This window comes from Rhipicephalus microplus, unplaced genomic scaffold (genome assembly GCF_043290135.1).
Source record: "Rhipicephalus microplus isolate Deutch F79 unplaced genomic scaffold, USDA_Rmic scaffold_23, whole genome shotgun sequence".
NCBI classification, from domain to species: Eukaryota; Metazoa; Arthropoda; class Arachnida; order Ixodida; family Ixodidae; genus Rhipicephalus; species Rhipicephalus microplus.
The window spans coordinates 9,094,974-9,167,062 of NW_027464596.1; the positions used below are offsets into that span (position 1 = coordinate 9,094,974).

A 72,089-nucleotide genomic window follows, 5' to 3' on the forward strand; every position below is an offset into this window, starting at 1 on the left:
GCGCCATCATGTCCAGTTTGCTGTCCTGTCTCGCTGCTCTCACCAACTAACTTTAGGGTGGGATATCCTATCATCTGCTTCCGCGACTATTTGTTGTGTGCAACGCGTCGTTCACCTTACTGACACCGACTACATGCTTGACGACGACAATCAGAAGCCACTTCGTCTGGTCGCTGTGAAAGACATCGAACTGCCGTCACAACAAGAGCAAATTGTTCACATTACGTCCAAAGACATTTATCAAGTTGATGTATCGGTCTCCCCGTCACCACTTTGCGTTCGTAAAGGCATAGTTCTTCCGTCGGGTATCGGTCGTTTTTGCAATGGCTCTGCACTTGTCACCGCTGTAAACTCTACACCGGAGAAGATCTTACGGCCACGGGTACTACTGTGGCCCGTGTTGCCGACTTCGAGCCTGTATTTGTCATGTGATTTCAGGCCATCGCAACGAAAGACCCTTCCCTCGGTGAGAATGTTTATTCCTCCGCCTTTACCACCGCTATCAGCAGCGACTTGACAAATTCACAGACGCAGCAGCTGCTCACATTACAACAGAAACATGCCAATTCTTTAGATATTTGCTCGTCTAAGCTGGGCCGCACTACTACTACAGCACACCGCATTCAAACAGTTGGAACATCTATCGTACACCGCCGACCCTACCGCGTGTCTCTAGTTGAAAGAAAAATTATAGAAGAAAACGTTGCTGACATGCTTAACCGGGAAGTCATCCGTCCCTCATCTAGCCCTTGGTCATCTCCTATTGTTTTGGTCCGTAAAAAAGATGGCTCTGAGCGTTTTTGCGTGGACTACCGGGCACTCAATAAGATCACACGCAAGGACATGTATCTTATGCCATGCATTGACGATGCCCTTGATTCCCTACAAGGCGCGGAATTCTTTTCAAGCATCGACTTGCGTTCTGGGTACTGGCAGATTCCCATGCATGAAGACTATAAGGAGAAACATCGTTCGCAACCACCGACGGGCTATACGAATTCAACGTTATGCCTTTCGGGCTCTGCAACGCACCCGCGACTTTTGAGCACTCGATAGACACAGTGCTGCGCGGCCTGAAATAGAAAAGTGGTCTTTGCTACCTGGAAGACATTATTATCTTTTGGTCAACGTTTCCTGAGCACCTAGAACAATTGGGTCAAGTTCTGACGTGCCTTGTGGGCGCCGGGTTCCAAATAAACACTAAGAAATGCTCTTTCGCTAGCCAATCTATCAAGGTCTTAGGACAAGTCGTTAGCAAAGATGGCAGTCGGCCTGACCCTGACAAGATTTCTGCAGTCCTTCACATTCCGCGTCCCGAAAGACCAAAGGAGCTCCGCAGTTTCCTTGTCCTCGTCTCCTATATTTGCTGATTTATCCAGAACTTCACCTCTATTGCTGCTCCATTACACCAGCTACTTGCTTACAACGTCACCTTTCTGTCGTCTCAAGAATGTTAAATGGCATTCGACCTTTTGAAGCGGGCCCTCACGTCTGAACATCTGCTCTGCCACTTTGAGGAAGCCGCACCGACTATCCTCCATGCCGACGCTAGCGGCCTTGGTATAGGAGCCGTTCTTCTAGAACACGACAAGTCTTCCCTAGAGAAAGTTGTTGCATATGCCAGTCGCGTACTGACCCCTGCCGAAAAGAACTACACGATAACTGAAAAAGAGTGTTTGCAGTGGTTTGGTTGGTGCAGAAGTTCCGTACCTATCTCCACGGCCGTCACTTCACAATCGTTACGAACCACCATGCCTTATGCTGGCTTTCTACACAGAAGAACTTGTCCGGACGCTTGGGTAGATAAATACTGCGCTTGCAGGAGTATGACTTTAACATAACTTACAGGTGAGGTAGAAAACATCAAGACGCCGACGCCTTGTCTTGTTGCCCGCTTCCAACTACCCATATCAGCATTGGTGAGAACTCAACCGCCACATCTACCAAAGTTCATACGCTCGCATCAATAGGGCAAGCCTTTTCGGACAACGAGCCAACATTTATCTCCCGCCAGTGGTCCGATTCATACTGCAGAAGCATAATGGACCACCTTTCGGGAGTTTCTCATCCACCAAACGCGCGACTTCGTCGTTAACTCCTGCACTTTAAGCTGGATAATGGGGTTCCCAACCACCACATATACCCCCCTGACGGTCAGCGCTGGGTTCCTGTACTGCCCCACTCTCTTCGACTTCAGGTGTTCGAAGCTTTCCGCGATGACTTGACTGCTGGTCATCTTGGTTAAAAAAAACTCTTAATCGCATTCAATGTCGTTATTACAAGCCTGACCTTTCGTCTAGCGTAGCGCGGTACGTCGGTTCCTGCTACCCATGTTAGCGTCGTAAACTCCCGACGTCTGCACCTGCTGGACCTCTGTAGGCACATCTGTGCCCTTCAACGCCGTTCGAGGTTGTAGGTGTCGACCTTTGCGGGCCTCTCCCCGTCAAATCTGCTGGCAAACGATGTATAGTAACCGCCGTGGACCACCTGACACCCTACGCTGAGACGTCCTCTGTTGTTACAGGCTCAGCCATGGAAGTTGCAGACGTTATTCTTCACGCCATAATACTGCGTCATGGCGCTCCTCGTGTACTGCTTAGTGACCGTGGCGAAGTGTTCCTGTCACAAATGGTAAATGAAGTACCATGCGCTTCTGGAACAACTCACAAGACAGCTTCAAGCTACCATCCTCAGACAAATGGTCTCACAGAAAGATTTTATCAAACCATTGCTGACATGGTAGCTGTTTACGTCAAACCTGACCACAAAAACTGGGATACTCTTTTACCATTCCCGACCTTCACCTACAGCACCGCCGTTCAGCGAACAACTTGCTACTCACCGTTTTACCTCGTGTGCAGACGCACCCCGACTACCTTTATCGACGTCTCCTTCTTCAACAGCCATGGCGAATCATGTCAATATTCTAGCGAAGAATACATTTCCCACCTGGCCCAGTCTCGCCATGAGGCTCGCATCATTACTGAAGCGAGAAAGCACGAGCGGAAGATCATCTATTACGCATCCCATCGCGTTTTGTCTTTTCAACCTGGTGACGAGGTGCTGCTTTTACACCTATTCGCACTCCTGGTCTCTGTGACAAATTCTAACGGCGCTTCATCGGGCCATGCATAGTTTTAGAACAGACTTCGCCGGTTAATTATCGTGTGACAGCACTTGTCGCCCCAACAGACCCTCTTTACCGCAGCACCGAGATTGTCCACGTTTCTCGCACGAAACCTTTCACGCGACGTTCCCCGTCACTTGACTTACAACGGCCAAGGTGTCCGCTTCCAAGGAGGGGAGAATTTGTGTGGGCGTTTGTTACTTACATCGTTTTCATCCCTGCATGATCATAATCACCATCATCGATCCGCTAGTCTCTTTGTCCTCATGGCCACTCTGTGTCATCATCATCGTCATCGTCTGTGTACTGGCTCTGCCCGTTAGTTTTGCGAGGTCTCTCCTCAAATAAATGCTGTCGCAACCAAGACTACCAAGACTTTATAATATATATATATATATATATATATATATATATATATATATATATATATATATATATATATATATTAATTTTGGCAGACGAGTGAGATACTTGCCTCCCCCTCACTAACGAAAATATTGTTACGCCACTGCCAGCAGGCCTCTTGCCACTAGTGCAGGTCCCAAGAACTCCATTCGACCAAATTGATATAGATATAGTGGGCCCACTACCTACTTCTACTGCCGGGAACCGCTTATCGTCGAGACTGATTATCTGACCCGTTTTGCCAAAACAAAAGCTGTCCAGAAAGGTACAGCAGCGGAGGTGGCACGATTTTTCATCAATAATGTTGTACTGCAGCATGTTGCACCAACTGTCGTGATCGCAGAAAGAGGAGCTGTATTTACGGCAGCTATTCTCGATGAAGTCTTGATGCTGAGTGAAACAACCCATCGTAAGACCATCGCCTACCACCCGCCAATGAATGGGCTAGTACAGCGCCTAAACAAAACAATTGAAGACATGCTCTCGATGTATGTACGTAGACGTTGAACACAAAAATTGGGATGAAATCTTGCTTTATATCACGTTTGTACACGTACAACACTGCCAAGCAAGAAACAACGCGCATGACCCCGTTCAGCCTCGTTCATGGACGGGAAGTACAAATTACGGTAGGTGTAATGCTATCGCATGAATGCGACGACATTCACCCGGATGCACAAGTGTTTACGGAACGCGCGGAAGAAGCTAAGCAGCTTGCACGCTTGCGGATCCACCAGCAGCAAGAATACGACGCAGGCCGCCATACAGTGCTCACCGTAGAATAGTCGTTTACCAAGCTGGCGACAGAGTATGGGTTTGTACGCCCATACGAAAACGTGGTCTCTCCGAAAAGCAGTTAAGGAAATACTTTGGACCACACTAAGTACTGTGACAACTAAATGATGTATGACCCACGAAGTCGCCCCCGGTAGCCCCTATAGTACGAGGCGGCGCCAGCACCATCCTGAACTCGTTCACGTGGTGCGCATGAAGACTTGTGACAGCGAGCGATTGCATGCGTTAGACATTTCTTAAAAAATAAAACAAGAAACCTGAATTACTGATTTAGCCTCGGAGCGATGCTCTCTGAGGGAAAGGTAAATGGCGCGCGTATACATGTGGACGAAAACGACGATGGGGTTATTAAGCGGACATCATTTAGTGGACCTCAGGTTACCTGAGGACGAAGAATGCGCTCCTGCTGTTCAGCTGTTTTGAACACGCTGCTTTCGCTGTTTCAAGGTGTGCCTCTCGCTTGTTCGGGTTGCACCGTGGCAATATTAGATGTGTATATATAAGGTGTGCGTGCGCTCATATGCATATGTATACGAGATGTAATGGCTTAAGCTAAGGACTACGTATAATAGCGTGAACATCAAAAAATTTTTCACAATTGGTTTAATTTTGAGTATAAATATCACAAAATCAGTATAAGCAGCAACCACCACATCACTCGTTTCCTTGAAGCACGTTGCGAAGCATACCTTAACGGCATGCAACATTAACCGAATAAATTACACCGCGTTGTAAGAACGCCGAAAACGTATATAAAGGAGTTCAAGTTAGTTATGCCGAGCGTTCCATATATGACTGATTGGGCGGTAAAGAATGTTGTTACACAAACACACTAACAACAGTACAGTGAACCCCAAATGTCTAGGTGTGTCTACGCTGGGTTGTCAGCACACGTTCATAGTTTTCAGTACAACTGTGCTTATTCGCTGCATCTAATCGCGCCAAGGCAAATGTTTCTCACCAACATGCTACACTGGAGCACAATTCATGCAGTTTTGAAACCGAAGCGCAATTCTGAAACAGCAGTTCTCGTCCCCACAGGGGCGTCTGCGTAAGCAGGCGTTTGGTGTGTCGCTATAACATGAACGCGAGCTAACAGGGGGGTTTAGACTCCCTCCCATGCATAGCTGTGCCTGGCTTTGCCGTGTCCGAGGAAAACGATACCCTGGGGGTTGAGCTGATGCCCCGTGCTTGGACCTTTAAGGCCCCCTGGCAGAGGCAACACACCCCTTTGGTCCCGGCTTCACGTAGACAGCACCCCTGGGCTGAGCCACCTAGGGGAAATCGGCAGTCGTCTATTCCTGTCTCCCTCTCCTTTCAGATCTTTGCCTTTCTGTCACTTTTATTCTTTCCTGTCCTCTCCTCTTTCCCTATTGCGTCACTTTTTTCCTGGCGGCAAGGGTTAACCTTGTGTGGCGTAACCAACCCAGGTTTTCTCATATTTGGTTATAGTGGGCGTGTACAGCAGGCGTTCGTGTTTGCTTCGAGTCTCACGGCGTTTCCTGTTGAGCTCGAAGGTGAGTGGCTGGCATGTTTTCCAAACAAATTACACATCTTGATGGGATCCCCTAGCCCTCATCAAACTGATCACCCCTCGGAAAGGTGGCGCACCAATGTCATTCTTGAATTGCTCCCGACAAACAAAGAAAACTTTCCAAAATATCACGGAATTAACAGTAAAGCAAAAAAAGAAGGCCAGAAACATTTCGACTTTTCTAGTGTCAAAGTGCTTTATTGAAACCTCAGGCGCCGGATACAAAGTGACCAAGACTGCCAGTGGGGACCTTCTGCTGGAACTAAAAGACCACTTACAATAAGACTGCATAACCTAAAAGCATTCGGTGATCAGCTCATAACCATCACACCACGTCGTACTTTGAACACGGAGAAAGGAATCGTGTCAAATGGCGATCTGATGGATATCTCCGACGAAGAACTCTTGATAGGCTTGAAGGACGAGAATGTCATTGATGTGGAACGCATAAAAATACGTATAGACAACAAAGAGACTCCCACGAAACACCTCATGCTTACCTTCGGATCCGTCACAATCCCGACAGAAATAGTAACGGGTTATCTCAAACTGCCAGTAAGACCATACTTCCCAAACCCGTGGCGCTGCATCAAGTGCCAGCGGTTCAGCCATGGCTTGCAAAACTGTTAAGGGCAGCTTACTTGCGCGAAATGCGACAGCAAAGGCCATTCCGTTGACGATGATTGTAATTCAGAAGTCCACAGCGCAAAATGTGAGGGTGATCATCACGCATATTTTAGGTCACGCGTAGCCTGGAAAAAGAAAAAAGAAATAATAACCACAAAGTTCAAACTAAACATAAGCATAGGTGAAACGCGGCAGCGCGTTTCCCCGCATTATTCAGGAAACGCGTCGTTCGTGGAAGGGGTGCGAGGGGGGTCAGCACCACTACGGTTTTCGGGAATGCCTTGGACCGTGCTCAAGCGTGCCGAGGCAAACGCCACAAGCCCCCACGGGGGGATCAGCCTCGGCTGCCCCGACCTCCCTGGACTCACCAAATGGCCCGGTGAACCCTGGAAACAACCAGGGCACCACGCAAATTAAAGAGGTCTGCTCCTGGTCCGTTGGGTTCAAAGGCTCCGTGCATCGGGAGAAAGCCCACACCGAGAACAGTCCTGTCTTGCGCGCACTCGCTCGCTGGATTTCGTGCCGACAGGTTGTGCCCCCGCGATCTCCGATGACAGCGCAGCTCTGGCCGACTGGGCTCGCCCTACACCATCTCCTGACGCCGACAAGAGCTCTCGCCGAGTTGTGCTCCGTCGTCGGACTCCTGCGACCGCGTCCATCTTTCCTATTTTCTTCTAACTTCCGTCGTTCGCTGTCCTTGCGCCTCGCTCTCTCCTTCCTCTCTATCTATCTCTTTACCTTTTAATCCTATCCCATTAATCCCTCATTTAGCCCCCCCCCCTTCTTGAGCTACTGTTGATGTATCCTCCTCCTGAGAGACAGTTACGGGGCCCACTTTTCTCTTCTTTTCATTTCAAATCACCCCCCCCCCTCTACACCTTCGGTGCAACGGCGCAGACTGCGCCAAAGGAGCGGCGAGGTCCCCTCGACAACTCCAAGACAGACGAAACAGTAAAACAGGGCCTCTCAAAGGCTATGTAAAATAAGTCACTTTTATTTTTGAGCTACACTCATTTCGTACACATATCACTTTTTTACTTCCAATATGGAGAGAAAAGTTATACATAGGAAAGAATCGGACTGCTTCGAAACATCGACGATGTCCAAGAACTAATACGCATATATTCTCCAAAAGTGCTGTGTGTACAAGAAACACACTTTAAAACCAAGAATTCAAATTTTTTGCGTCAATATGTCATCTTCCGAAAAGATGAGATGATGCTGTAGCGTCGTCTGGTGGTGTAGCCACAATGGTTAATCCAGGAGTAGCATGTACTCATGTACCGCTACTAACATCGCTAGAGGCAAAGACTTTTCAAGCAGGTCTATTGAATTAACTCGTCACCATCTGCTCTCTATACACACCCCAACAACACCGCCTTGAAAAACATGAATTCCAGTCTTTAATAGTTGAGCTACCGGAACCTTATCTGGTCCTATATGACCTAATGGCGCACAGCAGTTTATGGGGTGACTGTGGTTGTGATGCACGAGGAGCTCATCGAACAGTTCGTCTTTTCATCAGGTGCCTGTCTGTTGAATAACAAAGAGCCAACGTGTTACAACCTCGCTAACAATACTTACGTCTCGTAGGACCTTAGCATTGCATCTTCATCATTTTTATCCCTACTCCTTAGTACTCCATTGGAAAATCATAAAAAAAACCCTTTCGGAATTAACCACTTTCCTGTTGTATTGAGCACACCAGTATTAAACGAATGTCCTCCACAGGTTCCTAAATGGCTCATAGAAAAAGCTGATTAGAATCAGTTTCATAAGATTACTAGTTTACGTAGGACTGATACATCATGTTTAAGCGTAAATGAAGGTGTAGAGTACTCTACAGCCTTTTAGACCGAAGCTGAAATTCAATGCCTCCCACAAACATTTGGACTGCCCAGCAAACCACGTGTCCTACGGTGGAACAACGAGTGCATAAATACTCGCAAGAAGAAAAATAAAGCATGGGAGTTGCTTCGTGACTCCCTGACAGTAGAGAATGTTACAAATTTGAAAAACATAAAGCCCCCAGGGACGAGGATACGCCTACAGACAAGAAGGCAATGTTTGTACAAATTTATATCCGGCATTACCTCATATACACAAAAGGGTAAAGCCTGTACAACGGTCAGTAAAGTGTTTGTAAGACTAGTGTATTTGCTGCCTCGTGTTAACATTCAAGGAAAAGACTTGGAAGACCAGGCGAACTCTTTAGGCCTTTATTTCGAGCACATCACCAGCTCATCGCACTACTCCGAAGCTTTCCAGCAACACAAAACGAGAATAGAATAGCGAAGACTAGACGTAAATGTACAAAGAATGAGCCATGCAACCAGCCTTATAGCTTGGCTGAGTTACAGACATCGCTAAATAGCTGTAGTAATTCCGCCCCAGGCTCAGACCGCGTAATCTATGAAATGTTAAAGAAAACGTTACTTTCTCTGTACAATACCTTCTCCGTACAAGAGGCCATTGTTCTTCCAATATAGAAAAATGGTAAGGATCTCTCCTCTGTAGTGATTTACAGGCCGATCGCATTAACAAGTTGCTTCTGTAAGCTTTTCGAAAAGATGATTAACCATAGACTAATACATTTCCTGGAAACAAACAAACTACTGGGCCCATACCACTGGATTTCGCGAAGGTAGATCGACCACTGACCACCTATTACGCATTGAGGCGCAAATCCACGGCGCTTTCGTCCACAAACAATTCTTCCTTCCGGTATTCTCGATACAGAAAAGGCGTATGACACCACATTGCACTTTGGCATACTGCGAGACCTCTCACACCTAGGTGTGTGAGCTAGTATGCTGACCATAATCAAAAGTTATTTGTCGAAACGTACTTCATGTGTCGGAGTGGCAAATGGCTTGTCTAAAGCACTTGTCAGAGACTGGAGTGCCGCAAAGAGGTGTCTAAGTTGCACACTTGTTATTATAAAAATGAATAGCCTACACTCTTACATTCCGTGCAATATGTTTTATTGCACGTATTTCGACGACAAGCAGATAAGTTTTAAGCCATGCAACCTTGCAATATATGAGCGGCATATCCAACTTGGCTTGAATAAAGTAAAAAAGTGGGCTGATAAGAATGGGTTCACCCTTAACCCACAAAAAAGCACACGCGTTCTATTCTTACGAAAGAAAGGTCTTCATCCAGATCCGGTCATTGACATGTGCGGTCAGCGGCTACCAGTGAAGTCGTAACAAAAATTTTCAGGTACAATTTTAGACATGAAATTTACATTCGCACCCCTCATCAAATATTTTAAAAATAAGTGTTTGAAAACCATGAACATTCTTAAAGTGTTGTCACGCACAACTCTGGGAGGTGACAGAAAATGTCTGATGAATCTTTACAAAAGCCTCATACGGACACGCCTAAATTATGGTGCGATAATCTATCAGTCTACAACACGAAGTACTTTACAAATGCTTGATTCTATCCACCATTTGGGCATTTGACTCTCTACGGGGCCTTTTCGCTCTAGCCCCGTAGAAAGCCTACATGTTGAATTAAATGAGTGGTCGCTTCATTTACAGAGATATCACATGTCTTTTATATATTACCTCAAAACGATCGCAGACGAGGAACACCCCTCGTACTACACTATCACTGGTTTACCCAGCTCTGCTCACTTTGAATACCATCCTTCGTTGAGAAAGCCCTACTCGCTTCATGTGAGGGACATTGCTGAAAAAACGGGTGTTCTACTGCTTGAACAACATCTAATGTGCCCTGCTGCACATCTCCCGCCATGGCAGTGACGGCTCAGAGGATGTGATGTGTCCTTTGTGGAAGTCACAAATAATGCGCCTACTGCACATATGCACGCATACTTTCTAGAACATCAACACAAAAGTAATTGTGCGGACTTCTTTACAGATGCCTCGAAGTCACACTACTGTGCGTCATACACAGCGGTCGGTGCATCCTTTTCGGATGCTGGCGTTCTGCACCTTAATACAAGCATATTCACAGAAGAAGCGTATTCCATGCTTGCGGCAGTTAAACACGTACATTAAACAAACAAAATACAAAAAGGCAGTAAGATACGTTGATTCCTTAAGTGTGGTAAAAGCTCTGAAAACTCTGAAAAAGCAGAAAAATAATGTCGTTGTCTCACTTTACTCTCTATTATGCACAGTGTGCACCCTCAAACAACACATCATAGTTTGCTGGGTGCCATAGCATCGCAAGACCCAAAGTAACGTGATGGCGGATCAGCTAGCCGGATCCGTCCACATAAACACTACCAACACATTCATAGCCGTCCCTGCACTTGACCTCAAACCTTTCCTCAAACGACAGCACAGAGCTTATTGGCAAATCACATGGGATAGCCACACGCAAAATAAACTACACGTTATCAAGCCACAGCTTCGCCGCAGCTTGGCCGCAGTATCGAAGTCACGCCACACAGATGTAATACTAACAAGGCTAAGTTTAGGACACACACACAGTTCACATTCATATCTTATGTGCGTTGGTGATCCACCCTTGTGCGAGAGATGTGGTGAACCACACTCACCGTTAGCCACATTTTAATAAAATACAACGAATTGCGCACTTTTAAGAAAAAGCACTTCCATCCCCCAACTGAAAGCAAATACCACTTCATCCATTGATGTTCATTGGTAGGAATCCACTTTTAAATCATCAGTAATTATTTGCGTTTTTAAAAGATGTTGGAAGTTTTAACGACAACTACCCTGGTAATCTGTAGCCTGAACTCTGAAAAGAGGTTGCTGCCGCAGAAGACATATTACAAAGCACCTGTCTCGCGGCCCTTGGAGACAAGGGCATTGAGAGACATTTGTGCTGTATCATCACTCTACTTAATCATTATCAGAACCAACAGCCGCTCATCTTCACTTCACATATTTCATGTCACTCTCACGATTTTAATACCTTTATGTTTTACCCGCCGTTTGCGCGAGGAATTTTTGGCCTTTATACAGACAGTCATCACACCCGTTGCCACATCTTTTGTATCATGTACTGGCACTCTTAGAACATCACATGGCCCTTGTGTAAATAAACACCACATATCATCATCATCAAACACCACATATCATCATCATTAACAGCAGTTCTCGTGTCACAGATGGTCGAAATCTCTGGAGTCCTCCACTACGGCGTCTGTGATAATGATATCGAAGTTTTGGAACGTAAAAACCCATATATTATTAGTTCTCGTGTCTCAATTTTGACGTCGTTATCTTGATAAAGTTTTCAGAAAGCAGCCATATTCGAATGATACCATTTTTATAATTATGGGGCTGTACTAATGAGTGTATGCCGTGCCATGGATTACGCATTCATACAAACTAGGAAACGAAAGCAAGATAAGCAATTTTTTTTTCACAAAGGACCTTCGTTACTTTCGCATGAAACGTTAAAACATAGAAAAAACAGAGCTATGAATTGTCCAGCATGAAACGTAATCACGAAATGTCACAAGGAATAACACTGAATCATGAGCAACTAGCATAGATTGTGTTGAAGAGGGTGGAATTCAATCATAAAAAAGAAAGTGTCGGAAGCTCTAAGCGCTTTCGCAACATTGTTTGAAGGGGCAACCTTGAACCTCCGTTGGTAAAAACAGTTGCGAAGCTGTGCATTGAGGTTATTACGCGTGCAGTTACTTAAGGAATAATTGACACGCCATTTGAAATAATTGCTAGATGTTTGGCATCATGCTGTAATATATAAAAACAAGGGAACTCATTAGTATCGGTGTATGAGTCATCTAACAGGGTTTATGACATGATGCGTATATACAGAATAGGTTTCGGTGTCAACTAATTAGTTTTATGAAGCCGTCACACAAGCTTCTGTAATAAGCCAACGTGTAAGTTCTCAATGAAGCAGATAAAAAAACTTGCTTCTGGCTGCATGGATATATATATATATATATATATATATATATATATATATATATATATATATATATATATATATATATATATATATATATATATATATATATATATCTGTCACATATTATTAATATCGACTTACATCTTTAAAAAATTTCATGAATGAGGCTCGTTATTATCCTCGTCGAAAGAAAAAAGGCGGCTTCGTAATATATCTCGAAGTAGGTGCGGAGCTAGGCAGCCTCGTTTCTTGTGTCTCTTTTGTTTTCTATTTCTGTCCTCGTCTCTTTCTCTGTTTATCTCTTTCGCCGTTTTTTTGTGGCCTTTCATCTTTATATTTCTGCTTATTTATTCCTCCCTTGTAAACAATTCACTTCCTTTTGCTGATCATTCTATTTTTCTACGTATTTCTATGTTCTTTCTCCCACCCTCTATTTCTCAGTTGCTTCCTCCATTTTTCTGTTTTTGCGCCAGCCCAGGCACCTGAAGTGCTCCAAAGTTATCATCATCGAGGCGTTCGAAAACAAGAAGAAGACAGATGGCTATGCTATTCGTTGTTTTACTTTCGTTAGGCTAAGCAACGACATCGCATGACAGCATTCGACATCGTGGCCGCCTAAAGGGCCTCACACTTAACATGGCTTCTGCTAATTCAATGACTTGATTTAACTTGCGACATTCCTTGGTGTACAAAATGCTCAATAGTTATAGTCTCACACTAGCTACTTATATATGCGTTTATTTATGGGCCAGGAGATACGAGATAATAGTTTTTTAGTAGTGTAAACGACGTGACTGAGTAAACAGGAAAAAAAAGAAGCACTGCAGTTGGCCAAAACGGGACAACATATCGCGACTGGCTCTGCTGCGGTACACTTGATGTATATGGCTCCTCGAGGGCGCTACCTGAAGATAACCATACCATCGTCATCACCAGCCTGACTGCCTCTACTGCATGACAAAGGCCCCTTCCACGGGGAAGACGGAACGTGTGTTTCACCAATCAACCTGGTCTTGTGCTATCTTGTCACGTTATACCTGCGAACTTTTATATCTCATCGGCCCACCTAACTTTCCGCCTACCCTTCTTGCATTTGTCGTCTCTTGGAGTTCAGACAGTTACCCTTAATGACCAGTAGTTATCCTGCCTACGCGCTACTTGCTTGGCCAATGTCCATTTCTTCTTCTTGATTTCAACGACGATATCCCTGACCCCGGTTTGTTCCCTGACCCCCTCTGCTCTTTTCTTGTCTTTTAATTTTACACGTATCCCTTTCTTTTCCATCGTTTGCTGCATCATCCTCAATTTAAGCTGAACCCTCTTTGTAAGCCTCCAGGTTTCTGCTCCTTAGGTAAGTACTGGCAAGACGCAGCTGTTTTATACTTTTTCCTTCAGAGCTTGTGGCAGATTACCATTCATGATTTGAGAATTCTCGCCGAATGTGATCCACCCAATCCTCATTCTTCTAGTTATTTTACTCTCAAGGTTCGGCTCCATGGTTACTACTTGTAATAAGTAGAAATATTCCTTCACAATTTCCAGCGTCTCTACACCTATTACAGAGGGCTGTATTCCGCCGAGAAGATAGCCACATACAGTAACTCTACGCTGCTGGTGCAGCTGCCACCATCAATGGCTCAGGCAACCGGGTATTGGCAACAACTAGGAAGCCCACAATCTAAAGCCCTCTACTGCTGGGATCTTGTGTAGCGGAGAAATACCTGCTTTGGCGCTCCAGTGTGCGTGCGAGGGATTCATATGCCTTTAGCAAGCAGCGTTTACAATTTAAATACAACTCAGTAAAACATTCATAATGCCACTCTCATAATACACAGCCGCTAACGCCTGAAATGATGGCTGGTGCACCTTTGATCACGAGAAGGGTGAAGTTGTGTCGGGAGGCAATGAAGACTTTATTGGTGGGTACTCAAGTGCTTAAGGACCCAAGAGCTTGGGCGTGCGCTGAGTTGCGTACCCAAGCCAACGTGCCGTATAGTGGTGCGTAACCAAGGACAAGCCGCGCGAAGGGTTCACGCGCTCGCTTGGCCCGTATGAACCGGTTTGTGTTTATAATTCAAATGTTAAGCCAAGCACATATGGTGGCGTCAGATGAATATGTTTCTTATTGAATATTTCTATTACGACAAAGTTATCAACCTGAAAAAAAATTGTACGCCAACTCTGGAAAAGTGGCGCCTCCGGTGCTTTCCCACACGTGCAGCAAAAGGCATGTTGGGTTGTACACCTGCGTTCTAGGTGCCTAGACCGAGGAAGAATTTCAGCTGCTTCGGCAGTTGACGTTAAAACAGTGAAGAGTGCGGTCATCGATGTTGCGAGTCTCGCGTGGGCGGCGAGCGCGAAGTGAGGCGCTGGCCGAACTGAGTAGCCTGCAAATAAGGGAACCCTGGTAGTCTATGGAGGCTGCCGAGATCATCAGCTTTCCCATGCCGGCTTCCTTACGAGCATCCCAAACTGGCAATGTCCATACGAAAGTACTTATTGTATGCTTTTGCTAGGGTTTTTTAGGGGCAAAGCTCTTTATAGCGTGGCTTGTACGTCCCCTGTTGTCGTAGTGCGTAACCTGTGGCAGATACCCACATACCAGTGGCACCTACCCGCCCTCGGGCACATATCCGCATGTCCGCATGTTACGAAAAACGTAGCACGGCGTCGTTACCACGCTCTCAGTGTTAACAAAGCACTGACAGAAGAAATGTGGTGCGTACTCTCGTTTAGTCCTGGGATTCTCAGCTAGATGGTGGTACTTTTACATGATGAATACATGCTAAAAAGAAGCCAGATAGCGGTACTTGAAGTGTTCACTTGATGGACAGGCGGATGCATACACGGACGCATGAACGGACGCACGAACGGGCCCAAGTACAGACGGACGGACGCACGCACGGAAGCACGGACGGATTTACGAACGCCTCGCTCCACTCATCATCGTTTATTCCGTGGATATGCTGTGCTTTTTATTATAACCAGCTTTAATTGTCACACTACCAGTGTGCGTTGAATTGCACAAGAAGGTCTGAAGCAGGAGCAGCATCTTTCTTGTATAGTTGTTTATGTGTCTCTTGGGGTCTCTTTTCACGAATTATTTTATTAGCATACCGTACAGTATGTACATTTTTTTCCTGAAGTTATTCATCAAGTGTATAGCCGGCCAACCTAAAAAGTTGAAAATGTACCGCTTCGAAGCTATCCAGGCGTTGCAGGCCGGAGTGTGAAGTGGAAGCCTGCCTGTCGGCGAGGCGCCATTCTCAGATGGGTGTGCCATTAGCCAAGTGTGTGACAATAAGCTGACATAAGTACGTTTGTAGGAATGTTTTACTCTTCACTCCTACAGCGTCATTAGTAAAGGAGAAACAAAAACACTCCTGCTGTAATTGAGGTCACCATTTGCATTGTTCCGTAGAGAATGCTTTCCTAAACGATATAGCGTTTTTTTTAGAAATTCAAAGTGCTGTCAGAAGATATAATGAGGCGAATAGCCAAAAATAAGATGGGGCGAATTCACGGGGTTATATATATTCAGTGCTGACATCGCAAATGAGCCGTATGTCCCGCTCAGTTGATAAAGCCGGCGGAAATACTTTCATCCGTTTAAAATAAATGACACTGGCGTTGAAAAACATTGACTGTAGAAAAAGGTGAGTTGCCTAAAATGAGCTTTTGAATTATCTTCTAAGGACTTGAGCCGACTTATTTATTATTAATATGGTTCATCTGTACCCGCTGAAGATTCAAAGCAGGCTTTTGGCAGTATACTACTGCTAGTCTGGCTTCTTCCCCTAATTGTTGGTTTAGTGGTGTCCCTGAGACAACAAACCTCTCATATATTGTAAAGGATACGCCGCATTGCGCTAAGTCATATTAGATGCCGTCTGCCGTCTCGTAATATTGGAGTTAAACACTCTAAACGTTCTTTCTTTGGGGCCTTTGTCCCTATAGAATTCAGTGACGGGAAAGTTCCCGATGCCTTGCAGGAGTTTTTTAGAGCTTCAAAGAGATTCAGGCTGTATAAAATACTACTACTCCTTAATTACTTTTTTCCAAATTGCTTTATTCATTCATTTATTTAATGTTGTTGCTGAAAGCACCTGCTTCATTTTTATATCAATTGTTTCTAATTGGCTAATTCATATACTTAATTTACCCTTGATCCCTTTCATTAGTTTAAAAAATGTGAGCTAACAAATTGACAGTATTGCGTTAGAACTACCCGGTTCATGGTCAATGCCCCAGCGTGGGTGTGTGCCACTGTTTCCAGGCTCTTCCTTTCTTCTTCCCAACTCGGCAGCGGACAATAAATTGAGAAGCATCTATTAAAGCATGCATCAAGACGCTAGAGAAGTCCTTAACTAGTTCCAATGAATTTCCTTGTAAATGTAAAAACTAATAATAGCGGCCACAGTTTAAGCAGAATTCAATGGTAATTTTTTTGAGTAATGCAAGATAATATACTTCCTGTTGAAGGAAATATGTCCAGAACTGCGAAAAACGTTGTAAATGAAATGTCTTTTAGAACAACTTGCCAGTGGCTACTCTCTCTTAAACATGATGAGAGACATCATAAAAGGCAGTAGTTACAGAGTTCATAGGGGACGAAGCAGACAGTTGGGTTCAGTCGGGTACTTGCAGCTCTTACAGCAGAAAACCTAGGACCACTCTAAAATTTGGGAAATGGGGTCTCTGGTAAGCGTTATCAGTAAGAAAATATAATTTTCAGCGGTGAAACATCGCACCGCTTTTTATAATATGGTACAGAAGGGGATGAGAAAGGGAAGTGAGAGTTAGGAGAAAAGAGAGGAAAAGGAGGAGGAGAAGTAAGGCATAGCGTTCAATAGACAGGCAGAAGTAGAGTGAACCAAAGAAAGAAAAAAAAGGCATAGCTTTGCCGCAAAGGCGAAGCAATGAACGCGATAGCAACAAATTGGAAGGTAACGCACAGTAGGTCAAAACGTGCCCCGCGTGTCTCACGCACAAATGAGGCACGAAACGTACTTACAGGTGCAGATGAACGCGAATATATGCCTCCGCTGTTACTTCACTGTGTCTGAAAAGCCGCAAACGGAGGCTGTACCACTGTTGCAGTGACCTTTGTGCGTCTGCCAACTACAACAGAATCGTTCCGGTGAAAGCCCAAAGCCAGCCAAGACGTACGATCCTCCCTACCGCGAAATGAGGGCGCGCGAGTGAGCGTCCACTCCCTCCTCTCCGCGGGGCGAAGTACGCATGGAATATGAGAGTGCGCACCGCAGCGTCGTGACAAAGTAGCGACGCGCACTCATTGCGCCATCTTGCTGGTAATACTGAAAACACGATAGTTCCACCCCCCGAGATGCCCATCACCAGCGGTAAGTGATAGGTATAAATGGCTTGCTGTGTAGGCGTCGAGTGACGTGCTTTTCCGTGGCTCGCACATTAGTTTCCCCACGCCTGCCCGCTGCAGTATTTCTTTCTGGATTATTTTTCTGTGTTGCGTTTTCATATATACATAGATACGTATACATACAGGGTGAGTGACGGCGACGCCCATGTCGACGTCAACGCCAGTGGCAAAATCCAGCCGAGAGTCGACATAACAGTATCGGAATTTTAGAAAAAACGAGAGAGAATTAAAGAAATAGAGAGCGGGATAAAAAAGTGGGAGCGAGAAATACACGAAGGAAGACAGAAAAGAAAGAAAGAAAAAATCAAGGAAATACAGAGAAATAAAAAGAAAAATACGGAGAAAAATAGAAGAAGAAAGAAACAAAAATAGACAGAGACAAAAAAAGACATATCACAAAAAAGATAGAAAAGAGAAAAAGTAAATAGAGAAAGAAAACAAGAAAATATTGCCAAAGCTTAACACAATAGCGACATCCAGGTCTCCTTATTCTCCATATGACCTCCACTTTGTTTTTACCTTTAATTAGCGATATCTAAGACTCCTCAATTTCCGACATAAGCTCTACTGTGTCTTTAGCATATCGAAATAGCGACATCCACGACTACTTGATAGGCGATGTAAGCTCCACTGTATTTTAGCATATCAAAATAGTGGCATCCAGGACTCCTCAATTGCTCATATAAGCTCCACTGTATTTTAGCATATCAAAATAGCAACACCATGGACTCCTTAATTGCCCCTCTAAGCTCGACTGTGTTGTTAGCATTGTGCCCCCAGTTCAAGGCACGCAAAATTTCATTTCTCTACTCATATTAAATATCGTGCAGCAAATCAAAAAGTAACGCAAGTCCCTTGGAAAATATTTATTTCCGTATGTTCTAGAGGACTCCAGGAGCTTCTCTAAAACTTGCGATAAGTGTTGTGTCGCAAACGAACAATTTCTCGTACTTTGCAGCTTATGCCCTATTCTAATAAGCATAGGTGCGTGAAGGTTCGGGGGAGGTGAAGGTTCGTCGGAGCGCCCCCTTCCTATCACGTGGATGAATGGGTTGATTAGCTCCCCCTTTCTGAGTCACAATGCCCCTCTCCCTATTATCTAAAGTATAGGGCTGACAATGCACTCCCCCACGCAATGAATCAGCATAGGTAACTACAACGGTGCTTCTCACACTGAACACTGTTTCGTAAATTCGCATAAAAGATAAGTTTTTAAGAGTAGAGTTGAAAAAAAAAACGTAATTTTTATCTGGACAGTGGAGTGTGATGCCTCGTTTCGTGAACTTAAATGCCTTCTCACGTCTGGACCCATACTGCACCATTTCGACCCGTCTGCCATGACAGAAGTGCACATCGACGCGAGTGGCATTGGTCGGCGCCGTGCTCATCCAGCGCTTCGATGACGCCGAGCATGTCATCGCCTACGCCAGTCGTTCGTTGGGCAAGGCCGAGAAGAATTACACCGTTACTGAACAAGAGTGCCTCGCTGTGTTTTTTGCTGTTTATAAGTTCCGCCCATATCTCTACGGGCGGCAGTTCACCATTGTGACTGACCACCATTAACTATGTTGATTGGTTGGTCTCCGTGACCCTTCTGGTCGCCTCGTGCGATGGACGCTACGTTTGCAGGAATTTAACTTTACAGTATGCTACAAGAGTGACCGCCATCATGCAGGCATCGACTGTCTTTAGAGTCTTCCCCTACCAACCACGCTATGTGACACCGACAATTTCGACGATTTTCTAGCTGCCATCGACGATACTGCTGTTCTTGACCTCGCTACCTTCCGGGAAGAACAGCGCAACAACCGCCGCTTGGATGATCTCTTTGACTCAGCCGCTCAACCGGTAGGTAGCCATGGCGTCCGGGATGGCATACTTTACAAAAAAAAAGTTACGCGGCTGATGGTGCCCGCCTTCGTTTAGTGGTAGTGGTAATTGCCGTAGTGGCGAGCCATGGCGCCTCTACCGGGTATTTTCAGGAAAACTTCATGTCTCGCATGAAATAACTGGCATTCATCATGTCACTGTGGCCATTTTTTTAAAATACGATAGTAATTTTTGGGTACTTCAACAAAAAACTTTTGGTCTGTCTGTACTTTTGTCTGTTTGTCCGCCGTAACGATATCCCAAACGGCCCCAAGCGATACCCAAAACAGCCAACCCCATCCGCAGCGTCCACCAATATTGCTCAAGCTTCAGCGTTCATACTTGCGTGATTGTCAATTAAAAAGCAAGCATTGCGCATATCTAAGGCAACATAACAACACGTCAATATTTTGTATGTGTGTCTTTACACTAGAGAAGGCATGCATAAGTAATTCTAAGGACCATAGCGCTTATCACGCTGCGCTGACAGTGCAACGTGATGATCACAAAGGCAAGTGTTTCCAACGCTTCGCTAAGACGACATGGTGGTGGCATGTGCCCGTCGCTTTGCGTTCTACACCTTATCGCCTCCGAGACAGGCGCGCAGGCCTTCTTTCGTTTTCAGTGATAACTGCCAGATGGCGCTCCTGTCTAACGTGCCTCGATGCGCTCGTTCGCCTTCGCTGCATGGATCGAGACTCTTTAACGCAGCGCTTCCAGAGCACAATTCACCAATTTTCTCGAGCAGAACATCAAATAAACGTTTTGTTCACTCTCTCCACACGCAAGATTAAGATATTTGAACGACATTTGCAGTGAAACATGTACATAGGGGCCAGTTTTTTTCACTGATCTACGAAGCATGCACAATCTTAGTGTTTCTTTTTTCCAGCGCGCTAACAATGAAGCTATGGTATATCCAAAAAGGGAACGACTGCAGCTTGTCGTTTGCTCACCCTCCTCCAGTTGTTCTCATTACAAACGCTTGGTAGCGTGAGAGCTTATGCACATATCGAATATAGCGAGACATTATGTGTACGTATAACTAACAAAAATGTCTCGAGCATAGGCCCTTTTAGGCGGAAGCCCCTTAAAGGGGCCATGACACGGTCACCCAATAATTTGCTGTTTTCAGCGGAAAAGGGAGGTAGAGGATCCAATATGCCTAAACACGCGCGAAAACTGTACTTTAAAAGACTATTTCAGTGTAAAATAGGCCGTAGAAATCATCGGCCATAAACTCCGCCCACCACCGGCAACCGCCTTCTTTCCATCGCATGTATGACGTCACGAGAGGCGCGGAGCAATGCTGTCGTCTGCTGCCAAACAGCCACCGGCCGCACGTGGTCAGTGTGTTGCAGTGTTGCTTGCCGCATAGTCCGCACGTTGTTAGTGGGTTGCGAGCGGTATCTGTGTTGTGGTGTGATACCGTGGTACCATCCCCTTGTCGTCAACATCATCAAACGATTTGGGCAGTGGGTCCCCTAGCAGCAGGAGGAGCGACAACGTCGTATACACTGCGCATTTCGATTTCGACCCCATCGCCCCGAGCTCAAGCGACAACGAAAGCGCAGAAGACGTGGCCAACCCAGTCGACAATGCCCTCAGCACTGTTTCAAACGTTGCTGATGGTCTCCCGCACTGGTAAGCAACCTCATTCATTATTTGAAACGTGAATGGTTTCTTGAAAAGTGATCCGCTTCTGGGATACGGGTGTCTGTCGACGCCGCATTCGCGAGCATGTGTTACCTCGCGCAATGCGATTCGCAAAGCGGGTAGAGTTTTGTCCTTTCCTTTCTGCGCATGTTCAACTCCCAAGCTTTGAGCTTGGCGGGCTTCTTCGGGCTCCTGGAGAACGACACTTTACTTTCCCGGCTCCGTACGCTTTGGCACCCCACATCACTACACGGGTGGCGCAGCGGCATTATTTCTGTTGCTGGAAGTTACTTCGCTCGAATGACAAGCTGAGCAAAGCTGAGACAGCTCGATTGCCCGCGCAGCTAACCATGGAAACAAATTATCCTCCGGCATGCAGTAGCTCACACAGCAATCCTCTCTCTACGTCACGGCTGGCAAGCGCGCCAGTGTTGCCCGACTCTCAACCCACTCACTCGTCTATAAAGAAAATTCAATTATACAATAATGGCTCGACCACGTGCGCTGAAATTTCGCCAGCCTGTTTGTAAACGTACAAGGATTAACCCGCACATCACAGATTATGGCCGAATATTAGGTGCGACGACCCCTTTAATATTGCTGGCCTTAGTAGAGTATATTCAAGTTGAAATTTAGAACTTCACAGAGCCGAAGGAGACAAAACTAGCTTGCTGCGTCTACTGACACATTATTTTGTGGCCCAGATAACTCACGTGAGTAATTTCTATGAACATGTGCATGTCACCTGCAAAATATCAGCAGCGAACATACCTTGGAAGGTATGTTAAACGAATTTTGTAGTTTGCGTGAGTAATCAACTCCCTCGCGTTACTGACACCCTCAAATGTCACCCTTGGTAACCCCCCTATTTGCCTTAGCGTTGTTACTTGAGGGAACGCAAGTGACCACGCTGCAACAAGTTATAATGGCGTCATTGCCACCATTTTTCTTTTGTCTCCTTTGCACCAGCATATTCTTTATAACTGGGTGGCAAGAACCCTGCTCTGGAGACAGCATTGAGAGTTGGGCTAGTTAACTAGGAAAATCATACAAGCACTCTATGCAAACGAATAGAAGAAGCAAGCGTCAGTGTGGCGTCGAGGTACATCGCGGACAAAAGTTCGCATATCTTTTCGGGGCAGGTGCTGTGAGGTGATATGCTATGTAACTTTTTATATACCTTTGTAACACTCCTGTGCAATGCTGATACGCTTCTATTTTCATATAGTTTTTTTATTTCCATTCGTCTCACGTTTCTGTGTCCTTCAAATAAGCTTTCATTGCGAGTCAGAGCTCCTGCATGTCCCTCCTGTCTTCCATTTTCGCTGGTATCACACTTTATCCAAAAATGCAAACCTACTGTTACTCGGCAGCTGCTCGCGAATCCGTGGCCGGAGCGCACGCGTCGATAGTCTTGTGTTTGGCGGCATTATTGTCCTCTTTGGTGTTCGAAAACACTTGTCGATGAAGACCATGTGGAAGTGCATCACAGTTGTGTGTGTTGAAGTGGTTGAAAGTTGCACCCGCTAGATGGTGAGAGTCGCACACAGAGGCTCGTCATCTTCGAAACCGAAGCTGACACTGGTTGGTAATGATAAGCCCGTAATTACTTATCGGTTTTACTCTGAAACATACGATGGGTCACGGTATGACTAACAGGCCCCTAGGAACACCTTGCCGGAAAACAAAGGTGAAAATGTTTGTCAGTACCCCTTTAATGAAGCCTCTAAGGGCACACCATCTATAACTAGTTTGTGCTTGTGTGAACATTTCATCAGTTTCAATTTTTTTCCACAGATCTGCTGTGTAGCCCTCAAATACATGCAAATGACATATGTACACACATTTTCACTGTTTTTACTGTGGCCTACCATAGGCTGTAGTGCTAAATGTAAGTGAGAAGTCCTATCAGTCATACTCCGCTTTCTCACCATCTGTCATTCATATGTGGTTGACAACTAAAGCCGATGTGATTAACGTACTGCTGTCGGGAGGAGCGAGAGACCTACGGAGAACGCATATAGCAGCAGAAGTCTTGCAATAGCGCGCTTTGAAAAGGCTCGCAAGATAAATAGCAGATAAATCTACTAAAAAGTAGATTTAGTGTAACATGATACTGTTCGGGGTACTTCCTTCGAATTTGATCAGATACGTCATGACCCTTAGACCGAAATATTAGTGCTGCTTGTGCAGAATCTGAGCGCTCATGTGTCTTCTCGCATAAAAATAAGAATATCTTAAGAGCACTCTCATACCTTATATTATTGCGCTTTTATTTAAAGCAATAAGAAGGCGCTTAGCTACTCCATTACGCATAACGTTTCACACACAGGATGAGTGAAGCCCTCAGTTACAATAAACAGCATAACAAAACGTTGAAGGCACGGATGGTTCGATAACGGTTATCGAATAAGTACTTTATACCTGCAGAACATGATAGAGGCGAATGGTAACAAAATGTCTACGCGAAAAGCCTGTGGTGCACAAGTCAAGACTGCCTAAAGGTTTTTCAATGCTCACAAATACACACATATGCTCGTATACAGCACAATGCTTTCAGTATCAAAATTTGTAGCGTAATTCATGAAACTGAGAGCTATGGCTCATGAAATAAATAATAAATGTCCCAATGGTTAACTGATGACAAAAATGCCTTGGTTGTCGTTGCAGCCTGCAAAAATGCGTGTGCGAAAGTGTTGTGCCCTGGAATTTTACAGCCAGAACAGAACAGTTATTTGGAGAATGCTCCTATGGATCCAGAATTAGAGGATGTATTAACAAATATAAACAAGCGTAAGTGACATGAATGTCAACATAAGGTTTTTGTTTCACAGACTAGCGCATCAAATGTTTTTCGGACACCCAACGGAAGCGAAGATTGCTTGAAGTATAGATCGTGTCAGACTGCAGTGTATATAGCATCCGGCCGGAAACAATAATTGGACCTACATACAAATTGTTTTGTAAGAATCGAGCCTCACTATCGAGCTTCCCAACTGGGGCGGCTCCTACGTATAGAGTAGGCATAACACGTGCTTACAGAGATCTATAAAGTCTTCTTATGATAAGACTGTGTACAATAAATGTTCAAGAAGACAATTTCGGTCACCGATTACACGAAGTAAGTTCTTCCCATGAGCCTGTAGCGTAACATGCGGCAACATAGTGGCGCAAAATAATGGCAGAGAGGACGTTCGCATCATAACCGTCAGCCCATTCTTTTCTTCAAGACACTGATTGTTACCACTGTAAAACGCCCGTGCAGCACCTTCACCGTGGTGGCAGCTGTAGCTCTTCGGTGTTACGGTCTGAAACAACTTCGATATAATCGACGCCGTGGATTAGCGGACACGACTGTCGTGCTTGTGTAAATGTCATGTTATGCTGCCATATGAAAGAAAACCTTTCCCATATTCCATATAGAGGTTATTCTTAAAACGAATTGGGCGCCTGGTTTGTAACATCACATTGAGGTTGATTTCCACAAGACGCCACTTCTGAAATATAGGGTTTTCGCTCCGCTGTGTTTTTCGGCTCATGATGAGCCCACGGGGTGCCCCTCTCTTACACACACACACACACACACACACACACACACACACACACACACACACACACACACACACACACACACACACACACACACACACACACACACACACACACACACACACACACACACACACACACACACACACACACACACACACACACACACACACACACACACACACACACACACACACACACAGGCGCGCGCGCGCAGGCACGCACACGCACGCACGCACGCACACGCACGCACGCACACACACACACGCGCACGCACGCACACACACACGCGCGCGCGCGCGCACGCACAAAGGGAGAACAAGGCTAAAATGCGAAAAAAATGTCGGTTACAGCAAAGGTATACACCTGTTTATTTTGCTGACGTTTGGACTGGAACCTCATTTTCTGCAAGGAATAGCAACCTTACCTAAGAGATATTTTTATGCCTTGAAGAAAGTGTGTATATATTGTCACAATCCTTTTCTAAAGTTCTGTTATTGCCCGTTACATTACGTATTCTGGTCCCGCCTTGTTTGACTAGTGGCTAAGGTACTCGGCTGCTGACCCGCAGGTCGCGGGATCGAATCCCGGCTGCGGCGGCTGCATTTCCGATGGAGGCGGAAATGTTGTAGGCCACTGTGCTCAGATTTGGGTGCACGTTAAAGAACCCAATGTGGTCGAAATTTCCGGAGCCCTCCACTACGGCGTCTCTCATAATCATATGGTGGTTTCGGGACGTTAAACCCTACATATCAATCAAAATTACGTATTCTCAGAGCGAACCGCTTCTGCAGTCTTCGAGAAGCTTCTGGACTGTAGTAGATCATTTCGATAAGATCACGCCCACTTCACGAACTATACAGATTATTATGGAGGCTACGTCACCACTAGCGATAACGCTGGAACATTCGATGGCAAGTGTACAAATGCCGACGCGCTTCGCCGCTTGTCAGTTGATCGACGACCGACGCTGCATTCACCGCTATCAGTTCAAGTGTGCAACTGTAACCCGACTTTCTTATTACCGCGCACAGGTAATAAGGCACGTCACGACCCCGTGACATCTGGTGGAGGTTCTGCATCCTTCATGTACCGAATGCCACCCTCCAACCGAGAGACAAGCCCACGCCCTCAAGGGGACATCGATGCCGACGCGGAGCAGTGAGCCAGCCGCCGGCAGTAAAGGCTCCCACCAGAGTACGGGCCTCTATCTGATAAGACCAAGCCGACCAAGACATCTACGTCGACCATGGCGACAATGCCAGCGCCTGTGCCGTCTGCACCAATCCTGCTCCGGCAACCGAAAGAGCCGCTAACTCTCCGTGATTCGTTCTCGAAGACCCGGAAAGTTGTCTTGAAAGGTTCAACCGAGTTGCCCTGTTCAATAATTGGACCGACAGCGACAAGTTGCGGCACGTTTACTTCGCCCTACAAGATTCAGCTCAGACATGGTTCGAGAGCCGAGAAGCCACACTTCCGACCTGGGACATTTTTCGTGCCGCATTTCTTGATACGTTCACAAGAGTTGTCCGAAAGGAAAGGGCCGAAACCTTACTGGAGTCCCGTGTACAGCTCCGTATTGAGAACGTGGTAATGTACACCAAGTAAATGACGCTCCTGTTTCGTCATGCCAATCCTACCATGTCCGAGGAGAGGAAGCTTCGCTTCCTGATGCGGGGAGTTAAGCAGGAACTTTTCGCCAGCCTTGTACGCAACCCTCCAAAGATGGTCTCGGGATTCGCCCTGGAGGTCATGACGATTGAAAAGGCCCTGGAAATGCGTACGAGGCAGTACAACCACCACCGTCCAACGACGACTTACGGCAAGGTTCAGTCGTTTCAAACCGGAGGCCTGCATGAGACTATCCAAGCCATCGTACGAGAAGAGCTCCGCAAATTGCTGCCACCCTTCCAGCATTCAGTGGAGCCAATAGCCGAAGTTGTACGCCAAGAAATTTGACTGAACACCTGAAATAGTGCAACCTCAGCCACAAGCCATGAGCTACAATGCTGTAGCCCGACGAGATGCCTTCGCACCACGTCCACGTCAAGATGCCGTAGAGCCGCACTACCGTCACCAGACAACGCCACCACCCTCACCGCCATACCGCTCGCCTGTTGGACAGCGCAGCACGCCAAGGAAAACCGTCGTCTGGTGTGCCCCTGGCGAACGCCTGCGGTCGCCAGGGGCACACCAGGGGCATACCAGCAGGCCACACATACCGCCACTGCCAGTACCGTCAAATGGGCCTGCGCGGTTTTTCTGTCAACGCACCACCCCCACAGCACGGTGACCGGCTACGTGACATTGTCAACTACCTGACCAGCACAAGACAGGCACCGTGACGACCATCGCGTTCGTTCTCTCTATAGACCCTACCAGTCCCCTCAGCAACGACAGAAGTAAGGCGGTTCCTGCCAGAGCCATTTCTTCAACTCATATTCGGAAAACTAAGGGCAACAACTGATGGATGTACGGTTGCTGTGCGACGAACTACCGAAGATCCTTCGACGACGCCACCGTGGCGAAACTTTGCGAACACGACGCGAACCAGGCAGAGCCATGATGATGAAGTCTCCTGCACCGAAGACGACCTGATGACGCAACATGGATGCAGCCGAAGAAGCTGACACAGCCGGGACCCAACGCCACGACCCAACCGCCACGCCAGGCGACGAACTAGTGACATCGACGTTCTTATCGACGGCCACAGCGTGACCGCTCTCGTAGATACTGGAGCCAACTATTCCGTCACCAGTGGGTCATTCGCCGTGAAGTTGAAGAAAGTTAAGACAGTTTGAGAAGGCCTCAAAATCCGCACAGCCGGAGGTTATCTTGTAACGCCGGCAAAAATCTGCACAGCGAGAACCACCATTAACGGCCGTGTTTGTCCTGCAGACTTCATAGTCCTACAGCGTCGTAGTCATCCTTGGAATGGACTCCTTATGCCTCCATGGTGTAGTCATCAACCTGAGAAAAAAGTCGATAACGTTGTCCACAGAAGAAGCACTACCGCCGCGCACGCCGTCAGGGAACCACACCAGTCGGTGCTCTGAAATCACCTGACTTGGAAAGCGTCGTTGAAGATAGTCAGCATCTGTTGGTCACCCGCAATATTTGCGTCGCAAGAGGAATCGCCAAGCTGTGGGGAGGCAAAGTAACGGTTATGCTCACGAATTTCAGCAATGAGTACAAACACGTGTACAAAGGAATGATGGTCGCATATACCAAAGAAATTTTGGAAGCCACCAGTGCTTTCGCCCCGCCGATTCTGCGCAACCTGCTTAGAGAAGCCCAGCCCCTCTCTCATTTTTCGACGTCAGTCCCAGCCTTCCGAACAATAAGCAAGAACAGCTCAAAATCCTGCTCCTGCAATACGAAGAATGCTTTTCATCGTCTTCAAAAATTTGGCACACCCGAATCGCGAAACATCGCATCATTACCGAAGAAAATGCCAGGCCTCTTCGTCAGAGTCCGTACAGAGTTTCGACGCGAGAACACGAGGCCCCAAACTGACAAGTTGATGAAATGCTACGGGATGACATCATCCAGCCGTCCAAGACTCTATGGGCGCCCCCCGTGGTGTTAGTTAATAAGAAGGATGAAACAGCCCGTTTCTGCGTTGATTATCACCGCCTGAACAAAATCACAAAAAGGACGTGTATCCTCTCCCACGAATAGACGACGTACTGGATCGGCTCCATAACGTGAAGTTCTTTTCGTCAATGGGCCTCAAGATTGGCTATTGGCAAATCTAAGCAGGCGAAAGAGAATGAGAGAAGACGGCAGTTATAACACCAGACAGCATATTCGAGTTTAAGGGGATGGCCTTCGGTCTTTGCTCGACGCCTGCCACGTTTCAACGCGTTATGGATACAGTACTGACAGGATTGAAGTGGCAGACTTGCCTTGTGTACTTGGATGACGTCGTCGTGTTTTTCTCGAGTTTTGATGAGCATCTTCGGCGCCCTGAAGCTGTACTTTAAGCCATCAAGACGTCCGGGCTCACCCTGAAGCCAGAAAAGTGCAGATTTGCGTACAAAGAGCTTTGATTTCTTTGACACGTAATTAGCAAGTCTGAAGTCTATCCCGATCTGCGGAAAACAGCTGCTATCACCGACTTCCTCCACCCACTGACAAGAAGGCAGTGCGTCGATTTCTGGGCCTGAGCGCCTATCACAGGTGGATGGTCAAAAACTTGGCACGCATCACCGATCCACTCACTAACCTTACTAGGGCCGATGTGAAGTTCTTGTGAGAAATGCCGCAGGAAAACGCTTTCCAGCAACTGAAACAATGCCTTAAGACGCCTCCGTTACTTGCCCATTTTGACGAATTCGCCAAAACAGAAATACGCACTGACGCAAGCACCGTAGGTCTTGGCGCCGTTCTTGTGCAGACGGCTGACGGACTGGAAAGGATTATTAGTTACGCCAGCCGATCGCTATCCAAGACAAAGCTAATATTCCACAACAGAAAATGAGTGCCTCGCCATCCTCTGGGCTACGCTGAAATTTCGCCCCTACCTCTAAGGCAGGCTCTTTAAAGTTGTGAGTGACCACTACGCCTTGTGTCGGCTAGCTACCTTGAAGGACCCCTCAGGTCGCCTCGCACAATGGAGCCGGATACTTCAAGAATATGACATTACCGTCGTTCACAAGTCCGGAAGGAAATACTGCGACGCCGACTGCCTCTCTCGTGCACCTGTCGACCCACCACCGCCCGACGACCCGGGTGCCAACTACTTCTTGGGAACGATAACTACCGACGACTTCGCTGAATGACCGCGGGACGACCCGAAACTCAGGGCCCTAATAAATATCTCGAAGGCAGGACCGCCGCAGCTCCGAAGGTATTCCAGTGCGAACTTGTGTCGTTCTTCCTGCGAAACGGTCTTTTCCAAAAGAAGAACTCACCGCTTCGAGCCAAGTACCTTCTTGTTGTGCCTTCAGCTCTGCGACGAACTCCTGCAGGCTCTGCACGAAGATCCGACGGCAGGGCACCTCGGTGTTTCTCGCACACTCACGAGGATAGAAGAAAGGCACTACTTGCCACGCCTTACCACCCACATGACTTGTTATGTGGGGACATGCCGGGACTGCCAGTGTCGCAAGACATCGGGATTTCTGCAGCCCATTGAACCACCTCGCGACCGTTCCAGCAGATCGGTATAGACCTACCAGTTGGCTTTCGGAAACAAATCGATCGTGGTAGCTACCGACTATCTCACCCACTACGCCGAGACAAAAGCCTTGCCCAAAGGCAGGGCATCCGAGGTAGCCACGTTCTTCGTCGAAAACATCGTGCTACGTCACGGCGCCCCAGAAGTCTTCATCATCGACAGAGGAACGGCATTTACTACTCACCTAACTCAAGCGATCTTGGCATAAAGCCAGACAAGCCTCCTCCTGACGCCGGTGTACCACCCACAGACGAACGGCCTCACCGAGTGGCTAAAAGAGACCATCGCCGACATGCCGGCAATGTACGTCGATGTCGAACACAAGACGTGCGATGCCATTCTTCTGTACGTGACCTTCGCATACAACACGGCGGTGCAAGAGATGACGCAGATATCTCCATACAAATTGGTCTACGGAAGGAACCCGGCAACGACGCTCGACGCCATGTTACCTAGCGTCACCGACGAAGAAAACCCCGATGTGAATGAGTACCTTCAGCACGCCGAAGATGCCCGACAACTCGCCCGCCTCCGTATCAAGAACCAACAGACGACCGACAGCCACCGTTACAATCTTCGACAATGCTTCGTGGAATACCAGCCCGGTGAACGTGTTTGGGTGTGGACGCCGATACGCCGACGTGGACTCAGTGAAAAGCTTATGCGACGGTACTTCAGACCGTACAGGGCGGTTTGACGTCTCGGCCCACTCGATTACGAGGTGGTCCTCGACGGCATCACTAACTCTCAACGACACCAATCGCGACCTGAAGTCGTTCATGTCGCGCACCTCAAGCCGTTCCATGCGCGTTAACGAACTCAAACAGTGTATTCTGTTTGCCACGTTTTGAACCCCAGGTGGTCGAAATTTCCGGAGCCCTCCACTACGGCGTCTCTCATAATCATATGGTGGTTGTGGGACGTTAAACCCCACATATAAATCAATCAATCATGTTTGCCACGTTTCTTTTCTCAAGTTTTGTTATCGACCCGTTACACTACGTATTCTCAGCGCGAACCGCGCCTGCAGTCTTCGAGAAGCTTCAGGACTATAGTAGATCATTTGGGTAAGATCACGCCCACTCCGCGAACTATACAGATTATTCTGGAAGCAACGTCACCGTTAACGATAACGCTAAAACATTCGAAGGCAAGTGTGTAAATACCGATGCGCTTCACCGCTTGTCAGTTATCGATGGCCGACACTGCATTCGCCGCTATCAGTGTAAATGTGCTACTGTAACCCGATTTTCTGTTTACCGGGCAGAGGTTCGCCCAAATAAACAGTTTGATCTGACTGTACAGTCTCCTGCCTTCAGTCACGTCACGACCCCGTGAAAATATATAAATATGTGTGTATATGTTGATGAATGCTGTTATTGGTACCACGCAGAGAAGGAAAACAGTGCGTGCATACACGTATGGTGTCCGAAGGTGCAACTTCCTTGTCTGAATACCTGGATTACAAACACTAGTGTAGACCCTGAAGCTATAACAACTCCAGCGCCACAAGATATCTCTGAAAAAGCAAGTAAGTATACCAAATATACATATGGTCTTTGAAGCTGTTGGTGTGAGGCTGTTCATGTGAAATAATCGAAGCACGCTTGAGCTTAGCCTTAAAGTGGAGCCCTATAACGTGATCACGTGTCCAATCCACGTCTCTTTCTGATGTGCTTGCCGTGCGTCACTTGTTAGTGGACGCTTGAACAGGGCAACTTGTGAAGTAACATCCACGCTGATTACATTGGCTGTTTTACCGCGATAATGCTAACGCAGAAATTCTGGTGTTGGTGTCAGTGACGAAGTCGTTGGTTGGAAGCGACAAAATTATTTTGTCCGTGGGCGAAAAATTCAGAAAGAGGAAAACCATATAAAGAACGAGCTGTACCTCTACTTAGTCATGCCTAAATGCACATAGCAAAAACTACGATTAATCATTGTTTAGCTTGGTTCTCTGGACGGTATACTTCTCTATTTTTCTCAAATTTCTAGTGTCCTTCCCTTAGTCCCCGGCGTAGGGTAGCCAACTCGAAGACTTACTGATTAACCTTCCTATCTTCTCTTTTTCTGTTTGCTTCCTTTCCAGACGTGCGGCTCATTCTTCCCCCGTCTCCTTGACTCGCTGCCTCGTTTTGATTTCGTTCAAACTACGAAGCCTGGCTTCTTCCAGTTTCTGCGACTCACTTCAATATCTTCGGTAGTGCACAACAAGCCACCCCTTCAATAAATGCGATGGAGCTCCACCTCCTCCTCCGTTGTTGCAGCTCGGTTTCACCAGCTTCTCCTTTCACAGGCTCGTGTGGTATAGCGGCCCGTTTTCTCACAAATGCATGGTCAGGTCATGGCGGCTGAGGCAGCTGAAGTTCCATCGAGTTCAACAGAGGCATCGCCACACGCCGAAAGATCTCGGTGCTCTTGGTGTAGTTCCGTAGCCGTGCTTCTCAGCGTTGTGCAGACGATGTTAGTTCAGGCGACAAGTGAGGCAACCCCCTATCTATTATGGTTTGTTAGCGCACCTAGTCATTACGCAGGCACCTGCCAATGTCTGTGCTTCTTCTATAAACAGAAAAAAAACATCAGACCGCACCTGTCACGTTTGACAAGGACGTCTGGGAAAGGTAGCTCGCCGCCTCTTTCTACCTAGGCCATCAATTGAATAAATTTTTCAACGCTCTTTAAATGGGATTTGAATGAAGAATGTCTTTTCGTTGAATTATGCATAACGCGTCGTCTGCGTAACCCAGGAAGACCTTGGGTGCAGCGTAAAAAGAGCCGAGTGCACCATTTTCAAACCATTTCATCGTTAAATTTGAAGCTGTTACCAATGTGGATGACCTCATTGCTGTTCCGAGCACTTTCTTGCAGAAGGTGCTTCGAACACGTTGTAAGTTTTCTCCAGCTAAAACAGAAGGAGCGTTTTGAAGTCGGGGATGTCGGCATGAGTCCTTTCTGACCGCGTCGGGTGATGTTGAAGGATGGCGGCCAGTGTTTCTGTGACGAGTTGAATGAAAGCGCTTGAAAAAGTGACACGTGACGTCGAACAAGAGAAGAGAATTCTGATAATCAGGGGCAAAATGACCAACCTTGTCTATGAAGTCCCCGGAATGGTGAACGTGAGTGGCACTTCTGCCAACGTGGAAGAAAGAACCTCACGAAGGTAATCAGAATGTTTGGAAGCAAGGAGAGAAATTTCGCAAATGCTCGGGGAGCATAGAGCCGTTCGCTTTTTTGGTTTTTCAATCAGCACAGCCCCTTGTGCTAGTAGGGCCAATAATATGAACACCTTCGAAAAGAAGCTTCTTACTCGCGCTGAACCTTGGGCGTCAGGTCCTTCTTCATACCACAGTGGGTCGGTTCGTCCAGAAGCAATGACATCTGGTCAAGGTAGTGATACTGTTCAGTAAAATTATGGTGTTTCCCTTGTGTGCTTGAAGGGCGACAAAGATTATATTCGAGCGATGGCCTTTTATAGCTTTAGTTTTTTCTCTTGAAGGTAGGGAGACGTTTTCGTTCGGGCGTAACCGTGAAGGAGGGCCCATAGCTTCACCCAGTCTTATAGTTTTGGCGACACGGGAAATCTGGACCGCGGTTTGAACAGCGTGTCAATGAAGTCAACAAAAAGTGCCTTCGATTGCCTTTGCAGAGCACGCTGAAAATTTGAGCCATCAAATTGATTTGAATAATGCCATAATCTCGCAAACAAAAAAAAACTGCTCGCCCTGCATCACTTGGAATCTGTCCTGTTTGAAACAACGTGAGGCAACCGAAATGATGGAATCCACCATTTTATATAAAATAGCTGTTTACGTCACATTTGATAGCCATCGCAAACATCGCTCCTCTTCTCCTCGCCTTCACTGTGAACAAGGCGGCGGTTAGGGGAGCCAGAACGCCCTTTTCGTATTCTTTTCCATGGTTGGTCTCCGTCTTTTAAACCTATCATGTTGCTTTGTGACCAGATGGGCTTTAGCTCTAATGCCTCGTTGCAATCATTTGCACTGCGCATTTCCACGAAGTCGAATCACCTTCTTGCCTCAACTGGCGCCATCGCTGATAACCAATTATTGAAGAACGTCATAGCCAACGTTCAATGCCCACAAAAGTCTTCACTGTCACTTTGCAATTTTCACGCACAAACATCAAGGTGACGCTTTATACTTAGGTGCCATTTGTTTTTGTGTACACTGTTGCTTTGCTTTATTAACTCCTGTTTAGGGTACTAACCGATTTGGTTCTTACCACTGTCCTCTATAATGTATTGGCCCTGAGGGCAGAATAATTAAATAAATCAGATCGACTTCTTTGTGAAAAAAAAACGCATTTATGTACACTCGCTGTATTTGTCGCAGATAACGTCGTCGTGATAAAACTAACACGCGGATTTTTTCATTAGTGTCTGCGAATGCGCTAATATCTTTCACAGCGAAACCTGTTATGAGATCACAACAAGGTTCATGTGCGCGCCATAGTTGTCCACTGCTGATGTGCGTAACCACTATCGCACGAAATAAGTAAAAAAAAAAACACTCCGTAAAGAAATTATGGACCATATCCTGGAACGTAACCCTGATGGGATGCAAAGAAGTAGCAGTTTGCACTGCGTTGACCTGGTTGAAACGGGCGTTTACGCGGGTGTTTCAAGAACGGTTTGAAGCGAAACATGCTGTAGCGTTTATTGGAGTGAACGTTTATTTGAAACGCGAAGAAGCGGGAAGTAGGTTGGGTTTCGTATAAGTGTCATCGCAGACTAACGGGCCGAAAGAGCAGACAGATTTCATTTCGCGTTCATAGCAGCCATACGTATGCAGCCTGCTGGCCACATTCAATGACATGCCGCGTGCGTATGACTGCTGTGGACACGCAACTAAATCTGTCCAGTGTTCCCACTCGACCTGCAGTCGAGCGTCGCGGGTGGGGGAGAGGGTGGCACGTGATAGATGTGTGTTGCGAGCGAGCAGAGGGGCCGCCGGCTGTGGCGAGTGAAGAACAGAGCGACGTCGACGCGCAGCTGCGACTTGACCTACTTGGCACCTCTCTAACATCTGCGGCGAGAGGGTTTGTGCGGGCGTACGAGAGAGTGTTACACAGGCTAGTCAAAGAGCTGCTTTGCATCTAAAAAAAAAAACACCAAGGACAAGACTGTATTCCAACCCGTGTCCCCTGCATACGAGCCCAGTATTCTAACACTGAGGCCCGCTGGTGCTTGGAACTTGTTTGCAAACCTGCCTAAGGCAGGTTTTATGTCGGTAAAAAATCGCGTTAATAACACGAGTGATCATCGTTTTAGAACAGCAAAAGAATAATCAGCCGTCACATAATGCGAATTGCACGAAGTGCGGGTCATTGAGTACTCCAACCGTTTACAAAAGCTCGATCTTCTTCACATATTAACTGTGGCGCATACTCAATGCGGGTGATTGTGGGGATTACAAAGGCTTTGCCCTAATTCTTCGTCATCGTCAAGCACAACACAAAAGTATTGCACAAAGTTCCTTGCAAGTGTGCAGCAGGTATTACGCTTCTCCGAAGAGTGTCATAGTGAATGCCTGCCTACTACACAATGGTTAATGCCGTAGTGCGTACCCTGCAAGAGTACGTAATACTGAACCAAAGAGTGTTTAAAAAAGGATCTGATACGCCGTTCTTCCAGATTTCGCTGTGACAGTGCTGCTCGTTCCACGCAGGCCTAGTGGTATTTTTTGAATAATAATAATAATAATAATAATAATAATAATAATAATAATAATAATAATAATAATAATAATAATAATAATAATAATAATAATAATAATAATAATAATAATAATAATAATAATAATTGTCATCTCGAGTACAACACAGATAACAGGCCTGTCGAAGCAAGACGGTGGCTCTGATGACTAGGCCCGGCATATCAGCAAACGAGAGATGGCATACATATCAAAAAGCTTGTAACGTAAAATGATCAGCGGAAGAAGACATGTAACTCTTTTACACTCCACTTAAACGCATCAAAATACAAGCATCAAACTAACGGAAGCAATACTATACCTAAACAGAAGAATGTTGAGATAAGGATTCAGCAATCTTTCAACAGTTTATACCTGGCATGAAAGAGGGTAGGTATTGGTCACGTGGTAATTATGCAGCATTAAAGGGATTTGAAAGCATTTTGCAAATCGTGTTTCACCGTTACAAAAAAAAAACACTGCCGGGGAAGTTATTAAAAACGGAAGAAAACAGAAGGAACGTAGACCATTCTAATAGGTTTGCCATATCACGTTTTGAGAAATGGTACCGAAAAGCGGGAAGTTTTTCTCAGTATATGAAGGGCAATGAACTCAGTTTTGAACTCAGAGTTCCAGAAATGCCGTGATACCACAGTCTGAATAAATGACGTTTTGAAAGATTGCAGGCGAAGTAAAAAAAAAAATCAATTTGCGTTGTCTGATAAAGTATGATCGTAAACAGTACTTTTCAACATGTATTTTTTAAATGTTATCAACCCTAGACTGCCATCGTGAAAAACAGAAAGCCAATAATGTGATGCCATAACGCAGGAAACTGTATGTAAGAGCAAGCATAATTTTCACTTCAATATTGGTGGGCACAATGAATTTATTATAAAAAAAATTAACCATAACATTTCTCGCAGTGTGCCACATATGTAAGCCAATTATCCTTCCAAGACAGGACACTATTGAAGAACACACCGAGATATTTCAAAGAAATAACATATTCAATCGCAGCGCACTTACAAGAAGCGCAATCACAGGCATTAATAAAGAGGGGCGCATTTGTCACGATTGCTTTCAATGAATTTTAAAGCAAATTAGTTTTGTTTTTTTCTGCTTAATCAATAAGTAGTTATTAGCGAACCATGGCACAGCCTCATGAACACTGTCTATAGTATGACAACGCTTTATTGTAAAAGATGTATTTGGTTAAAAGAACAGTGTCGGGTGCGTACTGAAATACGAGACATTTTGGAACAGCAGTAGTGAAGATAAAATCAATCCCTGTGCTGCACTAGCTTTCAAGGCAAGCCTGTTGCTGAAAGGCAACCGATTGTCTAATTGACTATCTGTAAGTGGTCAAAAAGATACATTTTTAAGAAAGGCGTAAAACGGACCTCTGAAGCCAAGAAGGTATATGTTTTCAAGCAGGATATAATGTTCGCGATGTCGGATCATTTGCAGATATCCAAAAATAAAGCACAAACAAACATATTATGATCGAAAGCATCATGCAGTTCATTGGAAAATTGTGTGAACAAGATCGAGCTTTTGTAAACAGTAGGAGCATTTGATGACCAACTCTTTGCACTATTGGCATTGTGTGACGCCTCTTTGTTCTTTTGCTGTTATAAAAAGCTTTATTCTCATAGTAGCGCGATTACTTTCACGACACCAAGCCTGTCTAAGGCGAGTTTGCAAAAGAGTTCCAAGCACCGACATGGCTCAGTATTAGAATACTGGGCTGGCACGCAGAGGACCCGTGTTCGAATCCAACCGTGTCCTTGGTGTTTTTCATTAACTGAGTTTTTTTATTTCGTTCGATAGTGGTTACGGACAACTGCGGTACATACGTGAATTGAGTTGTGGTCTTATAACAGCTTTCGCTGTAAAAAAAAAAAGCGACTAAAACTGGTCGAAATGAACTATTTCGACACGAAACGAATGAATAGTCATGCCTATGTCTTGTAGCTAGATTCTCGGTTTCGAAAAGGGCGATGACAGGTGCGAAGCTCACATTGGTTTCCCGCTGGCGCGCGTTTTGCCGGGCTATATACTGTTGATTGTTATGCCTGGTTGCCCGCAGCGTCTCAGTATTGATGGATGGAGGTGGTAGTGTTACCTGAAGCAGTTTGTCTCTAGTGTGCAGTTATATTATTCCGCGCAATATACCGTTTAAAAAGCCACTCACCAGGCTCCCAAAATACAAAAAGTAGCGCATACTCTTTCCTGATATTTCTAGTCCTTCTTGGCGCACTATTGTGACGTAGACACTAGTTCCCGTGACGTCTACAGCATACATGCTCTCGATTAGTTGATATACACGAAATATCACATGTGATTTGTCTCCTGCACTGCGTTGCCATGCAGCCGTCCACCCGTTCTTCTTTGTCTAGCGTGAGTATTGTGCACAATCAACCGATCAAGCTTCATTTTTTGTGTTTACAACTGCGCAAGCGGCGATAACAGCGTGCGGCTGAGTAGCGCGAAACGCCGATAGGCTCTAGCGCTTAGTGCTGATATTGTTCACGTGCATACAAGAACTAAGGGACGAAGAGAGGGCATCGTGTGTATGAAGGAGAGGATAAAGTCACCTCCTTGTCTTTAAACGCGGAGTGGTGAGCAGAACTTTAATATTTAAGGTTCGGGCCCAGTCCGTGACTGGGCATAAATATATTTTAGTACAGATGGTGCGACTGAGTTTAGCATGTTTTTCAAGTGCCCATATACTTGGGATGCAGCTGACGAGTAAGCGTCTATCATATTTCAGTTGCATACATGACATACATGGCAGTAGCATGTTTTAGCTGATGAAAGCCAACACTATTTTGGCCTCTACACAAGGTGTCGTTGTCACGGATCCACTCAAGATTGACGTACTTCATAGGCATCCTTTCAAGAAAAAGGTGTTTTTATATCATATATATTTCAAAACGATATCACCGAAAGTTGGTATTGGGCACGCCCTATTTAAATTTTACTCCATTGCAAAAAAAAAAAATATTGCAGCATAGACTACAACAAATTTGATGATGTCATATAACTATAGTTTCAGTATTTTGATTGTTTCCTCCCATGTGATCCCAGCGCAACCTACATCGACCAAACTAGATGACACAGAAGAGCATCGTGATGTCACGTCCTTGTCCTTCGACAGTGCGGTAAGTGTACACGTGTCACATGTGTTCACGTTGGTTATTCATGGTTAAGCGACAGGGAAGATAAATCTTAAAATTTACAATTATAGAAACCTCTAAATTGATATCTTCAAATGCTGAGCTCCATGAATCAGGCATGCGCGCTCTTTTAAACAAAAATGAAAGACTATGGAAAGTTGAGGGCAGCTCATACACACGAGGACGAAGAATAAACGACGGGACGGGCCTGGACTCACAGAGAAGAACTTTATTATACATCACACAATTTTATATAAGAAGTCACGTGCACAACAATGTCATAAAACATAAACGGCAGTGAAACCAACATGTGCAAGAATATACCAACCAACGCGCCTGAATTTCTGTTCTCATAAAGCTAAGAGACTGCCACAAGAGAGAGAGAGAGAGAGAGAGAGAGAGAGAGAGAGAGAGAAGGCTATTCATCATGCGGCGGAGACTCCCACAAAAGGTACCCCCACAAAGGAGACACCAAAAAAAAAAAAAGCGACGAGTGAAATTTTTTGCTCCATCATCCTTCTTATTATCTGAGTTCACGTTTTCTGAGCATGGCATTGCGCGCAGTGAATTTACATCGATTCGATCACACTTTTGTGCTTCATATGAAAAGGATGTGTGTTTCTCGGAAATGTTCGTTAATTTTATTACTTCAACTTCAACTTTATCGTTTCTTCTAGTACATACTAGAAATGTGCTCCGGAGCTAAAAGCTGCAGTCAGAAGCTTGGCTTGGCTCAGGAAGCATTGTTCATGACCAGCGCGAGAACATAAAGATTTTTTTACCAAACAAGTTTGACACTCTGATGCAAGAGTAGAAGGTGTTGAATATGATACACATATTTACAGAAATAGCAAAGCACTGAAACCAAACATGATAACATGACTTACATCAATATACATAAATAGGCCGTATACATGCCTAGGCGTTTTTGAAATACATCTTCATTTCCTTGTAAAATAATTTAGTAGCGTGAATGCTTAGTCGAGCGCATGCGCAGTAAACTGCCACTCTCGCGCGCTCACTGTTTGACGCATGGTGATACATGATTGCATATTTGCTGCAGTTAAAAAGAAGCGATTACAAATGTTTCATGGCGTTTTACACTTTGCCATTCTGTGATCAGAATCACTGACCGGTAAGCTTTTCGTTCCGCTAAAAAAAAGGCACCATAAAAATTGGCTGTAGGTCTATTAATATAGCCTTCGAGCTTTTTTTAAACAGTGCAACTTCAAAGCCAACTTTCAGTGGAAATATGGTGGAAGCACAATACGCACAAGGAGCCCGTAACACATAAGCACATGCTCATTAGAGGCCACGTCCTGTGAAGGTGCGCGCGCATCGCAACGCATTGGGGTATACGACCTTTGAAGCGTGCCATGTCGCTAGTGATGACGAAAACGCGCTGAGGGCACTGGCATTTGAATACCACTAACTGTATATGGTGTATATAAATTGCTCACTGTTAGAATCCGGACAATGTACGCGTGGTGGCCTAGTGGTTTGTCGCTGCGCGCTGCCGAGCAAGAGGTTGTTGATTCTGTATACGCCCAGCGACGAAACTTTCTCTTTTCGTTTTTTTTTCTTTGTGATCTGTTAGTATGTGTTTTACATATGTCATATCCACGACAGAAATAAGTAAGCGGAGCCGCAGTAGTCCCGGGCATAAAACACTTCCTTGTTAAGGCCACTTGGGAATGTTCCATCATTACCATTTTTTTGTATATTGAAAAAAATTGTGCATGCCCTCGGCGATGCCTTTTAACAGATGGCCGGCTTTATATTTGTCAGACATATTTGCGTTGACAATCCAGCAAATCTTCAATGCTTTTTCAGTGTAGGTCATGCACGTTTCGCCGGGCAACGGAGCCCTACTTGAGTGCATTTGCTCAGTTTTCTTTTTCATAGAACTCGTGTCCGCAAAGCAGGCCTTCAGTTCCTTAACAAATATATCCCAAGTGGTGAGCACATGTGCATGGTTCTGAAACCAAAGCATAGATGTCCCGGCAAGGAAGAATACTACGTTCCCGAGCTTCGCCGGCGCGCTCCATTCGTAGTAGCGGCTTATTTTGTCGTAGTGTGTTTGTCGTAGTGTGTCGGATGTATGCACCAAGGGACAAAGAAGGCAAAATAACTACCAATATGGATAGAATAGTTGAAATAGTGGAGGAGTTTTACAGAGATCGGTACAGTAGCCGGGACAACCACGACTTTAATACTACAAGAACTAGCAGTAACCCTAATGACATAGAAGAAGTCAGAAAATCTTTGGAGAGTATGCAAAGAGGCAAAGCTGCTGGTGAGGATCAGGCAAAATCAGATCTGCTGAAAGATGGAGGAGAGACTGTGTTAGAAAAACTAGCCACCCTGTCTGCGAGGTGTCTCCTGACGGGAAGGGTACCAGAGTCTTGGAACAGCGCTAACATCATCTTAATACATAAGAAAGGAGATGACAAGGACTTGAAGAATTACAGGCCGATTAGCTTGCTCTCTGTAGTATACAAGCTATTTACAAAGGTAATTGCTAACAGAGTAAAGAAAACATTAGAATTCAATCAACCAAAGGAACAAGCAGGATTTCGAACTGGCTACTCAACAATCGACCACATTCATACTATCAATCAGGTAATAGAGAAATGCTCAGAATATAACCAACCACTATGCATAGCCTTCATAGATTACGAGAAGGCGTTTGATTCAGTAGAAATATCAGCCGTCATGCAGACACTGCGGAATCAGGGCGTCGATGAAGTATATATAAACATCCTGGAAGAAATCTACAGGGTATCAACTGCTACCATAGTGCTTCATAAAGAAAGCAACAGAATACTAATAAAGAAGGGTGTAAGGCAGGGGGACACAATCTCCCCAATGCTATTTACCGCGTGCGTACAGGAGGTTTTCAGAAGCTTAGAATGGGAACAGTTAAGGATAAGAGTTAATGGAGAGTACCTTAGTAACCTGCGCTTCGCCGATGACATTGCATTGCTGAGTAACTCAGGGGACGAATTGCAACTCATGATTACGGAGTTAGACAAGGAGAGCAGAAAGGTGGGTCTTAAAATGAATCTGCAGAAAACGAAAGTAATGTACAACAACCTCAGAAAAGAGCAGCGCTTTGAGGTAGGTAATAGTGCACTTCAAGTTGTAAAAGACTATGTCTACTTAAGACAGGTAATAACCGCGGAGCCGAACCACGAGATTGGAGTAACTAGAAGAATAAGAATGGGGTGGAGCACATTTGGCAAGCACTCTCAAATTATGACAGGTAGATTGCCACTATCCCTCAAGAGGAAGGTATATAACTGCTGTATCTTGCCGGTACTCAGCTACGGAGCAGAAACCTGGAGACTTACAAAGAGGATTCAGCTTAAATTGAGGACGACGGAGCGAGCAATGGAAAGAAAAATGGTAGGTGTAACCTTAAAAGACAAGAAGAGAGCAGAGTGGATTAGGAAACAAACGGGGTTAAGGATATCATAGCTGAAATCAAGAAGAAGAAATCGACATGGGCCGGGCATGTAGCGCGTAGACAGGATAACCGCTGGTCGTTAAGGGTAACTAACTGGATTTCAAGAGAAGGCAGGCGGGTTAGGGGGAGACAGAAGGTTAGGTGGGCAGATGAGATTAAGAAGTTTGTGGGTGTAAATTGGCAGCAGCAAGCACAGGACCGGGTTAACTGGCGGAACATGGGAGAGGCCTTTGTCCTGCAGTGGACGTAGTCAGGCTGATGATGATGACGATGATGATGATGATGATGATAGCTAAACAACCACGTCTTCATCATTTTTACCTGAGAATATCTGTGGTTCAGGTGCCCAGTAGTTAGGTGGTCGAGGTCGACATGTGCCGTGCCGGTGGCACTGGTGCCATGTCGGTGGCACAGGTGCCATGTCGGTGGCACAGGTGCCATGTCGGTAGCACTGGTGGAGGCAGCAGCGTATACCGTCAACGGGCTTGCTGTGTAGTCGATCATGCTGATGTTGTCCGCGGGGGGGGGGGGGGGGGGTAAGCCCAGCTAAGCGTCTGCTTCTTCGAAGGTCTTCTGTTGCGGGGTCCAGGACGGCGAATTACCCAGCTCCGCTCCACCAAAATGACACTTCTTTGCGTGTAAAATGAGACCAGCTTGTTTGACGCAATATAGAACAACGCTAGGCCAATGGTTATGCTCGTGAAATGTCTTGTCGAAAATAATCACGTCATCGAGGAAACACAGAGAAACCTCCCATTTGAGACCACGTATGATGGAGTGCATGAATCGCTTGAAGGTAGCTGGGGCATTACATAAACCAAATGGCATAACGTTAAATTCAAATAACCCATCAAGCATGGAAAAAGCAGTCCTCTCTCCGTCAGACGAATGCATTGGTATCTGTCAGCATCCAGACCTTAGATCGATCGATGGAAGAAAAGTATGCGGCTGAGTGCAGACAATGAACAGCATCGTCGATGCGTGGTTGCCGATACACGTATTTTATTGTGAAAGCGTTGAAACGGGGGTAGACGACACGAAATCACGAAGAGTTGTCTTTCTTTTTTACCAGTATGACCGGAGCTGCGGCGTCTCTCATAATCAAATAGTGGTTTTGGGACGTTAAACCCCACAAATCAATCAATCAGGAGCTGCCCAGGGACTGCTTGACTCCTGAATAACGCCTTTCTGCAGCATGTCGTTGACCTGGTCGGCGAACACTTTTCTTTCTGATGGGAATACGCGATGGTGTTTCTGGCGTATCGGTGTACCATCTCCCGTGTTGATGCGGTGGTGCATACGGTATTCGGGCAACATGGAACAATTGTCTTGAGCGAAATCAGACCCCGCGTAGCATGTGAGCACCTTTTCGAGAACGTAGCGAGTTGTGATGTCTGCCAATGCCACAAACAACCTACTACGCCATTGGCCGGACCACTGCAACCAGTTAAGCTACCGACACCACCATTCGAAAAAGTCGGCATAGACTTACCGGGCCCCTTCCCCATGTCTACCACCAGCCACCGCTGGATTATTGTGAGCGTAGATTACCTAACGCGGTATACTGAAACGATGGCGGTTGCTCTAGCTACATCATCTGGTGTGTCAGGTTTCTTCTGCGATCGATTATACTTTGTCATAGGGCCCCTAGTGCGGCTGGCAATTTACCGCAGACGTTGTCGAAGAGGTTTTACGGCTTTGTTGGTGCCAGTATCGGCATTCCACGCCATACCAGCCTCAGGCCAACGGCTTCACTGAACGCACCAATCGTACTATCACCAACACGCTTCCAATGTATGTACGTCGCAGCGGATCCCAAGAACTGAGATGCCGTGTTACTTTTTCTTACATACGCCTTTAATACTGCGAAACGCGAGGTCACAGGCTATACGCCTGTATTTCTTCTCTATGCTCGTCATCCCCAAAGTTTCCTCGACACCATACTTCCTTTCTTGATGAACGAAAACGCCAGTGTCGCACAGACTTTGAGCCGCGCTGAAGAAGCTCATCTACTTGTTCGGTTCCGAACCATTTTCACCCACGCTCTGGCAAAAGACCGTTACGACGCAAAACACCCGCCTGTGACTTTCGCAACGGGTCATTTCGTTTGACTGTGGACGCCTGTTCGAAAGAAGGGACTTTGCTAGAAGCTTCTTTCCAAGCAAGTACTCAGGACCATTCGTCATTACTCAGTGCTAAAGTGACGTCACTTACGTCGTTGCGAAAGTGACAGCTCAGAACCGGCGTTGCGTAAGACGCAAATTGTGCATATTGCCCGATTGAAGCCCTAAAACCGATCGCATCTACAGAGCGAGTAGAAGCCTGGAGGAAAATGTAACGTTGACTGAAGGAGCGCAAAAGAAGAAGAGGAAGGACGGGCTTGAGCTAAGGCTCTTCGGCAGTGTCAGTTGAGCGCTGGCTTCTCAGTGTAAATAAACCCGTCACATTCGTAACAATATCATATCAGTATCGGTGCGTGCCTTCTACCATCAGCTGCAGGGGTGTAATGTGCCTTGTTCTCTTTTCACTGTTCGCATTTAGCTTCCTTTCTCTACGGCCATATATGTTCGTATCAACTGAAATAAATCAAATATTTTGTGCCCTGATCTTCCGCCAGTCGTTATTCCGATTGACAAATGACGCATTTAGCAACATGCACTCGTGGGAGCTGAATTGAGACATCTTGATATTTTAGACTTAGCTCTTTGCTACAAGTTGATGGTGCTATAGGAGGCTGATAAAGCTTAACATGAACGGCACAAAAGGCACAATAAAAGCAATACATTCAACAAATATTTTGCTTCGAAACGGCTACAAATGTGTACCCTACGCACGCAAAAGCGTGAATAAAAGTACGAATGATCACTTGCACTCAATACAAGATTAGGAGACTAATTTTTGTTTTCTTGTAAAGCTCCCAATTACATATAGTAGACTTCATGCCTCATTAAAAGTTATTGAAGCAGAAACGTGAACTTTTGAGTAATTGATGTGACATATTTATGAAATGAAGAGGAGAAAATTGTCGATGAATGCCTATGCTGGCGAAAGGAACGTCGGAATTGTAGGAAAGGCACCCGAGCACCCCAATCCCTGACATTTTCTGTTAAAGCATAGCTGGGTATTTGAGCGCGCGCTCTCGCCAAAGAAAAGCCTGCTTCGTCTTGTTCTTCGAGCACCTTTATGATGAATAAAATAATATAAGATAAAAAGGAGGAGGCACAGAGAAATTGGCAGATCCCACGTACAGTGGCAATCGCTGATATGCGAAGCACGTGCGAATGAGAAATGTTGATATGTCACTATAAAATAAGCACATCTTTATGACGTGAAGGTAAGTGATGGCGCACATGACTTCTATGCCATGCTTATTATGTTTGGATGTGTCGTTTACCTTCGTCATCTATGCACGTCACCCGACACAAAATTTAGTATATGTGGAGCTAGCGAAATGGCCACGAGCATGCTATGAGCGCTGTATGTTGCCATATTCTTACATGACACGTGTGTCAGGGTTATCTTGTTTGCACCAGTAACATATTTCGTCATCCATTGACATCACGTAACACCAAATTTAGTATATGTGAAGCTAGTGAAACGGCCGCCAGCGCATCATGAGCGTGGCATGTAGGCATGTTGTTACATGACACGCATGTCATGATTTTCATGTTATGGTCTGTCGCTTGTGTTCGCCATGCAATCATGCCATACCACACCAGTTTTGACACATGCCATGTGAATGAAACCACCGCAACAGCTGCAGGACCATGAAATGTAAATCATGCTATTCATGACACACATGCGAAGATTATTAATGCGAAGCATTTTTAAGCGAACTTCGGTGGCATTGAGCGTATCTATCCATCTATCTATCTGTTTATCTATCCAGCCGCTTACGTTTTGGTACTCTCATAAACAGCCCCTTAATTTGGCGTGAACCAAAATAAGCGTAAGAGGGTAAGATGGTTTGACGAATATGACGCACTGATCAAGACACGAATAATGATTGATATGTGGGGTTTAACGTCCCAAAACCACTATATGATTATGATAGACGCCGTAGTGGAGGGGGTTTCGACCACCTGGGGTTCTTTAACGTGCACCAAAATCTGAGCACACGGGCCTACAACATTTCCGCCTCCATCGGAAACGCAGCCGCCGTAGCCGGGATACGAACCCGCGACCTGTGGGTCAGCAGCCGAGTACCTTAGCCACTAGACCACCGCGGCAAGGCTAGACACGAATAATCACAATATCGTCGCGTACATCGTGAAACACTTCCTGTCAAACAGTGGCACATACCCACGGGCTGGTATGTGCCGCTGGTATGCGGGTATGCGCCACAGGTGATTGACTCTTAGTATCTATCCAGGAATGACAAGAGCACACATGGACCATTTTAATTCGTGGGCGTTAAGAAATACCCGACATCAGTAGCGTCGACCCGACGAATGCAAAGAATAAATGTCAGGGTCCCCGCTGGAATTGAACCCTAGCACTCTGCGTGGCAATGAAGTATTTTACCACAGAGCTACGCCAGGCCAGGTCTGGGAACTACTTTTCGAATAGACGCTAATCTTCGTGAAACGTCAATAGTGGTTGCAGTGCTCCCTACCCAATTTTATAAACATTACATATGCACTCCTTTGATTCAGACGTCACGTCAGGTTAACGTCAATTGTGATTAGTTGCCATGCGCTGAAGTTGATTTATGTAGCAGTGTCCAGGGCCAGCATGCTCGCGAGCATCAGCGTTTCATATCAGCTTTTGGTGTTGCTAATCAGCATATTCCAGTTAGCATAGTCGCAAGTGCAAATACGTGGTTTTATAAACGTCTTCACCTCTTAAACATAAGTCTGTGCGTGCAACATTTATGCATATAGTTAGCGTCACTTCATGCCGTGTCGCGCAATAAAAATAATTGCAACACGGTCATCTTCCCTCCGCATGCTTCGCATAACGTCGATTCCCAGGTATGTGGGATCTGCTGAATTTTTCATGTTATGACTAGTCAAATATGTTCTTCATACAGCCATGTTATGCCATACCAAGTTTGGTATCGATACCATTAACGAAACGGCCAGGAGAGCTAAAAGTCGTAGGCGGCTAGATAGATAGATAGATAGATAGATAGATAGATAGATAGATAGATAGATAGATAGATAGATAGATAGATAGATAGATAGATAGATAGATAGATAGATAGATAGATAGATAGATAGATAGATAGATAGACACGCTCAAAGTCGCCGAAGTTCGTTAAGACTGAAATGCTCCGCATTTAAATGTAGGAAAGAAAAAAAAGAAATAAAAAAGAGCAAGCTGAAGAGATACAAGGGAGTCTGCCCAGCTCCACAATGTCTTCAGGCTTGGCACCACTAGTGCAAGCTGCCTTTCCTCATTAGCAAGGGCAGCATTTGCGAGTGCTTTGGCCCACTTTGTTCTTCTCTGTAACCACAGTGCGATAGTTCATAGTCCAAAGTTAGTTTTTGAAACACAACACTGCACTTTGAAAGTGCTATGAAATGGTCTAAAAACGTAAGCCAACAAACAAAAGGCTAAAAGGGTTAAGGGGCAGGAGGAGAGGCTGGGCGAAAGGAAGGTTGTTTGCGCGGTACTTTATTTCCAGTCTCCGACAAATGCAGAACGACATCGATGAAGACAAGAAGACACATGGAACACTATCAAGCGCCGGATGCCAAGGCCTGAGCACTTCGGGAAATATCCGAATAGAAAGGAGGCCACTGCAGAATAAATCTGTTGTAATAACACATCGACTTAAGCGAGTTGTTTGCACTCCCCGAATATTGCACCGTGACCTAGACGAATAGAAAGAGACACATGGAGCACAAACGAGCGCCGTACCTCAATGTCTTCGTCTAAGTGACCCTACATTCGTCGGAGTATGTACCAATTGGTTCAAGTCAAGCTATAATTACAAGAGATTTATTTCCAGGTCCCGTTTGTATGCTTTGGCATTCATGTATATTTACGCAGAAGCTATAGATATATATAGCTCCTCAAGATCTATTTTTTCTTTCACTTCGCTTAATCTTTACAATATGTTTACAGGGAGGCTGGGACATCGGCTGTTCCAATGCAAACACACATGACGGAATGGGATGTCTCCTATTTTACTGGAGTGTAAGTATCAACAAGGACACCTGGTACACTCTCAATCACGTACTTTTAGCCGTATCAGCGTAAATAGCTGCGCCTGCGGGGGCACACTTATATTGCGCAAGAATATTTGTCTTGTGCAATCGACAGAAATGTTTAGAGAGAATGTGATTTTATGTGAAACTTCTTGTCTAGGCCAAATAGCGATAGGTCGCGTACTTTCAAGCCTAGTGCTGGGTCTCTGGGCTACCCAAATGGCTCAGTGGTTAAGCTATCCGGCTGCTGGCCATTGGAACGGAAGTTTTATTCAGGCTGAGGCAACAGCATATTTATGTAGCCTGAATTGTCGAGGCCTGTGTGCTGCGAAAAGCAGTGGCCGTAAAAAAATCCTTAGTGATTGACATTACCCAAAGCCGTCTTCGATGGCATCACTCATACAGACTTGTACGTTACGCGTTACAAATAATTGACAATCGCAAAAAAAAACAAGGTAAACTAAGAGCTGCCACGGCCAGGCTGTTCTATAGTCGACCTTTTGTTGTGGAATAATTGATTACTTGCAACGCGCTTCGTAGTCAGATGATAACCACTGTGGGTTTTAGCACTTGAAACACACCAGTTATAACTTTCGAGCTTGACGGATTTTCTTCTTCCCTAGCATGTCACTTTTGTACAACCGCAAAACACACTTTTGATTTGTCGTTTTTTAGAAACTGACTGAACGGTAGACACCTTTCAGAAAATATTTTTGCTCGTCTAGTTCGCGCACGTCTAGGCTGGAGTGATTCGCCAACGAGACGGACACATGAAGTGGCACGGATCAGCACTTACTGACAACTGATTGTTTATTGATGTAAAAACACATATATTGGCTCGATTTTGGCAGCAATCATTACATTTTCACAATCACACTGTGCACGCAAAAGCAATAACAGATGTATGTATGAAGAATGCATGTACAGTTTTGGTCACCAATATGTACACCATAAAAGTGTCGAATACAAGTCATAAGCGCTGCTGAATTCGAGTGCTATTAGAGTGAATATATACGTGCTTTTACATCAGTCAAGAATGAGTTATCACCAAGCTCTTGTCTCTACGAACCAACGCTTACTGACACATTGGAAATAGCCAAATTGATACGCCTCGTAAAGAGGTAGCGTGTATAACCATGGCTAGCAATGTGAAGAGTAGAATAAAAATTCCGCGCAGAAGCTCGTTTGGAGTCGTCGAAGCGATGCGTAAGCTCGAAAACTTTGTTGCAGGACAGTGTTCACTTGTGGCGATCCTCGTGTTTCTCTTTTCATGCACTATTGGCACTGCTTCTTGCTTATTTCTGAGCATTCGTGACCGTTTTTAATAACCCAACGAAACACCCATCCTGTGGTAATGAAAAAGCATACTTGTCATTATGCCAAGCCCAACTCGGCATTTCGTAGATGCGTCAAATGCTCTGGATTGGCCTTGTAGAAGAAGTATCAAGTCAGTTTACTGCAGCATCACTTTTCGAAAAAAAAATGAAACATATGCTACGTATCTTAAAAGAACACCAGTAGAAAATGAAACCAATGAAGGTGTAAGGAACGTTAAAGAGTCAGTGAACAGGCTCTGATTTTTTATATCTCCCAAGGAAGGTCAGCAACGCGTAAAGTAGACCACGGTGATCCCGTTTTCTGAACATTACAGCGCTACGCGCCGCGCAGAGAATCCATTTCGAAAAACTGCTATTGCGCTTTCTTTTCCTACACCGAACCATTTCCCCTTTTACGCACAGTGATGCAAAGTCACCAATCGGCGACATGACGTAGCACGCAGTTCGTCGATTGTTCTAAACCAGTCACGACGACGAGTGACGTCTTCCCCACCGTGTGAAGAAGGGTGGCGAGGCCGCACGAAAGTAATAAACAGGCTTAAACCGATGTTCTAAGCCCTGTCTCTTCCTTAATATAGGACGTATTCGCAGGATTTTCGCGGCAGCATTTCCACACAGTAAAGGTGCACGTATTTCTCGTTAGAACAATTTTCGGACCTTGACGTTGTTTCCTGGCCCTTTAAATATACTATTTAGGTGTACTGTATGTATCGATGTGAAGAATGATGTGAGGAAAGTAAAGTGAGCGATATGACAACTTTCCATTGGCAGGCGCCAAACTTGTGAGCTTCGGATATCAACTAGAAAGCTATACCATAGCAAATATTATAGAAATATATATTCAACAAAAAGCAGACATTGTGCCACAACTTTAAAACGTGTATTTAGGCTCCTTTCAAGGGTACACAGCCGCAATATAATTTATTACACTATTCATAAACAAAAGTTGTAAGACAACCTATTAATCACATAAAGATTCAATAGAAAATTCATAAACATAAATTAAAGATATCTTACTCAGCCGTACATCTATGAAGTCTGGCTTTAATGTTCGACTAGGAAAGAGAGCAACCTGCGCAAAAACTTTTGCAAGGAAGTGATTCCAAGTAAAATGTCTAGTTGTAAAAGTTGTAAAACCGACTTGAATTGAACACTTACTTCACATTGAAAAGCAAGAAATGTGAACATCACAATAATTCCTTCCCTAGCCTTAAAGTTGATAAGGAATGCTTCAATTATTGTAGTGTACTATATGTACGTATAGGTGTCTTTTACAGTGGAAGCTGTTAAGCGATCACAATAAGGGTCGCGTGCAGCACCGTTTTACTCGCCGCCGCTGCTGTCCATAACAACTATATCACGAACAAAGAAAACAAGTTGGCAGATCCAACGTAGATTGGAAATCGGTGTTATGCGAAGCATGTGCAGGCAACGTGTATGTGTTCAATTTTTTTCATTGAGTGACACGTTGTTAAGAGGCGCTCAGTATATGCACAATTCCGCACACACACACGTTAAACAGCCGCATATGTTTCATATTGTCAGTTGTTTGCAGTTGCCTTACGATGCCAACAGCAACATGAATATTAGAAACACCAGAAGTGGTTACCTTATTCGAACTGCTGGTGTTTCCACTGGAACTCGGGAGCATGGTAGCCCTCAACACTGCTACACAAATCAACCTCAGCGGATGACGCCTAACTACAATTGACGTTAACGCGTTGTGACGGCTGTATCATCATATGTGTAAGGTTTATGAAACTTGATAGCCAGTACTTCAACCATAATGGACATTTTACGAACAATAGGGTCTATTTGCAAATATTTGCGAGACCTGGCGAGGCTTAGTGGTAGAATACTTGATTGCCACACAGAATTCTAGGACTTGATTCCTGCTGGGACACTGACATTTATTCTTTGCATTCGTGTGGTCAACGCTGCATAAGCCAGCTTCGTCTCAACGCTCAAGCGTTTAAAATACCCCTGTGTGCTGTCACCGCGCCTGGGTAGATATAAAATGTCCATTACCTGTAGCACGTAACCGCATACCAGTGGTACATACCCACCTCTAGGTAAGTGCCACTGTTTTGTGGAAAATGTTTGACGACGTACGTGACGAGATTGGGACATTATTCATGTCATGACCAGGACGTCGTATTCGTCAAACCATTTTACTTTCTCAAACTAATTTTGGTGTAGCCCACCACGCCGTGGTGGTCTAGTGGCTAAGGTACTCGGCTGCAGACCCGCAGGCTGCGGGATCGAATCGCAGTGGCGGCGACTGCACTTTCGATGGAGGTGAAAATTCTGTAGGCCCGTGTACTCAGATTAGGGTGCACGTTAAACAACCCCAGGTGGTGGAAATTTCTGGAGCCCTCCTTTACAGCGTCTCTCATAACCATATGGTGGTTTTTGTACGTTAAACCCTTTATATCAGTCAATATTGGTTTACCCAAAGGGGGGGGGGTGAGCATGAGAGCACCCAGACGTAGACGTAGACGGCTATATATATATATATATATATATATATATATATATATATATATATATATATATATATATATATATATATATATATATATATATATATATATATATAGTTGGAGTAATACTTCAATGGGCCAGTTAGTCTTCGTGAAGGTATGGGATATGGCACAACGGGAGCGTTGTCAACAAGGATAAATATATTTATTTCCCAACAGTTTCGAGAGGGGTCCTCCCTTCATCATCATAACTCATCCCTTGATGAAGGGAGGACCCTTCCCGAAACTGTTGGGAAATAAATATATTTACCCTTGATGACAACGCTCCGGTTGTGCCATATCCGATGTGTGTATATATATATATATATATATATATATATATATATATATATATATATATATATATATATATATATATATATATATATATATATATATATATATATATATATATATATATATATATATATATATATATATATATATATATAGCTAGATAGATAGATGCGCATATGGATGCCAGAAGTGCCTGCAGTACGCGAAAAAATGCTTTAAACTTCTATAAGTAAAAACACTAAAGACACAGCGGGATTCGAATCCGGGTCCTCTGCGTGCCGGTCCAGTATTCTACTGTAGAGCAACGCCAGTGCTTGAAACTCCGTTGCAAACTTGCCTTGGCCAGGCTTAATGTCGGGAAAGGAATTGTATTAGTATTAGTGATAAAGTGTTTAAGAAAAGCAAAGCACCAACCAGGCGTCACACAGTGCGGATTGCGTAACGAGTGGGTCGTCCAATGTTCCAACTCATTACGAAAGCTTGTTATTGAACACCTGTTAACTGTGGAACATTCCCACGTCAGGATCTTCATCGTCGTCTGCCACTGCATAAAAAATTTGCACGAAATTTCTTGCAAGTGTGTAGCAGAATACACTTCTCCGAAGGATGACGCAGGACAGCATGGTGAATGCCAGCCTACTACACAAAAATTATGACTGTTTATGGCGTAGTAGTTACCCAGCATGTGTGCTTGTAGCAGTTACCGAAATTGTGTTAAGAGAGGCTCTCTAGCTAGCCTACTCCTGAGCTTTAGCTGTGACTGTGCTGCGCGTTCCGCGCAGGCCTGATGGCTTTTCCCCCCTGTTCCAACGGGATATAACCTTGGATTGATTGATAAGCCTGGACTGATGGGCTAGTTGGTAATTCACCTTAACCCAGTTTCACAAAAAAGTTTGAAATACAGAAGAAGGACGTCTGGACACAGCACACCTGAAGACAGTGCTGTGTCCAGGTGTTTTTTTTTGTATTTCGAACTTTTTCGTGCACTGATTTAGTTAAGTTAGGATTGATTGTATGATTTAACTAAATTATTTCAATGTCACCACAGCCCACATAGAACTTTCTAAATATATGTGCGAGTAGAACTGTCTATGTCTTCGGAAAACACAGAACGCTCTGAATGTCCATGAATGCAGAAATTGGCGAATGATAAAATGTAAAATTAGTCCACCATTGTGTGTTTTTTTGGCACGTCAACTTATGCAGGCTGCATGATTTATGAGAAGGCCAATACCTCATTATGTTTCTCGCCTTTGGCCATTGAATTCCAAAGGAACCGTTCAAGTTTTTTTTCAGAGAATAAATAATCATCAACGTTCATGCAAAAAGCACAAAGCCGATAAGTCTAAGCACCCTTTTACAGTTTGAGATGTACTCATCAGCATTGATGCGCCTTTCAGGTGAGACTAACTTTGTTGTGTATATTTTACTATTACAGAAAGGTAGAAGCACTCGCTCGTGCATGGTTGGAAAGTGCGTAAGGAGACGATGCGTTCCTCACCGTCTTGCCGAGTGTGCTACATCATAATATACAAAAGCGCACAGTTCACAATAAAATATTTTTCATAACCTATCTGTCACAAAACTCTCGCCATTTGTCACTTCCGATTCTGCAATCTGCAATGTAATTCTCGTAACGTGACAACCTGCACTACACTTCCCTCTCTTCTCCCCAATCCAGTGAACTACAAATATCCTCAATACCTAATCGGGCACATCGTAATCACCAAGAGGACTGAATAAATCGTAATTTGAAATCTAGAAATTCAGTAAAGAGTAACGATCTGCTGGAGCATTATGTGTAATGAGTTCGTACACGATGAACAACTAATTGAATTCCGTACAAAATGGCAACAAAACGGAAAAAAATCAAGCGTGGCTCGGGTATCACATACCACAAAGTCTGGTGGGGTGGGGGAAAGCCTGCTTAAGCTCTCTATTTCTATGAAAAAATAGGCCACATTAAGTAGATTTTAGTAATTATTAGTAAAATATAACAGGTGCTGTGTAATGTTATATATGGATATAAAGCTAAGTGATTGCAGTTTTGAATGATATTACCTTAAAAAGTAATAAGGGTTAGGTTGAAGTAATATTTAAGAAGTATTCGACAGATATCGCACGCCTTCTGCGGATCGGTATCAGCTGAAGCGGTCGGCGAGTAATTCCACATAAGTAAGACATCAGAAGGTTTATTAACATGTTTTTGTAAGTGTAATATTGTGAAGGAAAATTAGCGGAAAAATTTGACGGGTAAATAAGACACGACACAGGCACTGAGCTCGCAACTTTTTTTGTTGTGATTTCAGCACCTGTGTCGTGCCTCCCTCTCGTCTGTTTTTTCAGCGCTGTTTTTGCTTCACAGCGATCAACCACCCCGACTGTTGTGTGCTGTGATTGTTTACTGTCGTCGTCGATTGGCGTAGTGAGAGAAAAGGGAAGAGAATGGTTTGGGGAAAAGAAAAGCAGAAAAAGGGTGCTATTTTTAAGACAATAGTCTTTATTGGGGACCTTCCACGCAAAAACTTTGGTCTGTCTGTCTTTCTGTCTGTTCAGCGTTACCGCGAACAGGGTACTCTAAACAGCACCAGTCATTACCCGAAGGGCCGACGACCCCATCCACAGCTCCCGCCAATGTTGCTCAAGAATCAGCGTTCATACGTGTGCGATTGCCAATAAAAAGAAATTATTGCGCATATCTAAGGCACTATAAGAACACGTATGTATTCTGCATGTTCGTGTTTTACTAAAAAAGGCATACATAAGTAATTCTAAGTACCGTGGCGCTTATTACACTGTGCTGACCATGCAACACTTGCACGAAGAAGCAAGTGTTTCCAACGCTTTACTAAGACGACACGGTGGTGGCACCTACCCATCGCCTTGCGTTCTACACCTTATCACCTCTAAGATGGGCGCGCACACCCGTCTTAGAGCCATGACGGGCATGTGCGCCCGTCTCAGGGCCATGCGCTTTGTTTTCTAAAAAGAACTGCCAGATGGCGCTAATGTCTCACGTGTGACGTGACTTGATGCGCTCATTCGTCTCCACTGCCCGCTCGAGGCACTCTAAAACAGCGCCTCCGGAATACCATTCACCGATTTTTCTTGCGCAGAACATCAAATAAGTGTTTCGTTCACTCTCTCCGCACGTAAGACTATCTTCTTTCGACGACATTTGCAGATTACATGCAGATACGGGGCCAATTTTTTTGTTACTGTTGTCGGGCGCACTGCTCAGCGTCTTTGGAGATGGGAAAGGAGAAGCAAAGACGGTAGGAACAAAATAAGAAGAGTATGAGACAGTGCCTTGTCATCGCAGACGTCAGCACGAGACAAAGCGTTCAGCTACATGTGTGGCGAGGTCTGCAGAAACCGCAAACCGGGCGGACGCTCGTAGGGTTGGTATCTTCGACCGTGCGGGAAAAAAGGAAGCCCCCCGACGTTGTAGCAGGAAGCCTGAGTCCGTGATAGCGGCTCGCCATGAAGCGTCGGCGTCGTTTAGTTTCAACAACAGGGCAGGAGCAAGTGATGTCCTCCGGCGTTCACCGCAGGCAAAACGGCACTTAGCATCGCCATCTGCAGCTTGCTGAGCGCGCTCTCGCGTAATAGAGGGTTCTTTTTCGGCTAGTTCTTTGAGCGCCCCGATGATGATAATAAGGGAGAAGCCCTTGAGGTGGCTGGGCTGTCGCACGTTGTCGTCGCTTGGTCTAGTGCAGGCAAGCCCACATATAAGAATATAAAAAAAGGAGAAAGCGCCAAATAAAAAGGAAAACATAGTAAGAAAAGTAGAGAAAATCAAGGAAGAGAAATATAAATGCAGAGGAAGAAATAAATAAAAATGAATAGTGAAAACAGAAGAAACAAAAAGGAGAAACGGGAAGATCGATATGAGAAAAAAGAAGGGAAGCAGAACAGAAACAGGAAAGGCTGACCAGCTCCGCTATTCCTTCAGGCTTCCCTATAGACAAATTCCACCGGACTTACGCCACGAAATTGCAGTGGTGCTGTCTTGGTAAGAAGAAGACGCTCTGCCTACCACAGTTTCTGCTGGGTTTTCGAAGGTGCATGTGCTGTTATCAATGAAGTGACGAGAAAAAAAATTGGCAGCATATCCACGGAGTGAATGATGGAGAGTGGGGCGAAGCATTCGTCCGTCCATTCGTTCTTGCTTCCTTCCGTCTGTGCGACCGTCCATGCGCCCATCCGCCCGTCCTTGCGTGCGTCCGTTCCTGCGTTCGTCCATGCATCCGCCCCTGCGTCCGTTCATGCGTCCATTCATGCATCTGTCTGTGTGTCCGTTCTTCTATTCAACACTCCAAGTACCACCTTCTCGCATCTTTTCATCATATATTCCCCATATAGAAACACCACCATCCAGCCGAAATTCCAAGTACTAAACGAGAGGTGGCACATGCACACTTTCTAACAGCTTGCGCTTCGGGTCTACTTCCCACCTTTAACCACCTCGAGTTCATGGTATGTACTAGTTCACTGTATTCATGGCACTGCGGCCCAACACTCGCTAAACCTTTCTAAAACCAAGGAGGTTACGCCCAGCGAATATAACGTAGCAACCTTTTCCTGGCAGATAGTGCTCAATGTACATGCCAATGGCTGCATGGGAAATGAGAGACAGGAGAATTCGGCTTTTACTTTCTTACGGCTTGCACTTCATACCTACTTCCCACCTTTAACTACCTCGAGTTCATTCATGGTATATACTAGTTCATTGTATTCGAATATGGCACTGCGGCTCAACGCTCGCTAAACCTTTATGAAGCTAAGGTGGTTACACCCAGCGGTTGTAACGTAGCAACCCTTTCCCTTCAGATAGTGCTCAATGTACATGCAATGGCTGCTAATGGGGATCGCAGCGTGCACGTTAATTAAAAGCCAAATGCTCCTGTCTCTCATACCCCATTATCAGCTATTGGCATGTACATTGAGCATTATTTTTTGTTGTTCAACAACGTACAGAAGGAATCTCTCACCGGCACCACCTTGGAGGTCAAAATGTTTGCAGGTCAAAGCGTAAGACTGGTTACATACTACGACGGGACTCGGGATGAACGGGTGCCGCTATAAGGAGCTTCGCCCCTAAATAATATCTCGTTTTACGGGAGTAGGTATTATTACTTTTAATCGAGCTCTATTACGGGATCATCATGCTTTTTACGATGGTGTGGGCAGGGTTTTGGCTTTAGACTGTAGCTACTTTTCTTTCAGATTAACGATACTGTGTGTGTATGGGCCAGCGCAAACTGGACAGTCTAATGACTTTTTTAGAGACTTGGATGTGTTTTTTCTTGACGGTCGTGATGTCATTCTGATTGGCGACTTCAACTGCGTTCTAAATACGCGAACCGATGTACAAGGTCCTGGCTAGGGCCGGTCTGCTTGGAATGCACGCGAGCTGCGTCGCCTTGTCCACCACTTTTCATTACTAGACGCGCACAATGTAGTGCACGGAAATACCTTTGTTTGGACATGGCGACGTGGCCAATCCTCCAGCAGGCTGGACCGGGCTTATATCCCACGAGCGTTAGAGGCGTTTCTCTCCGATTTATGCGTTCCGTCCTTCCCACCTTCTCCTGTGTACGTATCTGATCATCAGCCTATTGTCTTGAAGCTCGAAGTTACATTTTCTTTTTCGGAAAAGCCATGGCGTCTTGATGTTCACGTCCTGCAGGACGCGCGCTCAAGATCAGATTTGTCACGCGCAATACGTGTGTCGCTCACGGCGTCTAGTCCTGAAGTTTGGGATGCGCTTAAAACACAGAGGCGCCTGCGCTGCGCAGTAGAGGGGCGTTCGCTTCGTCGACGCGTTTCTGAAGAGCTTGCTGATACTGCGATGAAGTTACGCATTGCTTTGCGCGCCGAGACGCTTTCTCCTCTGATGCGAGCGTGGCAGCGTGAACTGCGTGAACGCTTTCAACGCTTGACTGCTGCTTCGTCCCTGGCGGCAGCAGCATGGCGCTGTAGACACAACCCACGTGCACATCCCGAGGTGTTGCGCTACGCGAGACATTCGTTTTTTGGGCAATCAGGGCCATCTGTCTCTATGACAGCACAAATACCACCTGCGCAGCGGCTTCCTACGCGTGAACGATCTGTTTTCTTGGCGCATTTTGAAGCAATGTCGTGTTCGACCATGCGGTCTAACTGTGATGAAACACCGCCATTGCTTAGAAATTTGCCCCGTATTCCTCAAAAAGCTGAGGATTGCCTGCACATTCCTCCGTCGGCAGAAGAGGTAAAGGCGGCACTGAAATCTATGAAACGTGGAATGGCCCCAGGGCCAGACGGTTTTCCTGTTGAGTTTTACTTGACATTTTGGAATGAGATTGGTGCTACCTTTTCCGCGCTAATCCGGCGATGCTACGAGGACGGTGTCGTTCCATCAAGTTTTCGAGATGGACGCATTGTGCTTATTCCAAAGGGTAATGCTTCCTCTGTTATTCCTGAAGATTGGAGACCTATCGTGCTCCTCGACGTTGACTATAAGATATTCGCCGCGGTAGCCGTTCAACGTTTGAGGGGTCTGTTGAACACCCTGGTAGGTCATCACCAGACTTCATCACTGCTTGGACGAGAAATGCACAGCTTGTCATATACCACACGGGATATCATAGCCTATACTCTGTCACGATCTGCTCGTGGTATCCTTGTTTCTTTGGACCAGGAAAAAGCGTTTGACCGACTAGAGCACGCGTATACCCTTAATGTGCTCACAGCTTTCGGCTTTTCTCATTCGTTTGTGGAAATGATTAAAAATACGTACACTGGTCTGAAAAGCACACTAGTTCTGGATTGCTGGGAAAGTGCCGCTTTTTTCATAACACGTGGGGTCCGTCAGGGATGTCTATTGTCTCCTGTGCTAGTTGTCCTCAGCCTTGAGCCATACTTGCGTGCTCTTGACGCGGATTCACGTGTCCGGGGTCTTGCGCTTCCTGGTAGCGGTGTCGTGAAAGTGACAGCTTTCGCTGATGATATAATCTTGTACCTTTCAGATGAAGATAGCCTCTCACGCAGCCTGCGTGTATTTTCCCAGTATGGCGACATTTCAGGAGCAGCGTTGAATATCTCCAAATCGCGGTATTTCTTCATTGGCTCTCCGAACTCCAGGCTTAGCGGCGGTTTTCCCATTCAGCCGGCCGCGTCCCTTCGTATTTTAGGTATTTTTACAACCTCTACGGCATTTGCGAATCTGTTTGGTTAAACGCTCTCGAAGAAGACTGAAAATTTAGGATGCACGGGATTTTGACTTCCCGCTTCTTGAGCGGAGGTACCTAGCGCAAACTGTATTTTGCGGTCGCATTTGGTACCTTTCTCACGTCGTTCAACCATCTTTACGTATTGTGCGATCACTGCAGTCTGCTTTGTGTTCCTTTTTTTGGCCAGGCGGCACTGAGTTGGTCTCTCGCGCGGCACTGGGACAGCAGCGTTCTCGGGGAGGCTTTGCTTTCCCTTCAGTGTCCATACGCTGTCGGCTGCTGGTACTGCGCTTCCTTTTGCGCCTAGTGCAAGGGAGGAATCTCCCGCACGAACGCTTTCATATTAATTTCTGGGTACTCACCTTCGGCATTTGATGCCTAATGTGCAACTTAACAGGGGGCCGCAGTCAATAACACTTCCTGCGTTTTATGCAATAACTGTTACACTTTTTCGCCATGTCAAGTCGAGCTGTCCTGGCATAGATGTTTTGCACAACCACATACTTGAGACAACTGCTGCTTTGTTGCTTCCATTGGTCCCGCCAGCCCGCCCTGCTCGCTCTAGACGGGTGTCTTGGAGCACCTTAACGGCTTCTTTTCTGCCTGGGCGCCTCCGGGACTTCATGTGGCGCCTGGGATGGGGTGTGCTACCCACTCTAGACCGCCTCAAAAGGTGGAGAATAGTCCAGTCAGCAACATGTCCGAACTGCTCCCTTCGGGAAACAAATCAGCATTTTCTCAGGCATTGTGTCATTGCTCGCGTTTTTTGGAGAGCCGTACATGCCGGATTTCACTGCCTCAAAGTAACTCGCTTCGTTTCTTCTGGGCGTTGTTCGCGAGGCCGCTTCGCTTGTCTTATCATTGTTGCCGGCTGTTTCTGCCTCTGGCGCAACCGCTGCGAGGCGGTTGCAGCGGGCCGCCGCCGCCGCGTGCTCTACCCGATCCTAGAACGATTGTACTCGGAACTGCTGTCTGTTTTGTCGGAGGAGCTCTTCTTCCTCGGTGAAGAGGAATTTCTTCGGCACTGGTCTTGCCCTTTTGTGTCGGTCTATGACGGACGAGTGAAACTTGTCTTTCGGCCGGCCTGGTATTGGTAGGCTGATCTGTCGATGCGCCGGCAGAAATGGCATGCCAACATGTAAATATGCAAAATGTACATATTTATGTTTTACTTGTGTTTCTTGTTTACCTTGAAGTATTTTTGTGGTTGTGTTTGTGTGAACCATCGAATGTACATGTTCTTTCAACGTCATCTTATATCCATGTTCATGTAAATGACGTCTGTTTTGTCATCATCGTTCGAGTATGTCTAAGAAGAAAATGTTCTGTTGAGTGTTATTGACGTTTGTGGCAATAAATTTTTTCTAAACAAAACGGTATGCCGACGAACTGTGTCGCGGTTAAATGTGAGTCGCGTCTCACAACTTAGTTTTGTTTGTTGGCGCATATCGCAGCTCTCAGCGCTAATGGCTTTCACAACGCTTATGGCGTCTCACAACGTTGTTTTGTTGGCGCACATCGCAGCCCTCAGCGTTTAAGGCAGAAGCTACGTGCGAACGTCGCTATAATTTTACCCATAATGTCGACATCGGCCTACCTGTGTTTACAAACGTGGAATGGGTCTATAGTGTTAAGCTGCCTTAATTTTTTCCATTAAGAAGTGTGGACCGTTCGCGCTTAGTCTTGTTTTTTCTTCAATCTGGCCGTCGCTCACGCTGTTTGTCTATTTCTCACGCGCTTGGTTCTTTATTTCCATGTGAGCGGGCTTTGTTCACAAAAACTGTTAAACGCTTACGACCGTATGCCGCAGGGTGCTCTGAAATAGTTGGGCGCCTACGTCATTGTTTTAGAACGTTGTGATAAATTTGCTGGCATTACACTTGATGTTGAACTTATTCACGAAATAACGCAAGCGCCAGCGATAACGCGGGAATGTTCGGTGTACAGATGGGCAAAATAGGACGTGCTTAACCAGTCACAAACCTCGTCGCGATCGCAGGTGTTCTTTTTCGAACCCAACTTATCGCAAGAGAGTGTTCAAACATTACGGACTTACGTTTTTTCTTCCCTGTCGCAACAACTTGACGTGTGGCCGCCTTGTTCATTCAAGTATCGGGCAAAAAGTTGAAGCCGCCAACTCACAAACTTCCTGACGGATCATGATACTATAGAAGCAGTAAGCAAAGATTACAACCCCGTTATGTGCCCCTTTTTCTGACAACATGCCCAAGGTCTTGACGTTAACAGTAGGAATGATGGTAGCCACCATGACGCCTACATCGATTATGCTACAGCAACTCAGGAGTCGAAAACTTTCCGCAGATCGTCTCTTCAAGACGTGGAAAGCTGATCAGTAGGACACAACTCAGCCCCGTCGCGGTGGTCTAGTGGCTAAGGCACTCGGCTGCTGACCCGCAGGCCGCGAGGTCAAATCCCGGCTGCGGCTGCTGCATTTTCGATGGAGGCGAAAATGCTGCATGCCCATGGGCTCAAATTTTAACGCACGTCAAAGAACCCCAAGTGGTCCAAATTCCCTAAGTCCTCAACTACGGCATCTCTCAAATATATGGTGATTTCGGGATGTTAAACCTAATATAATAATAATAATAATAATAATAATAATAATAATAATAATAATAATAATAATAATAATAATAATAATAATAATAATCAGCGCACCATTTTGTCTCCTTTTTCTACAACTAGAGCACAGAATACAAGCTGCAGCCTATGTGTTGCACCTTGGAAAAAAAAAAAGCTGTAGCATGGTGAATCAAGGGTGACTGAGTGCTTACGGCACCGCCCCCTCCCCCTCCGAAAAAAGTGGTGCGAACACAGACGCAATAAAGATGTCAAGACACCATAAAAGCCGAGTCACAACTGTAGAGGGGCACAGCAGCGGAGTAGGAAAAACTTATCTGCGCATGCCCATGCTAAAGGCAAACCTATCAATCTGGCACACAGATTGATAGGTTCCCCTATGTTGTCTACGTGATAGACAACTCTTCATACATTCCATTTTTTCCTTCATGAGGGTTAATCGAAGGTTGACTCACGCACGCGTTAGTCCTGTTTATTGATGTGTCATCCTCAATAACTAGACACGTTCCTTCATTCCTATGACCGTACAAAACTGCGCCCTTATCAAATTTTTGGCGGCTTATGTTCTCGACAGTGTAAAAATAGACTAAAAGGTGAGCTTCCGGTTAGTGATATTTCATGTTCCAATACTCTCTGGTTAATTGAGTGACACGTCTGCGAAACGTAAAAGCAGCCGCGCCTAAAAGGAATATTGAAAGGATTACCTATACGGCTAGGGTTTCGTACGCTTCGCAAATACCAAATTCGGTCTTACTGGACGTGAATAGCTGACAAAGGCACGTGAGTGGAGTGAACTTGATAATCATTAGCCGCGTGGCATGTAACAACATGACTATATGCTACGCTCATAATGCCCTTGCGGCCGTTTCGCTAGCTTTATGTGTATGAAATTCGGTATTACGTGACGCCAACGGACAACACAAGTAAATGAAACGTCCAAACATAATAGGCACAACATGCATGTCATGTAACAACATGTACATGCCACATTCATGATTCGCTCGCGGTCATTTTCCTAGCTTTACATATGTCAAATTTGGTATTACGTGACGGTGATAGACGACTAAGGTAAATGACAGGTGCAAACATGATAATCAGGGCATGCGTGTGATCTAAAAGTTGACTACATGCTACGCTCATAGCACGCTCGCATGCTTCGCTCAGCTCTCTGTTCTTCTTCCGAGTCTAATACTTACTTCGCTGCAGATTTATTGATTCATATGCGGGGGTTTAACGTCCGAAAACTACCATATATGTGAGAGACGCCGTATTGGAGGAATCCGGGAATTTCGACCACCTGGGGTTCTTAAACTTGCATTAAAATCTGTGCCCACGGGCATACAGCGGTTTCGCCTTCATTAAAAATGCAGTCGCCACAGCCGGAATACGATGCCGCGACCTGCGGATTAGCAGCTTAGTGCCTTAGTCACTAGACCACAGCGGCGAGGCATTTCGCTGCAAGTTCTTGGCCACGACCTTCCTTCACAAAGATAGGCCGAGCTTTACAGGCGTGCAGCTCCTAATCATAAACTTAAGACTTTTCATGGAAGAGACAACCGAAAATTTTTTGCCACATCAAACTTGACTTGCCTGAGAAGTACAAAGTCCGTTCTCGCAAGGGAGATAAATGTAAGAGTAAAAATTGGCTGGGATCTGCATGTTACACTGCAAATGCCGTCAAAAGACGACAGTCTTGCGTCTGAAGGGAGTGAAGAAAACATTTTGTTGATGTTTTGCGCAAGAAAATCGGTGAATGGTTTTCTCAAGGCGCTGCGTTAGAGTGCCTAGAGCATGCAGCGGAGTTGAACGAGCGCATCGAGGCACGTTACACACGAGCGCCACCTGGCAGTTATCTTCGAAAACGAATTGATTGATTGATTGATTGATTTGTGGGGTTTAACGTCCCAAAACCACCATATGATTATGAGAGACGCCGTAGTGGAGGGCTCCGGAAATTTTGACCACCTGGGGTTCTTTAACGTGCACCCAAATCTGAGCACACGGGCCTCGACATTTCCGCCTCCATCGGAAATGCAGCCGCCGCAGCCGGGATTTGAACCCGCGACCTGCGGGTCAGCAGCCGAGTACCTTAGCCACTAGACCACCGCGGCGGGGCCTTCGAAAACGAAGGAAGGCGTGTGCGCCTGTGGAGAAACATGGGTGCCATTCTCGTAGGCGATAAGGTGTAGAACGTAAAGCGACGGGGACCTGCCACCACCGTATGGTTTCAGCAAAGCGTTGGTAACACTTGAATTTTTGAGCACCATGTTGCACTGTCAACGCAGTGTTTTTAAGGCTATGGTCCTTAGAATTACTTGCGTGGGCCTCCTCTGGTATAAAGGCACACATACGAAACCTGAACGTGTTGTTGCGGTACGTCAGATATGTGCAATGATTGCTTTTGAATTGACAATCGCACAATTATGACCACTTAATCTTGAGCAATAGTGGTGGGCGCTGCGGATGAGGTCAGCCGTTTGAGGTATCCTTAAAGCTGGACAAACAGACAAGTGCATAGACAGACAGACCAAAGTTTTTCCTTCGAAGGTCACAAAAAGACTATCGTCTTTAAAAGACCACGTCGTAGTATCGGTGTCCACGCCCAAACACGGTCGCCAGGCCGTGTTTTGGTGTCGGCATGAAGTCGCATCGTAGATTGTAATGGCTGCTGTCGGTTGCCTGCTGATTCTTGTTGCGTAGGCGGGTGAGTTTTCAGGATTCCTCGGCGCACTGAACGTAGACAGTAACGTCGACGTCCTGTTCGTCAGTGACATTGGGTATCATTGTATCGAGCGTTGTTTCCGGGATCCTTACATAGACCAAATTGTACGACGTTATCGGCCTCATTTCTTGGTCAGCCGTGTTGTGTGCGAAGGTGACATATGTAAGGATCGCATCCCACGTCTTGTGCTCGACGTCGACGTACATAACCAGCCTGTTGCCGATTTTCTTGTTTAGACGCTTAGTGAGGCTATTGTTCTGTGGGTAGTAGCCGACAAACTTACGGGGGCTTGTTTGGCTGTATCTCAAAATTGCCTGAATCAGATCCACAGTAAAGCCCACGCCTCTGTCGGTAATCAAGATTTCTAGGGCGCCAAGCTTAAGCTCGACACGACTAGAGTCCGCCATCTCAAACCCTGGCGTGGCCTTACGGCCGGAACTTGAAACCCGAGGTTGGATCGGGCCTACCATGAAATATAGTTTGTACGGCCCACTGGCTGGGCTGGGCCCGGCTTATTGGGTAGGCCCGAGCCCATGTAGTGCTTTAGCTCAAACCACGACTCATGCCCTCAAAGCATTCCTAATATGGCTTTTAAGCGCTTACTCAAGCGTGCCAATTTCCACATTTGTGTTTCTACCTAATCAAAACAGTACTCTTAGAAGCTTTACTGTCAGTAAACACGGGCGTGCAAAGTCCAACATATACGCCTACGACTCCGCATGCATTAGTAATTGGCACTTGCAATAGGCGAAGCGGGACGCTCTACTATTCAGCCCATGCTCTTCAAAAATGAAGAAAAGTGCTTTCCTCTTGAAAACAACTTTCTGCCCTGTTTACTGACATCCCGTGTTTTTTTTTTTTGTTCAGGAGCGTTGAACCACTGTCCAGCGACCTATTCTCGTCACACGTTGCTAACATCCTGTTAATGGGACTGATGTCCTGCCTGTCTGCTTGTTTGATGCATTCCTTAAACGAACAATATCGAGTTAAAACGATAGTAGTTTCCATACAGTGGTTGTTTTATTATGAGTTACCAAAGCTGTGTTTGATGGAAAATTCGTGCATTTCGTGACGGAATGTCCCGAAAAACTTTCATTTAGGCAACGTGCCGCTGTGTGTGCTGATATACCGCTGGCTTAATTGCTTGTATATATACAGCTGTGCATCACAACACTCAGTCACTTAGACAGCTTTCAAGCTGTAAAACATAAAAATGGAAAGTTATTTAAAACTAGCAGTTTTTAATGAGGTGCCTTCTACCATTGGCAACCGCAATTTGTAGACTGTATGGTGTACATGGAATTCCACATAAAAATGGTCTGTTCTTCGGCTAAACGAATGTTTATCATATCTATCTAAATAGAATTTTGTGAACTTTTTCATTTATGAGCCTTTTTGCAGTTGATATTCTGACCATTACACTGACTCTTCCTTTTCCAAATGAGCACTGTCACCACGAAAAATTCCGAACATCCGTCCGCAAGTGCGGCGCGCGCTGCATGACTTTCACCCTTTAGCGTCACGCCGACGACCTGAATAGACAATTTCCGGTGTGATATTTTGTTTTTACAAAAATATAGAGCCTTTAAATACAGGTGCAGTAAGGTGCGCTACACGCACTCTGCGGCACTACGTTCTACCTAACGTGAGTTGACGTGTCCGCTTTAAAATTGATCACAACATTCTATGCAGTTATTTCTATATTGCCTGTATGCCTTCACAAAATGTGTGCTGCAGTGTGACATGTCTTTAGCAAGAAAGAATGAATGATTCTTGATGTCAGAAGGTGCGACTAACACATCAGACTAAAATATAAGGAGGCAGGATGACATGCAACTAGCTACTGACGTGCTTTATAGTGAGAAAAACATAGTTTTAGAATGTAGTTAATCTTTATAAACCAAATGAGGTGATATTACAAGGTAAAACTACATTAACACGTAGCACAACTATTACTCGTCTCGTACAACAAAGGCCACATCACCTTCCTGCAGATCAAGCGAAAAATAATTCGCGCAACTAATCCCCTGCCACCCGATGGGAGAGGCCCGACAATCACACCTGTAGATAGTTGTCAATAAACCATGCCCGTCGTCGGACAGGCATAATGGATCTGGCCGAAATATAATCACTTTGTATTTTTTCAACAGCATTATTACCGAATGCACAGGAAGGGTTTTCAATCATATTACGTCTTTCTGAAAATGTGGTTTGACTTCCATGCAAATGAATAATTGATTGGGTATAAAGTCCTTAGAGCGCTCACCATATGATTATGAGACACGCAGCACTGGAAGGCTCCGAAAAATTTTAACACTTGGGCTTCTTTAACATGCACCTAAATAGAAGATCCTGGGCCTCAAGCATTTTCGCCTACATTGAAAATGCAGTCGCTGTGACCGGGATTCAATCACGTCATCTGCCCCGCCACAGTGGTATAGTGGCTAAAATACTCGGCTGCTGACCCGCAGGTCGTGGGTTCGAATCCCAGCTGCGGCGGCTGCGTTTTCAATGGAGACGGAAATGATGTAGGCCCATGTGCTCAGATTTGGGTGCACGTTAAAGAACCCCAGCTGGTCGAAATTTCCGGAGCCCTCCACTACGACGTCTCTCATAATCGTATGGTGGTTTTCGGACGTTAAACCCCACATATCAATCAATCACGTCATCTGCTGGTCAGTGGTCGGTAATTGAAACCACTAAACCACCTTGTCGGGTTCCATGAAAACCAATTGTCACGACAAACTGCTCATATATACATCGTTATTATATTTGCAACAAGATGTTTTACAGAAAAAAGACGCTCTTCCTGTATTCCTAGCGTATCTGTAGTGGGAGTCATACTCGCGAAGGGATGATTTAAATTTAATACAATAAAGTAAAGTACGCTGCACGGCGGCTTTAGGTCGGCCTAAGTTCGCAAGGTGAGAGCTTTGAAGCCGGGTCTTTTTTATTGGAAATATGGACTTTCAAACAGCTAAGAAAAAGCCAGGCGAGCTACCAGTCATGTGCCGTTGAGAGCTGGTAGGCTGTCAGGTGGTATTCTCCAGTGCTAAAAAAGTGCAACAGAACCCCACACTTGGTGATAGCGCGACACCCTAGCATGCAAATACAAAGTTTGATTTGAATGCGGATGTCGCACCATTCTGAATCGTATATATTTTTAAAACGGGTGCTAAACATCGTAAAGAAATAAAAGAAAGAAGAGGTCTGGGGTGCGGCTTTACTGGCGACCACCCGGTGATGCACTTCTTCGCCAGAACAGGATCGGCCACCCTGGTGCACTACTTGGCCACTACTTCCTATATGGAAGTACCAAAAAGCTCTTGGTTCGAATCTCCAGCGGCTGCGAAGCAACTGTACAAGGCGGCGGTCAGACACGGGAAGCAGCGGAGCATGCTAAGATTCTCTGGGTCTGGACAGGCTGCCATTAGAATCTGAATGTCGCTACGTTCAACGCTAGAAAGCTTTCTATTAAGGCTAGTCTTGCTTTCTATTTGAGGAATTAGAGGGTGTTAAATGCAATCTAATACGGCTCAGCGAAGTTTGGAAGACAAGTGCTGAAGAAGGGACATGATATATGCTACTTGGATTAGTTGACATAAAAGAACTAGGGGTGGGTTTTTTATGCACGAGATCAGGCTGACAACATAGAAAAATACTATAGCATTAGTGAGAGGGTGGCAAGTATCATAATTAGGTTTAACAAAAAGGTACAAGATGAAGGTGACACAGGCTTCCGCGCCTACATCGAGCCATGTCGACAATTTTGTCGAACGCTTCTATGAACACGTAGAGTCACTCATTAAAAAAGTAAAGACACAGTTAACTACTCCAATGAGGGGGAAGGGGCTTTATTGCCAAAGTAGGCAAGAAACAGGCCGGAGTTTATGCAGAGGGGTTTATGGCATCGCCTCTAGAAATGCCAGAGGGAGTTATTAGTAGAGTGAGCAGAACGTAGTAAGTTATGGATCTTGAGTTCTTGAGTACCTTTATCAGAAAACAGGCTAACCACAAGTGGATGTGGCGAAGTCCTAATGGCAAAACTAAAACTGAAATTGACTTAATTCTGTGTGCACGCTCATTGTACAGGATGTAGAAGTAGTTGGCAAGATACGATGCAGTGTCCGTAGAATGGTAAGAGCTCGTATTCACCTAGATAAAAAAAATCAAAGGCATGAACTTATACGCAATAAGCCAATTATTGAGCTAGAGGTAAGGAGGAAGTACAGTAATTCAGAGTATCGCATCAAAACAGATTCTATGCTCTAAAGACAGAACCGACGCTAGTGTTGACACAATGAATGATAATCTTACGAGTATCATCAAATAGTGTGCTATGAAAGCCGGAAGTATAGTCACTAGACAGGACACTGGCAAACTATCTCAGGAGACAAAAACCGCATTAAGTGATTTGAAACTATGAAAGATTCGAATGCAAGGAACAAAATAGAGCTGGAGGAGCTTTCCAAGTTAATCAATAGGCAAATGGTAGAAGCAAATAAACTCATTCGTGCTGTTGATGGTGCATATACAAGAAAAAGTGGTAGAAAGAATAAGCTAGCACGATACAATTTCTAGGACGTGAGCGCTGGAAACACAGTTAAAGTACATAATCCCAAATTTACTATAGGTCCTAATTACAGCTCACTCTGTGTAGCTACATGTAAACTGGCATGATGCAAATCACAAAGTTTGATAAAGCATTATTGAGAACTAACATACACTGAGGTGAAGGAAAGTATAGGAGACGTTATTAACAGAAATGGTGTTGCAAATGCCAAGAAAGAAATATAGACTAACGTGTCTTCGGCATGAACCACACTTATGATGTTCCAATAACACGCCCGATGCCTTACCAACTGAGCTACGGCGGCGGTCATCCTCATTGTTTCGCATGAAACCAAACCAGAAAGTGAGTGGGATCAACAGTTTTTCGCTAAGTGTAAATCAGAGATTTATCGCTGTAACCATCGCTTTGTCAAAAACTGCTATATCTTTTAAACAGTGGGTGTTTACGTAGTTCGCTGAGGTAACCGTAAAAGTTTTCAAAAATAGTGTGGGAATCTTCCTCGGCTACACGTAGAGCCTCTTAACGAATAGCACGGACGTTTTTGCCCATCGCACTACACAGTACGGTAAACGAGAGTAAAGACTGGCGTAATATATTGAGTCATAGCAGTATTATAGACATAACATATCGACGTAACCTGCATTTATGTCTTCATGAGATGAAAGCTCTGAGTCTCTGACAAGTGGATATGGTTTACACAAACTTGGCACCTTGGAATAGGAATAATATATGAGTTTTTATGTCTCGAATCCACAATATCGTTATGTGAGACACCGTAACGAAGGGCACCGAATATTTTCTCCATCTAGTGTTCTTTAACGTGCGCTAACATCGCACAGCACATGGGCCTCTACCATTTCGCTTTTGTCGAAATGCGACCGCCGCGGCCGGAATCTGACCCAGGACCTTCTGGTCAGCAGTGGGGTACCCTAGCCGCTGATCCACCGAAGTGGAAGTGATCCCTTGAAAGAACAAGCCTATAAAATATTGCAGTTCCTCTTCATAGTCCCAAATAAATTGTTTTTCACTTTACTTTCATGTATTGCAAGTTTGGAAACAAAACACCTGCACTATAGCACGAGTGCTTATCTGAGCTCGTCTTGTGTCGGCTACAAGTTCGATGTTAGCATCATAAGCTACTGTATATATCTTCAGTCAATCTTTCGCCCAACGGATTGCACTCCGCTAGAATTACGTCTATCAACAGCATTATTGACCCGTGTTATTTAAATTGCCTGATTTCAATTTTTGTTCTGATATGCACTTATCTAGGCAGATCTTTTCTTCTTTGATTTTTCTTTTCGTTTTCATTTGTATTAGTTGTTGTGGCGGTGTGACTGCGCAACTTAGTGATAGAGAAACCTCAGAAGCTGCCTTGAATGAAATCAGTTTTTAGTGTGTACCTCTGCTCGTCTGTTCTTTTCTTGCCTCCTGTCTAGTAGTGCTTCTCGATATTTCTTCTATGACTTAAATGATGGGAAGAATGCAGAACTGAGCATATAGAATAAAAGGAATTTTAATCGAGAACACATGTAGAGTTGGTTCATCAGTTACAGTCGTAAGTTTAACGAAATATGCATACTTGTACAGGCAAGTTGAGGCTCTTTTATTGTATTGGACATTTTATTGTATTGGACTTGTGCTAATATCTTCATTTTTGTACCGCACCTGAGCAGCCGCATTTCACTTAGCTTGTGGGATATCATTTATTATTCCACCTCATTGCTATTGCATTCAAGCCAACAGATCGTGCAGTAGCTCTGCAGAGTTAAACATGGATGGTCAGGAAACAATCATATCATATTTCCTATATGCTCAAGTTAGGTGCTCTTGTAGACATAACCGTTCCGAGTGCCACTGTCCGCACCACAGAGATGTCTTGCAAGGACGTCGAACGGCAGTTGCACTGACTTTCGGCTTTTGATAACTTCAACGCATAAATATATTTCTCTCGGAACAATCGTTCGAACAGCTTTTATCCGAAAGGGTTATTTGCATTATAACGCTCTTGAACACATATTTACCTCGTTGCGTTCCAATCTGCTATATAAGTTGATTTCATGGCGACTACGTACATTTTGGGCTAATGTATTAATGTTTTAACGTTTGCATGTTCCTTTACGTTATTGCAGGAATTGGAATACCATGAAGGCTGCCGTGGCAATCACTATAATCGCCGTTTGTGCTCTCCTTTTCTTAGGTGAGTTAAGGCCATTTGATTAGAGAGTATTCGAACGTTCGGGCATTTCAATCGTGCTGATTTGACAGACGA

The 72,089-nt window shown here is 45.3% G+C and overlaps 1 protein-coding gene across 1 annotated transcript; it reads left to right on the forward strand.

Annotated features, from left to right (window-relative positions):
- The first annotated feature begins 15,906 nt into the window (after nucleotides 1-15,906).
- On the forward strand, nucleotides 15,907-54,277 carry LOC142786379 (uncharacterized). The gene is made up of 7 exons (XM_075884042.1): nucleotides 15,907-16,033; nucleotides 23,098-23,191; nucleotides 23,971-24,093; nucleotides 31,425-31,562; nucleotides 38,836-38,909; nucleotides 48,466-48,537; nucleotides 54,143-54,277. The coding sequence occupies exons 2-7, from the start codon at nucleotides 23,122-23,124 to the stop codon at nucleotides 54,230-54,232; spliced, it is 567 nt and encodes a 188-aa protein (XP_075740157.1). The 5' UTR covers nucleotides 15,907-16,033; nucleotides 23,098-23,121; the 3' UTR covers nucleotides 54,233-54,277.
- The last annotated feature ends 17,812 nt before the right edge of the window (nucleotides 54,278-72,089 follow it).

Bases quoted from the DNA above. Each gene is read 5' to 3' on its own strand.
- LOC142786379 (XM_075884042.1), top strand. From the start codon at position 23,122: ATGCAAATGACATATGTACACACATTTTCACTGTTTTTACTGTGGCCT. The intron at 31,563-38,835 runs GTAAGTATACCA...ATGTGATCCCAG, and splicing joins AGATATCTCTGAAAAAGCAA to CGCAACCTACATCGACCAAA. The intron at 38,910-48,465 runs GTAAGTGTACAC...ATATGTTTACAG, and splicing joins CCTTGTCCTTCGACAGTGCG to GGAGGCTGGGACATCGGCTG.